Source organism: Aquila chrysaetos, chromosome 6, assembly GCF_900496995.4.
Source record: "Aquila chrysaetos chrysaetos chromosome 6, bAquChr1.4, whole genome shotgun sequence".
In the NCBI taxonomy this organism is placed as follows: Eukaryota; Metazoa; Chordata; class Aves; order Accipitriformes; family Accipitridae; genus Aquila; species Aquila chrysaetos.
This window is the reverse complement of record NC_044009.1, coordinates 31,623,037-31,680,835: the sequence shown is the minus strand read 5'-3', so window position 1 is coordinate 31,680,835 and position 57,799 is coordinate 31,623,037. Positions and strand designations below refer to the sequence as shown.

General features: G+C 38.0%; 2 protein-coding genes across 2 annotated transcripts; both read left to right on the top strand.

The window, feature by feature from the left end:
- Positions 1–4,326: 4,326 nt before the first annotated feature.
- Positions 4,327–42,942, top strand: LOC115342409 (collagen alpha-1(XXVIII) chain-like). Its single transcript, XM_030016513.1, has 37 exons — positions 4,327–4,363; positions 5,303–5,480; positions 6,266–6,834; positions 8,497–8,517; positions 10,814–10,873; positions 12,050–12,103; positions 12,404–12,448; positions 13,280–13,306; positions 13,598–13,642; positions 14,288–14,332; positions 14,981–15,034; positions 16,305–16,373; positions 17,050–17,118; positions 19,041–19,109; positions 21,271–21,339; positions 21,780–21,848; positions 21,936–22,004; positions 23,161–23,229; positions 24,452–24,523; positions 25,126–25,194; positions 26,504–26,575; positions 27,467–27,535; positions 27,946–28,014; positions 30,036–30,104; positions 31,234–31,302; positions 31,991–32,059; positions 33,994–34,062; positions 34,774–34,842; positions 35,686–35,766; positions 36,582–36,617; positions 37,761–37,797; positions 37,924–38,481; positions 39,133–39,374; positions 39,957–40,047; positions 40,126–40,215; positions 42,227–42,415; positions 42,841–42,942. Exons 2-37 carry the CDS (start codon positions 5,321–5,323, stop codon positions 42,846–42,848), a joined length of 3,591 nt encoding a protein of 1,196 aa, XP_029872373.1. The 5' UTR covers positions 4,327–4,363; positions 5,303–5,320; the 3' UTR covers positions 42,849–42,942.
- Positions 42,943–44,601: 1,659 nt separating this feature from the next.
- BBS5 (Bardet-Biedl syndrome 5) lies at positions 44,602–57,595 on the top strand. Its single transcript, XM_030018971.2, has 12 exons — positions 44,602–44,742; positions 46,424–46,506; positions 47,363–47,428; positions 49,308–49,357; positions 50,048–50,175; positions 51,070–51,205; positions 52,168–52,263; positions 52,775–52,837; positions 53,684–53,818; positions 53,933–54,016; positions 55,818–55,841; positions 55,957–57,595. The coding sequence occupies exons 1-12, from the start codon at positions 44,681–44,683 to the stop codon at positions 56,056–56,058; spliced, it is 1,029 nt and encodes a 342-aa protein (XP_029874831.1). The 5' UTR covers positions 44,602–44,680; the 3' UTR covers positions 56,059–57,595.
- Positions 57,596–57,799: the final 204 nt, after the last annotated feature.

Here is a 57,799-nt window from a genome sequence, read left to right as displayed (position 1 = left end):
TCTGTTGGGAGCTACACAAAGAGTAACCCTTTGCCATCAAAGACCTTGCTGACAGCATTTTCCATGATAGTGAGTTTAGATGAAAACACAATAAAGTTGATTTGCTTTGATCAGCTCTTTCAGACTACATGCTCAAGATTTGTACCAAAAAGCAAAGACAAAATCCTGGTCTCACTAGAATCAATAGTTCTGCTGCTACCTTCGCATACGCCAAGATTTCATTATTGGTTTTTATAAGGCTGTGCCATTAAAAGATCATTTTTCATATAGAACAATCGGGTTTTGTCACAGAACATAGGTCCACATTAAAAAATTTTTAAAACTGCAGCCACAATAGTTGGCAAATAGAAGTCAATTTGTCAAGACTTACAGTACTCAGCTGACAATTCAGCTTGAATCCTGAGCTGCCAAATCTACTAAAACACATTTTGCAGTCAAAAGGTTAAATACACGTTTCTATATTATCCTTCTTCAGATACAATCTTCAATGAAGTTAAGTTTTGATTTTTCAAATTTTCTTGTTCAATTACTTTGAGTATTTGAACTTTTGAACTGGTTTTCCTAAAATTCACATATGTGATACAACTTACATTGCTCTTTAATATCAGGATTCAAAATATTGTAAATGGTGTGCTTTCATTATTTTACAAGTTCAAGTCAGGTAGGTTTTTGTTTCTTCTGGGCACTTTGCTCATGTACTGACATGTATAGTATAATGAAATAAATACTCTTGAAATACCATTGCAGCATGACGCAGTCAGGTTAAATGGTCAAGACTATCTTGAGGCCATGAAACACTAGAAGATTGTGTGAGATGTGCATATTTTTAACAGTTCACAGCAGACAAGATATGTGCATTATTCACATTGAGGTGGCAAAAAAATGGAAACACATTTCAGAAGCATCATGTCAAGCTCTTTGGGACAAAAAAATTACCATCAGAGCAGAGGAAAATCGGAAGCATGTTCTCTCTGCTTCATGCTGCTCCCAATAACTGGCCTCCCCAGTGCTTGAGTATTCCTTTAGCATAGAGAAATATTCAGATGGTATTTTGCCAGCTATGCTGGCTCATGATTACTGCATCTCTAGTCCTGTCGCAGGCTTGTTGGACAGCTGAAGAAGGACTAGTCGGGGCTCTGTCACATTCCAGTGACATGATATCATGCTAGAAGACACTAGTTAATCCAGTTTAACAGAAATTACTCAGGGCTTCTCAATAATTTACTGAATTTTGCTAAACAATGGATGAAGTGGTCACAGCTGAGCCAGATCAGGCTGTAAGAGAGGTACCCACACACAGAGGGGAGGGACAGACAAAGAAGAGAGCACCAGGAAATAAGTTTGGAACAGTCAGGCTTGTTACTACTTCTGCCCATTGGGAAGTGATAGTGAGGGCTATTGCTGACACAAGAGGTCATGCTACACCACAACAACTGGTATCTCTAAGCCCCAATTCTTCATTCAGTGTCCCTTCAAAGTGGCCTTGCAACCTCATGCAGCTCTGAAGCTGTCACCACCTATGCAATGGTAACGGCAGCGCAGTGACAAAGGGGCGTAATATCACTTTGGTTTCCCTTCTTAAGAGTGCTTAAACACATTCACTTGCAGAAAGAGTGTATCTTTCTTCATGATATCTCTCGTCAAGGTTCTAAAATGGTAAGGAATTTCCTTTAAGTATAGCCTATTAAGCTGTGGTTTTAAATAGCTCTCATATACCCCTTCATTCTTTGAAAAAAATGTTAGGCCTCATTTCTCAGATTGAAATACTGAGATCAGACAGCTGAGAACTCTTGGATTTCAAACAGTGATGGAAAAAATCCAAAGATCTGGATATGCAGCAATATTTGTGACCTCAGCTTCAGCTGATGCAACTGTAACATAGCCTTTGTATTCATTTCAGTCTTTGACTCCTGCAAAGATTACCAATCTTAATGCCAACTACTGTCATGTTGGAAGCACATATGAGCTGGGGTAGCTGGGCCCAACTTAGTCAACTAATTACGCAAGTCTGTAGTGTCATCTCCCAGAGATGTCAAAGATACTTAAATATGTTTAAATAGTAGGTTAATAGAAATGTAATTAATTGTGTGCTGAAGCATCCAATGTCTAGATTCCTTAAGACAAAATATTAAACTTTTTTATTCCTTTACAAAAAAAACTCAATTGAACTCTAGCAGTAAATTTATAACTTTTAAATGACAGCATGAATGTTCCCAATCATAGCTTTTAAGACACTTATTCTATTTAAAATATACATACAGTGTAATGCCATTAAAATGTTGAATAAGCACTTGGTAACGTTTGTAGTAAATGAAGCAAGAAAGCTTGCTGTTAATTTTTATTTTTAAGAGTTATCTCAGATGCATCAATGCATACATATTTTACATTGGTATCATTTAGGTTTTGATAAACCTAAGAACCATAAGAATAGTGCAGGTATTGAGAACATCACAACTTCAGAAGACTGCAAATCTGGAAGTGTACTGTATGGTATGTCACATAGCTGGAATTCTGGACAGAATAACACCATGCATCCCACGCAAACAGATATAAAAATGCGGAGGCCCCACTAAGCTTTTAAAGTTGCACCTGGCCAAAAAAAAAAAGAAAAATTTGTCCTGAGGGTAAACGTCATTCATTAATAAAAGGAAATATCCTGAAGCCAAGAACTTGCTATTAAACATACAAGCAGAATAGTTACTTAATTAAGAAATTATTTGCCTGCTGTGTTTTAAGGTAGGAATTAGCAGTGAAAATGAAAGAATGACAATGTTTTGCTTATGGGAGGCACACAATCCCAACCATAGTTAACATGCTTTTTCTTGCTAGAATTAGATTTTTTCTCAGTAAGATTTAGGGGCTATGTGAGATTTATTATATCTATTTCAGTTAAACACCATATTATTTGTATTCCCTAAAGGGCAAAAAATTGCCTTTTCATTCCTTGCCTTAATCAAAATCTAAATATGTCAGTGTAAGCATGGAAAAATGAAAGTGGCTGAAGAGGAATAAACATCAATTCTTTCCAACCTTGAAAGAAGATTCTTTCTTACCTGTAACTATAGCACAAATAGCTGTACCTGAGCTAATTTCAGCTTAGGTAAGGATGAGCAGCCATACAATACATAGAGTTGCACTTCAGCCATCCTAGTTCACCAGTTAAGCACTAATTACTGGCAAAGATGGAAAATACAAAACAGGGTTAGAACCACAGCAAATGGCTTCAGCATCCAGCTGTTTTGTCCTACCAGTCCTTCCTGCCTATTTAATTTGGAGCCAAAGCTGCATCCTTTCCCCACAATCCCCTCAGCCTCCTTGGCTGTGACTGTCATAAGTGGGCTGAGCTGGTGGACACTTTAAGATGGAAAGTTGGACAGCACTTAGCAGTTAGCAGAAGTCCTCTTGTGTGCATGTAGGTGGAAAATGATGGGTCCACAGAAAAAAAAAAGGTATGTATTTCTGTGAAAAAGAGCTACTTGTTTAATATGTTCGCTTGTAATGCAAAAGCTTTCTGAGGATATTTGAAGAATTAGGTGACAAGCTGCAATCACTGGTAAAAAAGATATCCTTCAGGATCCATAGCCACCTAGCTTAGATTTTGAAGGCATCATACTATGTGTCAGTCTTGTTCTCTATTACAGTCTTTGAAAGGATAGGTGTGACAGACAAGCCTGGAGAAACTGTATGGCTTTCAGACTGGTCTGTCTTTTTTGATCTCCTCATGCTGGGCAATCTCACCAGCAACTGAAATTTCAGTTGGCCCAGTCCATGGGACAGTAAATATCTTTCTACTACAGCAGTAACAGGAATCCCTCATTATGAGGAGATTCATTTAGGTCTGAAAGGGATCCTACAGACATGGACTGCTATGACGATGTTGAAAACATGATGCCTAGTACCAAAAGCTGCCTCACCAAAGCATGACAGATGTGCAGAAGTATGGGGGTGAAAGGCGTGTAGTAGTGATGGGAGAAGAGAGTGAACACAACTGGGCTGGTGTGTAGGGAAGTGTGCTGGGGTGAGAACAGTCCTCTTCCATACATGTGCAAATATGGATGAGGATTTATGTGTGGAAATGGCTGTGGGGGACTAAACCTAGGATGCATGTGCATAGCCCGAGGAGGGGGAGAGGAGTGGGTGGGTGCCAAGAAGGGGGAGCCGGGATTGCTGTTCTTCCCCTTTCTCCTTGCCTCTGTCTGCTGGCCCCTCCTGACACATGACACCGATTCTCACAGGAGCTTGCAGCCCAAATTCTCCCTCCTTTCCTCACAAAGCATCCAGCAAAGGGAGGACAACGCAGCTGCTAGTGAGCCCAGGACAGCATCCTGCATCTCTGCAGTGCCTTTTGCTTAGGAACACCAAGGTAAGGACCCCCTGTCCTCTCTCTGTCTGTGGGCACCAGAATTCCTGCCCTAAACTAGCAGGAGCTGAGAAACCCTGGAGACATGGCTGTGTTAGGGACTTCCGTGAGATGCTCAGTCCTAGCAGGTTCCTTCTTGCCACTGAGCTGCCCTTTTGCTACGTGTTGTGCCTGCCTAGGTAGAGCTTGCAGGGAGATGACAGTGAAACTGAAGTGGGGCAGGACTGACCTGTCAGTCCCTGAGCAGCCTGCAAGCTCCGGGTGTGTCTGTGAGCCCAGGACAAACAGCTCCGGTCCCTGCAGAGGGAAAAAGTCCTATCAGTAGGTAACTATCGAGCCTGGGCTCAGCAGTCTGGGCCCACATGTCCTGAGGGTTGCACAGCAGGTACGTTCATGCCTAGACAGCACCCTCAGGCCATGACTGTTCACCTCTAGGACTGCTGAGGACCGGGGGCCTGTGATAGCAAGAAGTATGTAGGACCCTCTGTTCTTAAGAGAACAGGGGAAAACTCGGGTCTGCCTCTGTACCTCCTTTTCTCCATGCCAGCTCTGGAAAAAGCAGGTTTAAAAAAAACACCCCTATGAATTACACTTGGGATTGACACTGCATCTACATGGGTACAGCCAAGGTTAAGAAGTGCTGGTTGTACAAACACTACCAGGCAGTGAGAGAGAACTGAAGTATGTTTGTAAAATGTCTGTCTCCAGTTTGTCATGTGCTAGAACCATACGCGGTATGCTTGAAAATCACTCCAGTATGCCTCTGTTTATTATTTGTTATATATTTTGGAGAAGATCTTACCAAAAGAAAATAAAACCAGCTCATTTTTAGGGACTGTATTTTAAAATACAACCTGCTAAGCAACCTGTTGAAGCAGAATTGAATAATGTTTTATTGCTCTCGTGCTGCTGTACTTCTGTATTATTATTTGTGTTGTTTAGGAAACAGAAAACAAACAAATGATGTTCTTCAGATTCTGGTGGCTTTTGTGGATACTTGAACACCATGAGTTTTTAGCAGAAAATCTCAGGGAAGAAAAAAGATATGGATTGAGAAGACCAAAACCTAAACACATTCTTTCAAATACTGTAGAAAAATATCCCAGCCCAAGTGATCAAGGTGAATATTGTCATTTTAAAACAAGTGTGGGTTTTTTGCCCTGATTCATTTATTTGGATTCTGGACTACATGGCTAACTTGCCCTCTAAGATATTGCTTATAATCAGCCAGGCTTGCCTCATCCTACATTTTCACATGCCTTATTTTTGCACTTTTATCTTTTTACTCCCATCTTTTCCCTCCCCTTTTGTGTATTTCAGAAAAGGAGATTAATTCTTGGCTTTTTTATGATATGGCTTGTTACTGTCACAAGAATAATAGCCCATATAACTGTATTTCTATAGAAGTAATGTTATCAGTAGTTCAGAAAATTAATACTCTGCAGATCCTGCTTTTGGAAACTTTTATGTCACTGGATGTGAGTGTCAGTACCAGGGACAAAATCTAGCTCTGTCAGATCATATTCCAGTGTCTTATTCAGTAAGACTTATTTTCCTGTAGATGACTTCCACCTTCCCAGTCCCCATCCTGGTAGGATATTCAGTGAAACACCAGGCAAGAGGACAGAATGAATGTATAAAACCAGTACAACATTCCTCATTGCATACTACATGACATCAGCTCACCTTCAGTCTCTTATTCCTCGGGGCATCTGTTCTGAAGCAAATTCCTCAGCCTCTATATGCTCTATCTTCATGAGGGTCTCACACTTGTGATCACAGATGTTTTCAAAAAATTCCACAATTGCACTCCCACTTTTGAAGCCTGAAATACATGTAAGGGTAAGGGTAGAATGAGATTTAGTATGAAATCACTCCACTCACCTACCTACCTATTTATTCTAGATGAAGACTGCATTCTGGAAATTGCTTTTTTACTGGACAGCTCTGAAAGTGCTAAGGACTATAATCATGAACAGCAGAAAAAATTTGTACTGGCAACAGTAGACAGAATGAAAAGTCTGCAGCTTAGTTCTGGACGTACCCTTAGCTGGAGGATGGCCTTACTTCAGTACAGCAGCACTGTTTTCATAGAGCAAACTTTCCATGACTGGAAAGGTCCTGAAGCATTCAAATCCCACATTGCTCCCATAACCTACATAGGTCATGGCACCTACACAACTTACGCTATAACTAACCTCACACAACTCTATATGACTGAAGGGACTCTGGGTAGTGTGAAAGTAGCTGTGCTCTTCACTGATGGAGTGGACCACCCAAGAAACCCAGATATTTTTGCTGCTACAGCTGATGCTAAACACCAAGGAATTGTATTTTTCACAATGGGAATGACCAGAGTGGCTGAGGAGGTTAGTAATGCTGCCAAGCTCCGGCTCCTGGCCAGTGTCCCAGCATCGAGGTTCGTTTTCAACCTCCAGGAGAAAGAAACTGTGGAGAAGGTTCTCAAAGAAATGGTATGTATGAGAAAGAATTTGAAATAGTTATAGGAACATATGTAAAAAATGGTCTTATTTCCAATATTTTGAAACGTTTATGCTATTGAAAAAAACTGTACTTTTCACATGCTAAAGCGGGCCAGTTATTAATAAGACCACTGTGCCAAAGTACAGGTTTCCTTTCTCTCCCCACCATTCAGATCTTGCCAGCTAAAATATTTGAAGTTGGAAACTGAATTAGACTTAAAGAGACTTGTTGTGAAGTTATTTTTATCTCTGTTTTTCCTCCTAAGAAAGGTATTTTAAACCTCCTTTCTTAAAAAAACAACCAATTTTTGACATCCTAGTGCTTTCTTCTGTAGCAAGTAGGAATGTGAGATTGCCTTTTGTTCCAAAAAAGATGCAGCTCTTGCAGAAGTGAAAATGAATTTTAGACCTTAATGGAGATATGTCAATTTAGATAAAATCTGAACTTGGCCATAGACATCTTTAAATTTCCATGGAAAACCTACCACATAATCAAGAAGCAATGTGTAAATTGAGCTTGAAGTTTTGCTTGGGTGCCTCTTTTCGGCATGTGAACTGAATTTATAAAAAACATTCCCTGCCAAGTATGGAGAACAGAGCCATCCTCTAGACTATAAATCTGGTGACACAAACTGTGGATGAAGTTCTGATCTGAGCATGCACAGAGATATAAAATAGAAATATGAATAACAACCAGGAGACTTCTGCAGCAAAACTGACACCTAAGTGATTTTATACAGGCCTAGAGCATGTACACAAGCTGGCCTTCCTGTCTGTCCTTCACTTCAACAGCCTGCCACTCTGCATTGTTTTCCCTGCATATCACCCTTCCCATCTTCTCTGGTATTACCCTTGCTTTCTGTATCACAGCAACCACCTCTCAAGTGACTAAGCACATCCTATTTTACCTGTTCCAAACGGGCATCCATCCTCAGGTACCTTCTTCTGAGAACATGGCTGCTCTCTGGCTTAAATAATGGCTTTGGCATAATTATATGTGCATACATGTGAATTTTAGAGATGTGTATTGCATTGCTGCTCATCGACACATTTATGTCCTGCCAAGAGATTACATCAGTTGTGAAAAGTGGGAGGAATGCATTGTATGTGGATGTTTCAGCTGTAGAGATCTTCTAAAAAATAACGGAGCTAATTCGATGATGATAACTTCATGTGATCACTGTCAAAATCTTTTCTAGGGTGTTCTTACTGTTCTCATTTTGTGTGTGCCTAACAGTATGCATAGAAAAGCTGATTTTTTCAAGTGTAGAGTATGTATCATTCACTCCTACTAGAGAGCACTTTGGAAACAGTGTAGTTTCTGGGTGCATCATTCCCATATACTGTGTTGTTTTAGGTCTGTTTACCATTGTAATTTTAGCAAATTATGGCTGGACAAGGAGAGTCAGTGATTTGTGCAGTCAACAATCTATAATAGGAATTGAAATTATTTAAATTATTTTTTAGAATGGAAAGATTGCTAGAATGTTTCTCAGAAATTAAAGCTTAATTAATGTTAGTTAATATTTTAATTGCATAATTTAATTAACTAGCTGCTGAAGCAATTTATTTTAACATTTTTCAGTGTCCTTCCTGTAGAGCTGGATTATGAGTTTAAGTTTCTAATGTTGTTTTGAATATCTGTCTTTACAGAAAGATCTGTCTGAAGAAGAGGTAAGTTGTTTTTTTTTTTCCTGTACAGAACTACTGCTTAATATAGACATTTACAATTACATGGAAACATAATTCAAGAAAACTGATAACTCAGGAAGTTGATTAAATACTGAATCTAATGGGATTGCCTTCAAGTAAAACATGCTTTTGTATTTGCAGGACAGAGCTTTAATTTGCTATCCTAATGTCATTTACTTTCCCTCCTCATTTTCAAAGTTGAAAAATAACAATGTGTGAGTATTCATGTTAGGAAGAATTTGCTGATACATCTCAGCACACCATCCAACAGACTCAGTGGATAAGAAAACATGACACAGACCTGAATGTGGTGCAGTTCTAGCCCTTAATGCTCTTCCTATGTAATAGAGTTAAAAAAAGGGAAGGAACTCGAACAAAGCTCCACCACTGCACTTTTCCAGTTTGTCCACACTGTGTCACCCTGACTGCAGGCATTGGTAGGTCTGGCTGCCATTTTGAAGGGAATAAAGTTAGCTTTCCTTTTAAAGATGTTAGTCCTACTTAAGGTGCAGTTATCTCAGGCAAAGACTATTCTGATGAGCAGCTCAAGGAAACTGCTAAATACTGAGTGTTTGCAAAACTTGAAGCATTTTATTTTTCACTCATTTCATAGAACCATAGAATAGAATCATAGAATCATTTAGGTTGGAAAAGACCTTCAAGATCATCAAGTCCAACCATCAACCATGCCCACTAAACCATGTCCTGAAGTACCCCATCTACTCGCTTTTTGAATACCTCCAGGGATGGTGACTCAACCACTTCCCTGGGCAGCCTGTTCCAATACCTGACAACCCTTTCAGTAAAAAAATTCTTCCTAATATCTAACCTAAATCTCCCTTGCCTCAACTTGAGGCCATTTCCTCTCGTCCTGTCTCCAGCCACCTGACAGAAGAGACCAGCACCCACCTCACTACAACCTCCTTTCAGGTAGTTGTACGGAGCGATAAGGTCTCCCCTCAGCCTCCTCTTCTCTAGACTAAATAGCCCCAGCTCCCTCAGCTGCTCCTCACAGGACTTGTGCTCCAGGCCCCTCACCAACTCGGTTGCCCTTCTCTGGACACACTCCAGCACCTCAATGTCTTTCCTGTAGTGAGGGGCCCAAAACTGAACACAGTACTCAAGGTGCGGCCTCACCAGTGCCGAGTACAGGGGAACAATCACCTCCCTGCTCCTGCTGGCCACACTATTTCTGATACAGGCCAGGATGCCATTGGCCTTCTTGGCCACCTGGGCACACTGCTGGCTCATATTCAGCCGGCTGTCAACCAGCACCCCCAGGTCCTTTTCTGCTGGGCAGTTTTCCAGCCACTCTTCCCCAAGCCTGTAGCGCTGCATGGGGTTGCTGTGACCGAAGTGCAGGATCTGGCATTTGGCCTTGTTGAACCTCATACAACTGGCCTCGGCCCATCGGTCCAGCCTGTCCAGATTTCCACTGGCATGTTGATTTTTCTCTGTCAGAATAAATCCTGAAGTAGTAAGACATTCAATGGTATCCTTGGAAAAACGTATTGTTGCTAATTGGGATATTCAGATAAGAATGATATTTAAACCTTTCACTTCTAGACATCTCCAAGCTGAGTGGTGGTTTAATACATAGTAAAACCAAAAATAAAAACAACATTCCTTATTCCTCCTCCAAAAATAACCCCAGAATCTGTATATTTCCATATTATGTAATGGTTTTAAAGTTTAAAAAAGATCCTAGAAATCACATAACTACATACCATAATGATGTCTGACTGTGACACATGATGGTAGAGATGACGGAAGAAAGATTAGAAACTATTATAATGAATTGCATTAACTAGATAAAAGTATATATCCATAACATGTTTTGTTTATAGATCAAGCTAGAGCTAAACAATGATCTATCCTACATATAGTGGAGTAAAGTGGAAAAAGGATGTAAGATGTTTTCTTACCCCATTGTCTTGGCTATCTCTACAGTGACTAGTAATCAAAACAAATCTGCAATCATAGACACAGCATACCAATAAACTGACCTTGTGAAAAGTTTGGAGGTAAACCCTTTATCGAGATGATTGATATTTCATGAGTAGGACTGATATGGATTTTTGGATGGCGTGTAGGAGGCCAGATTCCTGATGAGTGGTAAACTGACAGTTAATAGATTTCTGTAAAACATGTAAATATAACTGGATTCTGGTAATTACTAGTGTACTCAGACTAGCCATACAGTAACTTAAAAGCAATGTTCATGTGTTTTCTATTTCTTCTATTCAAATGTGCTGATTTGGACTATTTTCATTCAAAGTGTCCCCAGGCCACCACATGTAACTGTGAGAAGGGGGAAAGAGGCCTTCCTGGCCCTGCTGTAAGTAGCTGTCATTTCTTAAATAACTGATACACAGTATAAATCAAGATTTCATTGTTGGAAATTTTTTAAGAAATTATTTGAACCCAAATCCTGAGACAACAAAATTTCAAGGTTCAATACATAGTCCTCCATAGTTACATTGCATGGAAATGTCACACCAGTAGGAAATGCACAGAGAGACCTGAGAATGCCCTGAGACATTCCCTCTGAAAAAAGAACAGTGTGATGTGGTGAGGCTCTTCTTTTAGCCACAGCAGTTTAAAAGGAAGCAACTTTCCTGTGTGTAACAATAATTCACTTACAATCAGACAACCAGACCAGGTGGATCTAACTAGCCCCAAATGAAACAATAATATCTGGAAAGCTCTCTGAAAGCAGGGGAGAGAGCAAGAAGCTGAAGCATTAGGAACAATTGAGACAAGAGACTTGTAAAGCAGGTAAAATAGACTGGACTTCTTTCAGAATAGTCTTACAACTAGAACCCCTGAGCAAATCTAGGAGATTGCTTCATACAAGGTTTGAACTGCAGGGTTTATGTTTCAAAAAGAACTCTCAGAGTTGAATGATATATCCCTAACATTGAACTAAAGCACCACAGTACCTTATAGCCCTTGCTGAAAGTGAAGGGACAGTGTCAGAGTTTGAAACAGAACCCTAGAGATCTGCCTATCCTCATCCTTTTGACCTGAACATCCTACACCTACATAAACAGAAATACACACCAGTTTTATCTTGCACAGTACAGCACACTTTAATTGAAAATGTAGCCTCTTGTGTGCAAACAGTAGTTTTGTTTGGGTTATTATTCCATGTCTTTACTTGGAGAGTGCAAGTACCTCTTAAACAAAAGCATGCACCTCAAAGAGTTCAAAAGAAAACAAAACACTCACTTGGCAAGCTGGGTAGCTACAAAGACATCTGATCACCTCTTTTCTTCAGAGGAGATCAGAACAATTTTTGTTTACAACAAAGACAAGGGAAAAATGGCTGCTTATTGAGTTGGTCCTGCTGCTCCCAGAAATTCAACTTCAAGGTTATGGTAAATGCAGAGATTTTAAAAAATAAATCTATAGGAAGCAAATATCCTCAATATTTTTAAAAATAGTGTATATATTGTAAAATAAAATCATTTGACTAACATATACTATAAGAATTTTATTTTGTTGTTTTCAGGGTAAGAAGGGTCGCACTGGGGATGATGGAGCTCCAGGCCTGAAAGGAGCAAAGGTGATGTGATTTTTCAGATTTAGGAGAAAGATTTGGTACTTCATTAATATGAAAGACTATCCTAATAGTGCCCATGTATGCTCCACCTGTGAATTTCTTAAACCTCATCTACCCCCTTTGCTGCAGTAAAGACTAAGATTCTTTACAAACTAAAATCTTATATCTAACATATAAAATCATCAGAGTGTAAAAAGAGGGAATTGGTATGCTTCCTGTATTGCATTGAGATATCTACTCAGGTAGTCAGGACAGTACTATCTTATCCTGATTCCACTGATCTTGATGTTGGATTATTCACAGGGGGAGCCAGGTCTTAATGGAATCCCAGGACGAGATGGAATAGAGGTAAAAAAAGATTTTTTTCCTTCTTCTCCAGTAAGCAGCGTTCCTCCAAGGCAAAACACCACTTTTTTTTCTTTTACTTTTTTTTTTGTGATTAGAATAGCAAATTTCAATTCTGGTTTACCAGCTAATGATTCATTAACACTAGAAGAACTAAAAACATTGTCATTGCTTAAAGAAAGGGAATAATTCCTTCTTACAAGAGTGATCTAGAAAATACTCTCTAATAATACATAGACCCTTCTAAAAAGTGTGAAAAGTTCTGATATGATAACCCAAGAACATTACAGAAATTGACACTCTGCTTGCATCTTTGTGGGTCAGTTTAAATTTATTCATTTGGCAAATAAAGGATCCAGTGTGTAATAGCAATGAAAAAGTTGAATGAAATACATATAGGAAGTAACTGTAGGACCAGCCTCTTAGTGCTTAACTCTGAATTCATTCACATATGAATCACTCTACTTTATATTTTCTTATTTATTCAGACCATCCTTTTTAATTAGTGACTTTTTTCTTGCTTTCTTATTTTAGCATGTTTCTAAGATAGAAATATGAACACTAGTTGATGTGCTTTTACAATCATCAAAATCCCAGTCTAAAATTACTTTCATAAATTTGTTCACACATGCAACAGCATCTGTCATGACCAGCAGATGCAGTATTTAGAGTCAAATTGCCACGTTTATCAGGTCACCTTTTCTACCTAATTGTTCATTATAACCTGAAATGCTCTTTTTCTAGAGAAAGTAGAATGTTAATAGCACCAATACTCACATTCTTACATTTGGGTTATATATCCTCACAACCTGCTTTGCTTTTTTATTTTTCCAGGGGAAATCTGGATATAAAGGAGAGAAGGTACTACTTTTAGTCTGAACTTCTGCTTACATATAGATATTTTATGTTATTATTACTTATTATGTATAGTACCATATTTCTTATAAATATTAGTAATGAACAATAACATCATCTCACCAGCTGCTGCACAAGCCCTAATAGAAGATGTGTCCCTTCTCCAATGAACTTACAGCACAATTACTATAATATGTCATGAACGGAATAACATTTAGGTTTTCAACTAAAGCACCCAAAGAATAAGGATTATATGCTCAATATACCTCATAAATATTTATTCCTGTTCCTTTCCAGGGTGAAAGAGGTGAATGTGGAATCCCAGGGATAAAAGGAGACAGAGTAAGTAGCCACAAAGTTGTTATGCTTTCAGGAAACACAGTTAAAGTACAAAAAAACCCTATAGTTCCCTGAATAACAACTGTGGTGATAGATTTAAGGCAAATATTAATTCTAAGGCTGAGGGAAATTAACAACTGACAGTTTTAAAAAATGAAGTGAGCAAGGATACCATTTGCAGTAACTTTCTCAGCTCCTTCTATATTTTCATGTGATTCCTCTTAAAGCCCATGCCTAAGCCTGTTTGTAACAATGTTAAAACTCTACCTGATTTTAACAGAGGCAGAAGGCTTGAAGTAGTAAGCAAAGGGAATGAGAGGTGAAAATGAAATCAAGGTTTCTAATATCAATCTTCACAATTTGGTGTATAATTGCTATGAATATTTTAAATGAAAGAAACAGAGTTTAATCTTGGATTACTGGTCCTTGATAATTAACTCTGTTCATTCTTACTCTGTATTCTGATTACCACAGTCCATTTTAAAAATATTTATTCAATACTTGCTGGCTGCTGAGCTTCTCTTGCCCTTTTTTTTTTTTAAACGTAAAGATACCTAAATAAGATACCTTAGTAAAAAGTTATCTAAAAGTGGTTTTGACCAAATCTAAGTACAAATGAATGTATCCTTTTTTTCACTTGCCTTTCAGGGTCCTGAAGGTCCAGTAGGCCCCAGAGGAACGAGAGGGCTACAGGTAAAAAAACCCAAAGAAACTATACAAACAACAATACCTGGTTCCCTGGGATGCAAAGCTCTGAAATAATATCATACCACAACCATCATGGAATCTTTGAGTCACTGAGTTCAAGGCATCCAAAATCTATCTTCTTAAACAGCAAAATTAACAAGAATTTGGAGGAGCGGTCTAGACAAATAAATCATCCTTATAATTCATTCAGTCAAAGACCACAGCAAATACAATTCCACAAAAACCAAAATCACTCATTTCCCATTCAGTATCTTAACTATTTCATTATCACAGAATTTCACACATTTCACAGAAGTACATGGAAACACTTTAGTCTCTTTTTGTCCCAATACTCTTGGACAGAAGGCCATGAAGCTCAGCCCATCATAGATGTTTCAGTAAATCTTGACTACAGATTACCTTTAATTGTATTCAAATAAAGGGAGAGCCAAATTCTCTCCCTCGATTACCAGACCTAGCTCCAACTGAGTTGAGTAGCTGAATCTATACATGCATCAGAAAGCAAAGCTTCAGTTCTGGAATGTTTGTAACTCCTATTTTCATGCAGACTACAGCAAACTAGAGATTGTATTTCAAGCTGCCATTGTTCTGAAAGCTTGACAAATCTCATTAAAACCACTCCTGTTTTAATAGGGTCCACAAGGACAGTCTGGAGATCAAGGGCCTGAAGGCCTGCAAGGATCAAAGGCAAGAACTGCATTATTTCTTCTCTTTCTTAATGTTAAAAGGTATTAATACAGCCTCACAACAATAATGCTTTTATCCTTATACCCCATACCCTTCTTGTAGGGGATGCAGTTTAACATGACATTGCTAGCAAATCATATACTCTTTGTATTCTACAAGGTTCCTACAGAAGGTCTTCATTTGCTCTTTGTATTGGATTCAGGTCCAAATCACACTTCAGTCTTTTCTCACAAACAGTTAAAATATGGCAGCATCACAGAATATTACTTAGCAGCAGTGTAGAATTGCATTTCTTCAGTTTTCAATTTAAAACTAATTTTTTCCCTAAGCAGGAATTCTGTTTGGGATCTCAAACAAACTCTTCTCTTGAAACCGTACATTCTCAAGAAGAATTCTATAGCTCAAAATTAGCAGTCCCACTGTTTGATGATGCTCAGCAGAAGATATCTGAAAGTCACGAGGATGAATGCAATTCAGGACACAGTCTTGCAATGGGCCCTCTGAAGGTGGGCCACAGAAATCACCCAGTGCTTCACTGCAAGATCCAGTCCCCTCTGTAAACATTAATATTTTTTATTTGTTTGTTTGAAAAACGTATGATTTACATTTATTAAATCCTTAAGGCTTACTTCTCACTTACCCCATTGTAAATTCCAGGTATACCACTGGAGATTACTTCATTCTGTGGTTCTGTGATGACTTGATATCTTTATCATAGCAGTTTAATGGAAGATGCAAATATTAGTGGGTATTATAGACAATTATGGGAACTGGGTTAACTTCATTAAGAGAGACCACAGCTACACTTTGCTTCTCAGAAAAACCTTAAACTGAGTAATTGAGCCAAGGCTAATGGGTTCTTCAGCTACTGAAAGGAATATTGTTGTGGAGAAAAACTTGAAAATAAGTTTCATTAAGGACATTATCTCTTTTGATATCTCTCTTGATATCTCCTTTGCACCATATTTAGAGCACCTGCTGGCCAACAGTGAGGTATAGAGCAGTTGGGTGTCAAAACTCATACCCAACGTGAAACAAAACATTTTTCCTTTTGTTTAATCTGGTATCCCTTTCTACAGGAAATATCTATGCTCTTAATAAAAGGAATTTTGAAGCATTGAAAGAGTGAACAGATGAAGTACTGTGTAAGACAATCCCAATGGGCTGAAATTCAGGGTATACAAAAAATGAACTTACAAACTGAGTTAAACTGATTTCCCTAGACACTAATTTTTAAGCAGAATTGTTTCTTTTTTCATTCTTTGAAAAGGGTGAAAGAGGTCTCCCTGGGCCACCTGGCTTGCCTGGAGAGACTGGAATAGGACTGCCAGGTCCAAAGGTACAAGCATCTCTCATCTTTTGTATTACATATATTGTAGGATAAGAACGAAGACCGAGACAGCTGAGATAATATACTTGCTGGTACATGAGAAACTTCAAGCCCCCAAATGCTGTTTTTATGGTATTGGAAAGGTATTTTGTATGTTGATCAAAACTGTTTGGGAAAAAAAAAGTACATTTTAAGCATGTACTTTAAAGGACTTTTTTACAGTAGTTCTTATGCTTGATGTAACTCAATCCAAGCAGTATGGCTGAGTAAAAATGCATACATAGTCTTAAACAAAGATTATCCTGTGAAAAACAGGCTTGTTAGTTTGGATGACTGGCATAAAGAACAGAAACACTATGATAGAAATACTGACTTCTTGGAAAAGGACAGTAAGTGATACATAATATACTAGGAATATGATGGGAATAATTAACCGTTTAGATTCAGCATTGTGTTCTCTCAAACGCAGAACTGAGGCTGTCCCCTAGTGCTGTGAAACTGCACCAGTTCAATGTCTCTTGGGCCTTGCATGCTGTATGACTCTGAGGACACTCAGATTTTCTCTGCCATTCCTGTATTCTCCTACATCAAGTATTTCAAGCACAGAATGTCTGATGAGTTGTTATATGCTGCACATATACAAATACCTAAATCAGGCATTTTCAAAATACATCTTTGTTTGAAGGGTGACACCGGTTTGACAGGAAGACCGGGCCCTGTTGGCCCACCAGGAGTTGGTGAGCCAGGACTTATGGTATGTCTATTTTTTATCTGGTGACAGGGAAGCAGGACAGAAAGGAAAAATTCTCAGTGCTTCCCTGTTAAAAGGAATATAAGTGTATTAAATGACACCATCTCTTTTCTTTCTTCCACTAGTTCTCACTCTCATACATACTACATTGTCTGACTTTCATTTCCCTCAATAAACTGGAAATGTTTCCAATTCCTTAACTTTTCTGATTATCTTAGTCTCCAAAACAGCTATGAAAAAATAACACCTGATGCAAAACCACATAAATAAATAAATCTGTCCCCTGATAGATTCAAATCCACATGTGGTAACTTCAAAGTTGACTGCTTTTCAGTATCATTAGAACATTAACATCAGCATGGCTTTGAGGGAGAGACTCCATTTCAACCACTGTAACATTAGAAACAGTCATACCTAAACAACCTCCATAAAGACATTCAGATCGCATAAGTGGTCCCAGGTAACAATTTGACCAGTATTACCTTTACTGGAGATAACAGAGGGAGAAATAAAAAAAAGTTTGACTTTCAGAATTTATAGTATGTTACGCTCTGAAGTCTCTTCCTTCTTTTCCTTCCCTTCCTCCTGTTGGTAGTTGTAAACTCAACCTTTTGACCTTTTGTGGTAATTCAGAAAATCAGTAAGCCGATTCTATGGTCACTTTTTTCAGAGTGTCAGACAGCACCTTTTACTAAGCTATTTACAATACAGCAGACTCGAATTCATTTCTCATCACCTGGATGAAAGACCCCTAGTGCAACCATGAGGGAAATTTAGTGCATTTTTTTCACAACTAACTTTTCCCCATTGACAAGGAAAGATTTGTAATAATCATTTCAAAAGAGGTGCTCCCATGAAAAACAGAAAGATTGTTTGGTAACTGAACCTACTGATCTCAAACTTGCTTGAAAATACACTACTGGAGAGGAGTTAGTTCTCACTGAAGAGTCCAAAGAAAGGAGCATTACTAATAAGGCCAGTGATGACAGTCAGTCAAAGTGGGGCAGTAATGCTTCCTGAGTTTCTTCAGTAACAGCACAGAGAAAAGAGCCACTTTGTGGGTAAAGAGGTGCCTGCGATGTGCATCATTGTTAGCCACAACAGCTATACTGGTATAAGAGATTCTGATTTAAAAAAATGTACTAAAGGTGTTTTTAAAATTTACTTTAAAGTGTATTTGCTTCAAAACAGTTTTCTTTTTACAGCTGAAGTGTAATTATCTTTACCTAAGAATTAGGCATAATTCTAAAGCTATGTGCAGAAGAAGCAGAAGCATATTTAGGCTATGCAGAGCCAAATCTATCAGCATTCTACGATGTGTGTGTAATCTCAAGGAATAAATCAGAGGAAAAACACCCCAGATGTCAGAAAATACTGTGAAGCAGGCTCAATATGCACAGGTTTTGGACTTGCATTTAGTGAAAGGTTTTAGTTGTGTTACTTGCCCCTTGTGCTCCTATCAGATCTGCTTTCAAAGAGAGAAGGGCATGCAATTACTCTCTTCACCCATTAGAGTCAAATCTCTCTACAGCTACATCTTCTTCAGTACTACTCTGCATGGTCTTTAATCTGGTTCTCCCTGTCTCCCATGATTATACTGATACATTAATAAGGATTAGTAACAATTTGTAAACAAAACTAAAGTTTAGGGAGTGAAGATTTCAAAAGTATAAGGAACAGGAATTTCAGCTACATAACCTGTGATTCATAAGTAACCAGAAAAGTAAAACTGCCATGTTATTGCTGCAGACCAGAATGCTCATCATTTATTCACTGTGAATATCATATTACTGTAGTATTTTTAACAGGTTATAACTACACCAACATTTAAAGAGGTGCTTAAAACCAACAATGACATAGAACATGCTGCTGTTGATTTGAGTGATTAATACATATTCTAGGCCATTTTAAACTTATGTTAACAGGGGCCTCAAGGACCACAAGGTGTTCAAGGAGAAAGAGGTTCACCAGGAGAAGGGCTTCCAGGAGCAAAGGTACAGCAGTCGAAGGGTTTTAAGACCAGAGCAGCACCATTAAATGAGTGCATGCCAAAACAAGTCCATAGCAGACATGGGAATCTGAGAAAGTAGCTTGTAAATTAATATTAAAATTTGGCATCAATTAACCCAATATATTTTCATAGAATTCAGTTGGTCCAAACATGACTTCTAGGCACAGCTAGCCTTTGGGGCCTATAAAGCCGATATTTAATTGACCTGATGCTTGATTTGTGGGATCTGTGCCTGGAAAGAATTCCAGCTATAATTTTAAAACAGCCTCGAGCATCTGACTTTAAATAAAATATTATAAAACTGATTCCTAGATGAAAAATGTAGCTTTTAGTTGTTGCTTTTTTCTAAATCCTTATATACGAGATCTTTGTTGACACTAAAGACGAGCTTCCAAGCTTCTTAAATACCTCAACCACTGGCTTATGCATTTTAGCAGAAGTCTGAATTCAGTTTGTGGAAGAAGAAAGCTGCTGTTACTAATTTTCGGATCCAGTGGAAGTAATGACAGTAGTAGTTGCACCTACATGGATGGACTCACTAGACCCACTACTAGCTCCTTTTGTGGCTCGCTGAAAACCAACTCCCAGGCTGAGTTGTCACTTTGACCTTTGGTTACATTAACAAAGTGACACAGCTTGTACATGAGCTAAATGGTTCACTCATTTTTATGCATGCACTAAGGCAATTTTGGTTGGGAAAACAATAAAAAATTGTTTCGCAGACGCAGGGCCCAACTGTCTCTTTACTAAAAATCTTATGATTTTTGCTTAGCACAATACTGTAGTCAGCTAGGTTTAAATTTGACTGCTGTTAGCAACGTAGTATCTTCAAACATCCAGTATCTATTTTATGATGAATTATATAAATTATCTAACCTCACTGTTGATGGCTTGTGTTTGCTTAGCAGATCTCATGCATGAAAACAAACAAAAAAGTGATTTGAAGAAAATGCATTTAGAAATCACTCCATTGCCACTGAAATACCAATTCATGTGGGAAGAAACACTACAACTAATAAGTAAAGCATAGCAACAATGCACAGTGAGAAAAAGTACAGAAGAATGCATAATCTAACCAAAACTATTGAGCAATTGAGATAGGCAGAATAAAATAATCGAAGTGGAATTCTGCCAGCACTATTGGAACTCTTGATTCTATGAAAAACGTACAACTTTTTACTGCCAAGTCTGACCTGGAGCCACGCATGTATCAACAGAGTCTATACGTATGTCTAATCCTATTTATGGCTGCCAAGTATGTCAGCTGTCTGATTTTAAACACGTTTTAAACAGGTGATTTGTTAATCTAAAGCAAATTTACAATTGCTTTCTTCAGAACATTTTTACTACAAGCTCACAGTTCAGTAACAAGGAAAATGAAGGCAGGTGTTCTAAAGCATCAGGAGTAAAGAATGTTATTTTAAACAGAAATTCCCATAATGTATTTCAGTCAAAGTTAAACTGGTTACTTTGGAATTGGTTACTAGGGAGAGAAAAGACCTGTCTGGGGCATAACTTTATGCCTTGGGTGATTCTGTGACAATTTACATAAGCTAACAACCTGTCTCTACATGTTTTATTAACAGAAGTACAAGAAAGCACAATATTTGTGTCTCTATTAGTAACCTGCATTTTCCCCAAGACTACTGTTTTGTAAACATCTAGAAAGACAATGACATTTATAAATAGACTTCTACAACAATACAGTTTGGCCTGGTCTTTCTTCTGGCAAAATTCTTAATGAGAGCCAGATTCTCATTGCCACACTTTAATGAGATTAACCCATGAGACAAATAAGCAGAATTCAGCTTTCAGCTAGTCTCATTACTCAGCCCTGCTGACATTTAAATCAGTTGTGGTTTTGTGATTGATTTGAGGGGAAGCAGGACAGGACCTTAAGCAATCAAGGTGGGCAGAAAGGTAAAAGGAAGCTTGTTCAGCTCTTTCATCAGCAATTTCAAACTGCAGAGCAAGCTCATTTGAAAAGATGACCTCTTTGGTATCCTGGAAAACAGATCCAGGAGCTACTTTCTGGTTCTTCTCATTTTGGTTTTCATGATGACAGAGCAAACAGTGTCTCTAGTTACTTCAGAGAGAACAGCTGTGTGTTTCTACAGTTAACAATATATTATTTTTTCATGTAGGGAGACCGTGGTTTTGATGGACCAAAAGGCCCTCGTGGACTTCCAGGCATCAGCATAAAAGGTGAAAAGGTGAGCAGTAAATAGACCAGGGGATTAACAAAGTGCCAATAAATCCACATAATACAGGGAATACAGAGTTGATATTCACTACAAAAGGTGTAATGAGGCAAGGAACCCACAATAGGCCCTGGATAATAAGGTATTTTGTGGGGAGATTTATGCCCAATAAACTCTCCCAACCTATTATAACATCTCTTCATATTAAAATAGGAAATGTTACAAAAAGCATCTGATTCTGTGGGAAAGTTGAGATTTAGAAAGGTAAAAAGGGACTAGCAGTTGTTTGCAACTGAACCAGCAGGGAATAAATGCATCTATGAAAGATAAAAGGTCAGATCTCCAGCTTCACTGACTTCAAGAGAGGTTAAGTCAACATGTACTAGCACGGGAGCTGTCCCAGACTGTTTCTGTGTCTTTACACAACTAAGCAATTGTACTTTGTTCGCCAGGGTGAATTTGGTCCTCCTGGTTTACCTGGGCCAATTGGATTACCTGGAATTGGAATTCAAGGAGAGAAGGTGCAGTTTTCACATCCCCTTTACCCCACACTTAAATGTGTATAGAGAATATTTTATTTTTAATAATTACTTAACTAATCTTTTCAGGGAGTGGAGGGCCCAAAAGGACCACCCGGCTCTAGAGGGCTACCAGGACAGGGACTACCTGGACCAAAGGTTAGGGAATTTTCTGAAGTAAAAGCTACTGTGCTGTTTTTACTGGTATGTTTCCTGGTCTATCTCTATCCTTATGCTTGTTAAAGTGCCGAACACCAATCTAAGTATTGACATAGCTGCAGGAAATTATTTTCTTTATTAATATTATTAAACTCTACAGCAGATTCTACTCCACTGAAAAGCCTTGATAAACCAATGCCATAGATATCTATTTAGGTTTTGGCTTGGCTCACCACAGAACCTTTGAGGTACTACGCATCAGACAGTGAACTGCACTTTGTCTGATATATTTCCATAGAACAGGTTGTCTGCCTTAAACTTGCAGTTTCATCATATCAGGTGCAGTTGCAGTGAATCAATTCCAGAAAGTAGTTGCACTTAACACAGAAGAACACCAAAATTTCAATATCATCTTTTATCCTCACTGTACTGGTTCCATTCCAGAAAAATACATACATACCTTAGAGATTGTCTGCCTGTCTTGTTACTTCTGCTGCCTGTTGTCTCACCTGACTATGTGTATTTACTGTATCTAGCAGTTAAGAATGGTCCAAGGTAAAATGAAGATTACCTTTGCTGAAGGAAAACTGTCAGAATAATTTAGCCTGGACTGATTTGCAAAATACAGAACTGTTAATGAAAGACGTCACCCTTGAAGTGTTTGGAATGGAGATTTAAAGTGATTTTCTGAAAGAGGTGACAAATAAAGTTCTGAATGACTGAAGGCTATTAAAGCACAGTATAAAGGAACTAGAGGTGTAATTGGGTCAAGGGTCCATGCCAGGTAAAGTATTTTGCAGCATCAGAGATCACCTATTACATTTTAAGTGATTGTGCAGGGATATGCTTTACCACTAGTAAAAAGAAAGAGAAGGGTGAATTGTCTGTGGATGTCAGATATGCTCCTGAAATACCAGCTACTTTGGTGGGAAACATTCACAAGGACACATATAGATTTACAGCATTAATCATTTCTACCAACAACTTTTTGGTGACAGCTCAAAACGTGCTGCAGATTCCCAATCTGTGTGACCACGGGTTTAACTCATCATACTAAAGACAGTATTACACTAATCTTCCTTTAAATATAAGCAACCAAAAACATGCTTTTATATTTTTCCATGATAACACTGTTAAAAAATAATTTCTACTTAAGGGTGAACAAGGCTTACCAGGAGAGACTGGAGTGCCAGGAGAAAGAGGTATTGGAGAACCTGGTTCTAAGGTACATTGTTAATAGAGGAATTACTTAATTTATTAATTTATTCTGATTTGAAATTTGTGTTCCCTGAGTATCCTTTCTGTAGGCAGTTAAAAACAGGTCTAGAAATAAAATTTAGGTTCTTAGTCTTTAAAATTTTTAACACAGACTTTCAATAACCTCCAGAAATGGGAACATTTTAAATGCACCAGTTCTGTACAGAAGTAATGAGATTTATTGTGACTGAAAATTTCCATGTGCCTGGCCTATGCTCAAGTCAGTGTTGCATACAGCTCACCTACAGTTCTGTCCAGAAAACCATCCAGAATATTAAACAGTTGCCAGAACTTGCAGTCCCCAGCGTAAGCTAAGCTATAGCCAGAGCTGGTGAAAAAAAGCACTGAACAGTGGTTATTGTGCTGCTCCTTCCCTTTTCACACAAGATAGGATGTAAATAGAGCAGCAGCTACATCGTCACACCTTCATACAGGAAATAAGCTGTGCTACTAGACAGAAAGCACACTTGCTTAGAGAAGAAGAACCTGTAACCAGATTATTTTAGTGCTAAAGTGACCAAGATATATTAACCAGTCCCTATGTCATTAACAGCCAGATTAATATAAAAAATGGGAATAGATGAAAAAGTACTTTTGTGATAGTGGAAAAGTACAGGGCTGTCCTGGTTTTGCTCTTGTTTGTCAGGGATTTGGGACAGGGGTTGGAAAAGGAAGGATATTGTTCAATTTCTTTCTTTAATTTCACAAAATATGGTAATACTGAGTGAACCCATTTGACCCCAAATGATCCCATTTCATCTAAAACCAGGTCAGGCTCTTGAACCTTACATAAATTGGCCAATGCCAATTCCACTGCCATTAACAGATTTGCACTGATATTCACCAGCAAGGTGTCAATCATCATGTCACAGTCAACTCTATCTTTACTTCAAATGCTGCCACTTAATGAAATGATGGCATTATTTTTTAAGAATGAGCTGGAGCATTAATAGCTAATAATATTAATCGCATAGATAAAATGCACAGTTCAAACAATCAGACGGTAGGATAGTTCCAGATACATGAGAGTTGTCTTTATAAAAAAATGGCAAGATTTGGGTTCATATGCATAAATTTTTGCTATAAATATATATACAGTTGAGTAAACTTTTAAAAATAGATTTCCTTGATTCAGAGAAATAGTACCAAGTCTGCATTTAATAGAAGTACTTACTTTTTATTGATGTCAGGGTGAGCCAGGCCCTTCAGGACTGGCGGGTCTGCCTGGTCTTCCGGGAGAAGACGGAGCCCCTGGACAAAAGGTTGGTTCACCTCTGTCTGCAGTCTACCTGCTTCCCTCCAAGCATTCCTACCGTTCTCCCTGTGCTGATACCCAAACCTAGAAGAGAGAGCGTTCATGGACAAGGGAAAAAGTAGCACATTTTTCAGTGAAAAAAATTCTCTTTCAAACACACTTTTTTTAGGGAAAATTTTTCTTTTTCTTTTTTTTTGGCGGGGGTGTGTGTCATCTTATCTTGTTTACAGTTGTTGGCTTTTTTTAATCCACCAAATGCCCTGCAACTCAGAAGGGAAACCACTAAAATGGCTACAGGCAACCTTTTCGTAGCCTTCTGATCATGGTATTTTCCTAGAATCAGAAACCCCATATATTTAAAGATTATATACTCAGAGTGTTCAGCCATCACTAAGGAAACATGCTACTTCATGCATTCCACCCAGAATTTTACAATGATTGCTTCTGTATATGGGAAGAAAATCCTGGGCACTCTGACATCAGTGGGAGTTTTGCTATTGACTCTAATAGGTCTATGATTTTAATGAGCTTATTCAAGTGAACACAAAGTTGATCTTGCACCATGTCTATGCAGTACTCTGAAATGCTGCTTTCATTTTTCTATTCAAGGGTGAACCAGGGTTACCTGGACTTAGAGGTCCTGAAGGTGCTCCAGGGATTGGAATACAGGGGGAAAAGGTGAGAATTTCTTACTAAAGGTGACATTCAAAATTGTAATGTTCCAGGAATAGGTTTGTCAAAGCCTTCTCTTTTTTGGTCTATTGTAAGTAACGAAAAAATGTACCTCAAGGAATAGGTTAATAAGTGCTTCTAGAAGTGGTTAACTGCAGAGTTTATCTCAGCCTCAGCCTAAACCAACAACTTTTTAAACAGCAAAGTTAATGAAAGACCACCCAGGACATCTTTTACATAGTTGTTGTTTGGTTTTTTTTTAAATGACAGCACAACATTTCAGTGGCTCACAATTTCCAGTATCTGTGGTAGTATCTGGTCCAAGAAGTTCACAAAGAGCTAATTGGGAATACTACTTCTCTTACTAGGAAAAACTGGGTCCATCTTTTAGGTTCTGGCTCTTGTACTGGTCTTCTGTACTGATTCACAAATGGAGAAGTAATTCCAGTTTCTCATATCAGCAACTGTATCCTGTGAAATAAAGACACTGGAAATTGCTGGAATAGTTGTCCAAGACATTGGGCAGGACATACAGAGATTAAATGTCACAATAGAAGAGAAATAAAAATATTAAATATCACAAGTGCAAGAAGCTGAAGGGCTAAAAAGCAACGTAGGAAGGAAAATCAAGGCATCCAGCTGTTTTCAGATTACTTTGGTAGGGAATACATGCAGACGACAAGATGCAGCAATAAAATTAATTACTGTATTGGAACTTTTTCAGAATGATTCTGGACTCATAGCTGTTTCATTTTTGTTGAATAATTACAGCCTAATAATATGCTTAAATAGCAGTTATCCTTTTACAAACTTTACACTCTCTATTCTTAGCTTTTTCTGCCCGAAAGTATAAGCTGATCAATCAGAGAGGGCATGGTGGTCAATCAATTGGCCCTATTTGCCTTTGAATAAAAAAAATACCTTTGAGTGAATTATCTTTTCCTGTTTGATTATTTCTCGTAGATAGTATCTTTTTCACATAATTACTTAACTTGATTTTTCAGCTGCAAGGATGCAATCTTTGACTCCTTTTGGTTCTTGTTTTTTTCACAGTATTCACTGGTTAGTTGGTTAATTTAATTTCAGATGAAATCTACACAGTTTTAACTGTACAAATCCAAAACTGGACAATTACTGAGCAGAATTGACTGACTTGCCAATGAAAGCAATAGGAACAGCTCATGTGCACCAGCTATGAAACAGAACTTCACTATCTTTCACTGATATTTACAATTAATTTCAGGTAACACATTCTTAATATTATTTGGTCTTAATATTATTTAGTATGTGTGACAAATCTTCTCCATTTTTGTAGGGAGATCAAGGTCAGAGAGGAATACGTGGATTAACAGGACCAACAGGAGTGCCTGGACCTGCTGGAGCTAAAGTAGGTTTATTACCACATTATGTGTGTAAAATAGCCCCCCACAAAGATGTGCTTTGTTCTAGATCTCAGAAACAACTGTCCTGGAATGAACTTGCTTCTTACAAAATAATTAAAAAAAAAAAAGTTCAGCTAAGGTTTCTCTTAGCAAGACACACCATGATCCCTATAGACATCTAGAAGCATTTTTTAAAAAACTTTGCATTTACCATATTGCTTCCCTGTCAGTTTGCAAAAAGTTAAGGGACACTAATAGTGGTATTTTTACGCTGAAATATTTGGGAAGATAGCATGGTGTATGGCATACATGTATGTGGCAAGACTTTATTCTCCCTTATACTGACTCATGACTGATACTCTTTTATGGATTTGGAGTTTCTAGTCAAATACTCAGTACTCACTGTAAGTGACAGAAGGGCGACTCCAGGTTTCTCCTCCAGTTTCGTATTATGTCTTTTGCTATTTATACACACAAGAGTGTGTATTTTCCCACAAGAGGAAAAATAAAAAGGGGTAAAAAAGTATGCTGACAGGACTATTTTAAAAAATCTACTCTAACAGAAAAATATACATGTTTTCAGTACCTACACAGCTGGGCAGGAAGCCTTGAGTGCTGGATGTGCTGGACCAAGTCTCAAATACACTAAGAAAGGGATTTCTAATAAGATATACTTGTTCAGTGACTCAGAAGAATCTCATTTCCATTGAGAAATCAGAACTATGCTTTTTATCAGTTCTTCAGTTACGTTTCACTCCTCACAGAATAGAATATTAGAAATTCTAATAGAATTTTAATGGTATATTATAAATTGTTGCATAAATGTTTTCTCTATGAGATGCTCATGCTCACTTTCAGAAAAATCCATCGTTCTTGCTCTCCTTCCTTCACTGCAGGGAGAGCCTGGTGCACCAGGACGTCTTGGAATGCCAGGCCCTCCAGGAAGAGCTGTGCCTGGACCAAAGGTAACATCCATGCTCCAGCTCCTAGTGCTTATAAACACAGGATGAAAACTGTAAAGTAGACCATGCTATTATTCATGTAAATAATTTCAGGCTTATGAGATCAAGTAGAACTTGTTTCCTATGAACAGAGTTATGGTTTGTATCCAGTCTAGTTACCACCATGCCCTGCTGTTAACTGTATGCCAGCTTGAGGTGTGGCCTACTTGTGTTAATTTCTTTCTTTTGGATAACCTTGGATATCAACATACTTTTCTTTCTTCTGCTTTTGGTGTTTAATGCATGTAATAGCAATAAATAAAAGTAGCTGTTACGTTTGATACATATAAATTTGTATAACAGAAATCCAAAAACAGTCTGTGATTGCTGTTTAATAAAATATATAACTAGAGTATATATTTTCTTCATTGCAGGGTGACATGGGGTTACCTGGTCTTCCTGGACCAATTGGAGAACCAGGTTTTGGGCTTCCTGGGGCAAAGGTAGCTCCTAAATTGGTAAACTAATTTCTGACAGAACTGTAAAATAAGGCAGGACTTCAGTGAAGCAACAGCAAATTGCCTAGGATAGCCAAGTGATCCACAGTTCTTAACGTGTATGTCGTACAACATACATGTACAACTGGCGGAGTGTAAGGATTTGCAGAGCCAGAAAACCATGGATGGTCAATCATCCAGACTCCATGAACCATGAGCTTTCACATGGCAGAGAACCAGGAGAAAAATGACTGTTTTTAATTACTGAGGAGCGAATACGGAGAGAATACATGATTTATGTGCTTACAACAGCCTACCTGTCAAGCACAGTTGATTTTTCTCAGCCAGTCTCCTTTGCTTCATTCCTAATTTTGACACAGGGTAATCCACAGACTCCAAAAAATCTCAGGACATGGGCCAAACTGGCAATGTGAGAAGAGATGCCTTAAGTAGTGGAAGAAGAACATGACCAAGTAGCTAATCTCTAAGAGTTTCTCTCCAGCACTTCTCTAGTATTGCCTCAGTGTTACCTAGATTCAACCTTTGTAAGCCACTCTTCATTCCAGGGCTGATTTTGTCTGAACACCAAGAAACTTGGGACATATAAACCTGTGCTTCTCAAAATAAACTGGATCCCCCTCTTTTTTTTTACTTAGTGAATTTGACAGTACTTTTGAGTATAGCCCTTATCCCTTGTTCCTTGAGTGAACTGAACACAGTAACAGAAGCATGAGAAACATGTAACAATCTCTATCCCTTTTTGATCAGTTAGTGGTTTTCAAGATCCTTAAATTTATTTTCATCAGGAAGAGATGATAATGATGAAATCACACACTTTTCTGGTACAGTGCAGTTAATTCAAAGAACTGTACGTTGACCTATTTCTGGGAATCCAACAGGAATCAACCAACAGGAAATGGGTCCTTTGCTCAGAGTTGCAAGTCTCTCTCCCTCAGCCTTGAGGCCCCAAAGCTCTTTCAATTGGATAACACTGCATGTTTCTGTGACTATGTTCTTCACTTTTTGCTGTCTTTGTCAGTATTAGTGGTTTTGCTGTTGCTTCACTCTCAGACACACATCTGCACTAAGCTGTATAGGGTAAAACCTTTTACAGTCTCATTTTTTAAAATTATTTTTGCATGGGCCTTTGCTTGCCACTGTTATGCACGCCAATATTTTGGGTAGCTACAGGGACAAACACAATCTTGATCATCCATCCAGTTGTAACTGAGCAACTCTGCACCATCCAGTATGGCTGGGAGGGTTAAAGTCCTCTTGGTTTCCCTGGTAAATATGTCCCTGAGATACTCCAGCTACCTGGATCCACGAAAGGAGCTTAATTGTACATCTCCGAGAGGAAGCTCCTGTTATACTCAATAGCTCTAATGAGGTTTCACAGCATTATAGGAAAATACAATTCTGGAACAACAAAAACAGACAGGAACCTTGTGATAGAAAACAACATTTTTAAATTGGCCACACAAACCACTATTGTCCCCTGCCCTACATCCTTTGTCTTACCACACAAACATACAGCATGTGCAGAAGCTATACAGTTTTCCCAATGCTCTGCAGCAGTTTATCTATCTTCAATTATAAGAATTATGTAAAGTAGCTACTGAGTAACTCAGTTCCCATGCTAGACTTTTGGCTGTCTGTCAATTCGGGCTCGTTCCCCCGATGCTGGAATAATAGTAATCATGATAAAAATATGGGGAATGCAACTGAAGTCATTCCTTATTATATGTAGGACACAAATGACAACAGACAGAGCTCTTGAAAAAGATTCAAATTAGTGACTTAGAAGTGAAGGGTCCTGTAAATCCTCAGCACTATTAAATATCCTAGTTTTAGTCCAGGATTAATAACCTACAACAATCATTCACATAGTAAAATACATTAGCAGATAGACAGACAGATAAAATCAACTTACAGTATATTTGCCAATAAAGTTTCACTTTCATTGAAAATTTCCTGCTAGCAATTGTATTGGCATTCACCTCAGCTGTTTTTCCTGCCTTCATCAGGGTGACCGAGGTCTTCCAGGACCCCCCGGGCCCTTTGGGCCAAAAGGAGATGGTTATCCTGGCCCACCTGTAAGTTTTTAGACAATTTTTTTAATGTGAATTTGGAACAAATAGGTGCTACACCAATGTGATTAGCTGACATGGTAGGAAAGATTTGCTGGTCTAAAAGCCTATAAAGGCTCCTCAACTGTGGAAATGCATTTCAGCATAGAAGGAAAAAGAAATCTCCGTCTGAAATAGTCTAAGACCTTCCATGTCCTCCACTCCTCCCGATTACACAGTGTAACATATTCCAAGTGGGGCTTTTTTTTTTGTGTACTATCACTGATTTTTCAAGCAGTTCCCTCAATATCTTGATGTAGGATACTGTCTTCTGTGCAATCATACAAAATTTATTCTCAAACAGAATATAGCCCAGCTAAGCAGCTGTGTCCATACACATGGGCGTGAACTCAGGGCAACGGTATCTTCCAGAACCACTAAAAAAACAACTACTGTCCAAAGAGCCAGAAAAGCAAACCATCCCCAGTTCTGTTCATCAGGTTGTTGAAGGTGTGGCAAAGAATTGGTTGATCTGCTTTACAGCCCTTTACAGAGGTCTTTACTGGTAGATATGACCAATCCCTGTAAAAAGGATACAAAGAGAAAAGGCTGCTACCTCTCCCTTCCTTGCACATATATGCAGCACTGGCTTCACATACCTAGTCTGCTCAATAGTACGCTCCACCAGCCCTGGCAGTTACATGCCTGTGCAGTGAGGAAGTCCCAGGAAGACTGCTGGCTTGAATCAGGGAGTTTGGTGATATACTAGCATTTATCTGTGCTAAAGACAACAGTAGAAGTGCATGCAATTGCCACAGTCAGGAATAAAAATTAATGAATGTGAAAATGGAAATTGGAATTTGATTTATAATACTTCCTGATATTTTTGTGCAATCCCATGCAGAACTGCTTCCCCACCTGTTTCTCTGGATCTGACTCCTCTGTCTTCAAACACATGCAAGCCTCCTGCATGACATACAACACACATGCAAATGCCACTGACCCCACTTCTGGCTTATCAGATTATAATTTAACCAATTGTAGACCACAGTGATCCCACTAAGAGACAATATATTCAAGATACTACCATATTAATGTTAACAAAAGCATGTAGTCATTAATTAAATTAATATTCTGTCTGCACATATAATTTCAGGGCTTGCCAGGCCTTCCTGGGATTCCTGGTGAACAAGGCCCAGATGGAGTTGGACTACCAGGACCTAAGGTACAGACCTTAACTTCTAGAAAAGTAAATGCATGTGTGTACTCCATGCAGATATAATTCCTACCCATAGGTCACAGTCAGAATAACTCTTTAATCCAGCTTTAACTTACTTGTCAGTAAATAAAAGGTAGATCCCATAGAAGATCTTCAAGCTTCACTTCAGAACTCATCCTGATGCTGATTGCAGGATTACTGGAATTATACAGGCAACTGAAGGATTGACTACAGCTATTTAAATATGTTTAATGTCCCTTAAAAGGATGTCCATCTTTTTTCCACTTACCACAAACCCCTAGCTGTCTGAAAGCACTAATAGGAAAAAAGCTATAACAGTGCCAATGCGAACATAGAGTCTGATTCAATTGACAGGCAGCAAGCAAAAACATTTTTTTTTTTGTTTGGGGAACCTGGAGTTCATGTTATCATATGGGAATTGTAATTCCTGTGTAACTATTGTGTAATTGACTGTACATGTCTTTAATATGTTTAGACCACTAGCCACTGTTTATCCCCAATAACTTTCTTGTCCTGCCTGCAGTATTCATGGGTTAGCATTGTTTAGACTTGCACTGTGCTGTTCAATAATCTTCCTCTCTTTTTCCCATCTGAGTACAACAGATGCTGGGAATTCTAGAGATAAATTAAACTTTGGTATTCACTACTTATTCTTTAAAGTATCAACTTTCAGGGTGATCCCGGTAGTAGAGGACCAATTGGTCTCCCAGGTCCCCCAGGAGAAGGCCTGCCAGGACCAAAAGTAAGCCATTTAAACAATTATGTCTCCCACTGTCTATTTTCTAAAAAAGAAGAAAAAAAAAAAGTTAGTATAAAAATGTATGATCATGCATACACATCTACATGTTTTCTGTCTTCACTCTTCACTAGAAACAACTAAGCCAACAAATAAGATAACTAAGGAATACAGTGTCTTTATTTTGTAGAAAATAAAAAATGTTTCTGGTGACTAGCCATAAACCATGGCCTTCTTCCTATTGCATATGATAAATTATAAAGTGATAATCTTGCAGTGAAGATCAGTGACAAAACATTTAGCTCCTGCAGACATTAGCTGCAATTGAGTAGCAAAAATATCTTCAGACCTAGCATTGGTCAGAATTAATGGCCTGGCAAGCACTTACCGTGTCTTGCCTATACTACTGTTACAGCTACAGGCATACTGTTGACTTCTTCTAGAATTTCCTCTTTTTTACTGTACAAAGTAAATCAATAATCATCTAATGACCAACATGATGACCTATCCCTGCAAAATGGATTATTAGTGTAAATACAATATATACCATGACAAAGGCCTGGAAGTAATTGTAACTATAAAAAAATTTCACTATGAAACCTCCCAAATTAGAAACTCTTATGCTCCTACTGCTCAGCTTTAGAAGACTATTAATACAAAAGAACTGTTTTAGAATGTAAATATAAATGAACTGAACAAGGTCAAATGCAAAGATTTTGCAACATAATAATGTATTACCTGCACAATGTGGCTTATTGGTCCCAGCGATTCAGTTCATGTTGGCATGAAGGCTAGGTCCAGAGCTAAGCAGTCGTGAAGCACTTCCCCAGCCAGTGCCAGTCCCAAGGACTGGCATGTGCACAGGATCCTTACAAATGAGGAAATTGAGAATTTCATGCAGGGATACTGGAATAGCAATATAGGCATAAAATGAATATGTGGGGTTTGATTGCTTCCTATGAATAACATATGGAACTGAAACATTTTCTCTAGAGTTCTTTTAAAAACTAGCTTATAAATTAGCAACAAGTGTTTATTTGCAATGCCACATTAATATGTACATCTATAGGTCTGACTGTGTAAGCTTAATGGTGATGAAAGATAACACAACAATAACACAGCAACAATCCTCTCTTAAATCTTAATTCAGTCCCCAATGTCCCACCAATACAATCCATACTTCAATGTAATGTATATCTCTATCAGCAAGGTGATTCATGTCCAATGAGCATTAAGCCCTGAGTAACTCCTTTGAAGTATCAGCCAGATTTTAATAATCTGATAAAAATGTCAAGGTTTAACCCCAGCCAGCAACTAAGCACCACACAGCAGCTCGCTCACTTCCCACCCCCAGCGGGATGGGGGAGAGAATCAGAAAAAAAAAGCAAAACTTGGGGGTTGAGATAAAGTCAGTTTAATAGGTAAAGCAAAAGCCACGCACACAAGCAAAGCAAACCAAGGAATTCATTCACCACTTCCCATTGGCAGGCAGGTGTTCAGCCATCTCCAGGAAAGCAGGGATCCATCACATGTAACGGTTACTTGGGAAGACAAATGCCATCACTCCAAACATCCCCCACTTCCTCCTTCTTCCCCACCTTTATATGCTGAGCATGATGTCATATGTATGGAATATCCCTTTGGTCAGTTAGGCTCAGCTGTCCTAGCTCTGTCCCCTGTATTATCAACACTGTTTTCAGCACAAATCCAAAACATAGCCCCATACTAGCTACTGTGAAGAAAATTAACTCTATCCCAGCCAAAACCAGCACAAAAGGATAAAAAGAGTCTGTCAGCTGGAACAACCTTAATCTCACTACTTATAGAAAGACATCAATTTGGTAGAGGATGGAGATGAAATTACATGGTGGTATAACAATTTATTGTGTTTTTTTTTTATTATGAATATTGTATTTAACGTATGCAGGGTTTCTCTCTAGGGAACCATAGGACGCCCAGGGCCACCTGGCTCTTTGGGACCTCCTGGTGAAGGTATTCAAGGAATTAAGGTAAAAAGACTCAGTGTTTTCAATATTTAACCTGTGTTGAGTGGTCAATCTGACCATCACAGTGTTAAGGAGATTTCACATTGTTTCTTCTAAGACAAGAGCCTCAGACTAGAAAATGAGAAGGATAACATGAGCACCTACAAAGTATGTTCTGTCTCCACTGCTGTAAACAATAAGCCCAAGGGTGTGTGTATTGAGGGAGGAGGAAGCAGGGGCATCTTTTATCAGTGAAAGATAGCCTTACAAAATTAAAAATACCATTTCCTCTTCCCCAACTCTCATGCCCACGGACACAGTCTGACGTAGTTATATGAACCACCACCTATGGTAGAGAAAGAGTCTCCATCCTGAATCTATGTGTCATATTAATTTTTCCCTGTAATATGCACTTTCACCCAAAGCATACACCAGACAAGACAGACTCAAAAGACAGAAATAAGAAAGGGGGAATGAGAAGGAATAAAATGGGATGGAAAGAGGGAACAGAAGAATTAGAACCAATAATGACCATGTGGTTTTTCAATATTATGTATCTTTAGAGTAGACATACTGATGAAGTATTTGAGAAATACAAGCCAGCTACTACATTGTCTCAAGTGCCTCAAGACGCTTGTTAAAATGCAGTTTGAAACACTTTCTCTTTGAACATTTAAAATTAATGCATGATGAATGATTACAAAGGGTTAGTATCACTACCTGGATTATCATTAGGGGGAACAAGGAATTCAAGGAATGCCAGGACCACGAGGCCCCCCTGGAGACGGGCTTTTGGGACAGAAGGTATGATATCTAAATCAGAGATAATGTCCTAGACCAAAGCCAACATACTGCAAATGCTCATTACAGTCAGCTCTCATTGAAGGCATATGAATTTTGTGAAAAGGGAATTGCGATTTTGGGGAAACCCCAGTCATTCACGTGATTGTTTTAATATTTTATAGCAGCACCTCTTTGAGTGTTGCTTATTTTAATATCATATGAGGCTTATCTTCTACTGTAATTAGAATAAATATAGATATTAGATGTAATATCACTGCCTTTCTTTTACCATATCCACTATGCAAAATTTGGGGACTACATCAATGTTAAGAGAAACGTGGGTTGGAATCAGTTTTTGGATTGATCACATCAGCTCAGAAGGGCTGTACAAAATCCCATAGCCTACTAAAAATCAAACCAGGAGGCACTAATTCATCTGTTTGCTATTCCAAACACCTTTTCTGGGCCAAAAGGTTTCTCAGAGTGATATTCCCATTATTTATTCCAACTACATCCTTGCCTTTCTTCTCAATTTCCCTACTGTTATTTTATTTTTCTCAGACACAGATAATAATATCCATGATGCAATATCCCATGAAACCCCTCTGTCTGCATGTACTTGTTTGAGATGGTTCATTGTTCAAACTGCTTCAGCTATTTTTTTCCCATAAAAATGCTTAGCCAATACTACAAGTTACTCACAAAATTCACAAATACCGATTGATTTAAATGATCTCTAACAAAAATTTCTAACTCGTGTCAGAAGCTGAAGGTGAATTTGACAAAGGCAGCTAGAGAGAAATGTGAAAAGTGCAATAAAAACTGACTTACACTTTCTGTCTGCTTACCAACACGGTTTTAAAGGGAGACCGAGGAGCTACAGGTGAAAAAGGGAAAAAAGGAGAAAAAGGTGTTGTGGGTGACCCTGGTTTATCTGGAGAACCTGTGAGTAACTCAGGTTTTTTATATCTGTTTTCTTAAACTGATTAAAAATAAAGCTGGTTTGTGTGTTCTTGCTATTTAACTACACATAATCTGGAATACTTAAGAAACTGAAACTATGAAAACCTTTAAAAGCATAAAGAAGACATTTCCATGCTGAATACCCCATTTCCCACAGATGTGGTTTCTTTCTTAAGGCAGTGAAAGACAATTGCCATGTTTTAAGACAAAACTATGCAATTCTATTCTATGGCTACCAGGTAACTAGCTCAGACTTTCCCTCAAAGCTGATGAACAGATGAAGGGAGGCAAAATGGTAACTTCTGCTGATGGGCAGGTCCCCAAAAGCTGGAAAGCAAAATGTGGTCCCCGCTCTTCTGACATTTGCATACTATTAAGTAGGGATACATAAACACCATTGCCATTCTTGCCCTGACACTTGCCCTATTAGACTTACATATGATGAAGCAGAATTCTGATCAGCCCAGGGTGTCAGGCAGGTATACAGTCTCTTGAGAAAGGAAACAAACACAACATGGTAGACAGGAAAGCTTTGCATGGATTCTCCTTTTCTAATGTAAATTTACAATCAGTGATCCAGTGGGAAACTTGAAGTCATCCAATTCCCATAAAAACCTCACCACTTTAGGAGGTTGTAGATGCTGCATGCACAAGGTAGTATCACAAGAACACTACTTTTTCTAGCCAAAGTTCTTACTGGCCAAATATTATTCTAATAATGGTATTGATGAAGTCATAATCTGAATTACAATGTTACTAATTAATTACAGTAGCTTAATTAATGATCACTGTTACAGGGCAAAACTGGACCAAAGGGAGAGCAAGGCCTAACAGTAAGCAAATACCATTATTTAAATCCCCTTATGGCAAGATATAACCTATACAAGATACTATCAGATGAAATGTATCCTATGTTAATTATTTTGGAAAGAGCTTTCTGACTAGAAGTGGTCTCAATAATATAGAAAGAAACCACGCAAAGGTTTCTGACTTTTTCTCATCTACTTTATGCTGAAATGGAATTTAAAGTTCCTGGTGATTTTAGGTATTTTTCTGCTATGTGTTCTTTTACAGTTAGATGACTCAGCTGTGTACATGCTGCAGGAAAGTTTTTTAAAAAGTATTTAAGAGTCCAAAGAGCAGAGATCTTCAAACCTGTCATGGTCTATCATGCTCTAAACTTAAATATATTTCTGCTAAGCCTGAACTGCACTAGACTCAAATTCAGTAAAGCATGTCAGTGAGTATACAAATACTATGGAGATTTATGATGGAAGCTGAGCAGCAGTAGCAAAAGGTTGTATTTGAAAGACTGACTCAATGCCAAATGAGTCCTGTCATGCACTTCAAAAAATATAATAAATGATTGCTCTAACAATGAGAAATATGTTGTTTGCATCTCACGGAAGCTATCACTTCTCTGAACGGACAGCTCTGAAGGCAGCAGCTTTTTTTTTTGCTGCTGAAAGCTGGGTAATACTGTGCACCAAGTACACTAGGGTTCACAAATCCCAACTCCATTCTTTGTTGGCGCTCTCTGTCATCTGCCAGCTCACTACAAGCAATACGCTTCCTGAAGTTGGGTCTATTTCTCCACTCCCAATAAATTTAAAAGGTATATCCATATTATTCAGATGCTAAAATATGAATAGGTTTTGACTTTAAGTTTTAATGAGAACCAAATCATCACAAAACATTCTTTACAATAACAGTAGTTAATTGTTTTAGACAGAGGCATTACTGTGTTGTCAAGTTAATGATTCTTATATGCCATATAAAATAGTTCATTGTAAAATGTGGGACTCATTCCAAGCTTGGAAGGTCAGGTTTGAAAGTTAAACAGTTATATTTTTTGTAAGTCCCTGTAGGACACAGATACTCATTATAAACAAAATCTTTGGTAGTGTCAATATTATACCTCTTTTGAAAGAGGCAAATTGTAAAATATTTTTATATTTAATTTTTTTCATAACCAGAGAGAAGATATAATTAAGTTAATTAAAGAGATCTGTGGTAAGTACTCAGGAAATCTTTAATTTCAGATACTATTTTTTCTTCATTACATTTAAATTCTTCTCCTTTCCAAAAGGATACCAAGCCAAGTCATCATGATCTGTTTTTTTTATTTTTCCTTTGCAGGTTGTGGTATTAAATGTAAGGAAATTCCTATGGAGCTTATATTTGTGATTGACAGCTCTGAAAGTGTGGGACCAGAAAATTTTGAGATTATCAAAGACTTTGTAACTGCTTTAGTAGACAGAGTAACCGTAGGCAGAAATGCTACCAGAATTGGCCTTGTGTTATACAGTTTAGAAGTTCAGCTAGAATTTGGTCTTAACAAGTATACAACTCAACAGGATGTTAAGCAAGCAATTAGAAAAATGCAATACATGGGAGAAGGCACTTACACAGGAACTGCTATCCGTAAAGCAACCCAGGAAGGATTTTTTGGTGCTCGAACAGGAGTGCGAAAAGTTGCTATTGTGCTAACAGACGGCCAAGCAGACAAGAGAGAAGCTGTAAAACTAGATATTGTCGTTCGAGAGGCTCATGCAGCAAACATCGAAATGTATGCAATAGGAATTGTAAATACTTCAGATCCAACACAGGCCGAGTTTGTGCGTGAACTAAATCTGATTGCTTCAGATCCAGACAGAGAACACATGTATCTCATTGATGACTTTAATACCCTTCCAGGTGCGTTCATTGCAGTTTTATTCTGCATTCTCTCTGATGCTTCTCAGAATGGGGCGAGGGAAGCATTATCTTTGTGGACATGTTGTTTTGATGCTGATCAGGATTAGTTACAAAATGCAAAGTAATAGGAACCTAGATATACAGATTCTCTTCTTTTAAGGAGTCATGTTATAGGGCAATGATTCATCATGCCAACAGTGTAGGAAAACAGCTGTTTAAACTAGCTTTCTAAGTTGAGTAAGTGCTCATGCACTGTAAATCTGCTGGACTGGAAACTAGAATCAAACCCACTGGGGGAAATTCTACTTACTCACTTCCATTGGGAAATAACCCATTTTCATTGGGTTATCCACATGAGCAAGGTAAGCAGCTATCTTCCCACTACCAACTAGTGGTTGTTACTAAGCTCAGATGAACACCTTTAGGTGAGTACATTGTATTTTGTACCATGTAGAGGATTTACAGGCTGGCAAATTTATGACAAATAAAAGCCACAGTCCAGAGAGCCTGGAATAATCTTCTTAGCTGCATATAAATAATCCAGAGGAGTACTGGATTACATGTGTATTATTTACATATATAAATAATCCAAATTCAAAAAATACATTGAATTTCTCAGTATGATGAGTTTTTTACTTTTTTTTTAAACAGCTCTGGAGTCCAAATTAGTCAACCAATTTTGTGAAGATGAACATGGTACCTTAATATACAACCGTAATGGAAATAGTGCAAGCATAAGTGGACCATCTTTCCATTCAGTGTCTTCAAGTTCTTTACATTACATACTTCAGAACAACAATGTTAACAGACAATCACTTTCAGCACAGACACCTGGAGTATCTACAGTAGAAAGTCCTCTGAGTCTTGGTGATCTTCCTCAACCATTAGCTCCGGTATGAATATTCAGCAGGCTTTAATGAGCAAGTTTTAAATATATATGCTTCTCTGTTACCTGATGTAACTTTCCCCCTACTTTTCTACAGGACAGGTACTGTAATAGCTCCTTTACCTTGGTATGCTTGGAGCTGGTTGTTCCAAGTAAGAGTTCTGATGTTGCAGGCAGGCAGTTATCTAACGGCTATAATTTATTCCTGATACTGTTACAAGGATTATTATTCCTGTGTTTAATACACTAATATTTGTGCCACAGTGTGAAAAATAGTGTTATTAAAATGCAATTACACTGTAATAATTGAGTCTAAGAATAGCAATTAAACTCAATTGTAGTCTATATTTTTAAGTTTATAAATAAAATTCTGTAAAGGTCCACTAAAAATATATATATATCCCAGGTTTAGGATTGACAACCCTCCTGGTAAACCAACCAGGTGAGGTTAAAATCTTGATTCTTAACACTGAAGTCAGGGTAAATGGGAAGGAAAAATATTAGAAAACCTCTAAGTGATGAAGGGCTTGTTCATTTTGAGACACTTCACAATATCTGAAAAGCAAAGAAAATGAAATGCTTATTTCAGACCAAAGTACCTCGTGTGGTAGTATATGAAGCCTATGAAGAGGAACAAGAGGAGGAGGAACAGTCATCCTTGCTAACAGTGGACACTAGAGGTATTTTTATCATCATTCATTTCTTCATTTTTGGCTGATCAAAAATCAGTGTCTCATCCTGTTTCTTTTCATCTGCAGCTGTGGTATCATTATTGCCATCTAAACCACCACCATCAGATAAAGTGATGACATCATCTCTTTCAACTGCAGGGCTCACACCAAGACCAGGTTATAGATCATAACTAGTTTTTCATTTTGTTCCATCTTATCCTAACTTTTCATAAGGCTTTAAACCAGAATAATTTTGTTCCATTCTCTGAAGATTTCATGAACCCACGCTGTGGTGTGGAAGAGAATGCATTTCAGGATTTTATCACAGATCTAGTTGCAGTTCTTGTCCAGCCTGTTCACCAGTTCTTATCTTCCCAATTTCCAAATCCCACTGCTCCACTTACAGCAGATGCAAGGTCAGCTATAACCTGAGACAGAGCTCATAAATGGCATCAAAACCAGAACATAGTGCTAGCTGAGGTGGGTCAGTGAGCAGGTAATTCATCAGTCAAGAAGGGGCAGTCTATGGAGATGGGGGGCTTCACTAAAGACAGAAGATAATGATTTCAGAATTGGACAGAAAAAATAGATTTCTCCTTCAGAGGAGAAATAGGAAAAAATGCTGTTTAGTCATTTGAAGGAAAGTATAGTAATTAGCTGACTGCTCAAATGCTTGATTCTTTTCATATGAAATGTTCAAATGTATTCTGTTCATCATTTGGGGCATTCACACTTCTGAGCTCCATTAATAGTGTATTATGATGGGAGTTAACAGAAGAGAGCAATAGAAACATGTTCCCATGATTCCTGGGAACATGGGCATGACTATTATTCTGTCTCTGGCAATAACTTTTTTTTTTAATGTGTCAAGATACCAGTTGCCAAAGACAGAATATTGATGTCATAACACTAAACTTGAAGGAAAAGTATTTTATATCTCATGGTATTATTAAAGTGAGTGAGACTAGATTAGTATGTCACAGGCCTCTGATCCTTATCTGTAGGAATCATTAGACCAACATTCAAACTTAACCAGTATGTATGTAATTAATACCACTGTATTAGATAAGTGGCACAAACATCTTACAAAAGAAAGACTAAAGTTTTATATTCTTCTCACTATTCTAATGCCTATTCCCCCACACCACAAAGAGAACTAATATATTGAAGCAATGTACTGCAGAAGGATGATGGTCATACCTGTGGTTCGAAAATAGCAGATGCAACTAGCTTACAGCTCTTTGGCTTACTATTTTGGGCTGCTCACAAGACTGGTTGCTGATAATTAGATTTCAAAAATTAGATTTCAAAATTATCAGATTCATATTGTTTGTTCTTGTATGTGAAGCCATACTACTATTATTTCTGAAGTTACTGGAACCATGCCACAGTAAAGGAACAGTTTACTTGACCTACTAAGATGCACTTCTAACTTGCCTTCAATGCTAACATCTTTAGAAGTAAAAGTGAATCTTAAACTGCTGTATAACATTAGCAGAAGAAATGAAATAAAATCAGTGTTTAAAAGTGTCATGGTTTAACCCCAGCCAGCAGTTAAGCACCACACAGCTGCTCGCTCACTCCCCGCCACCCAGTGGGATGGGGGAGAGAACTGGAAAAAAGTAAAACTCGTAGGTTGAGATAAAGATAGTTTAATAGGACAGAAAAGAAGAAAACAATAATAGTGATAATAATAATATGATTATAATAATAATAGAAGAATTAGAATATACAAAACAAGTGATGCACAATGCAATTGCTCACCACTCACCGACCAATGCCCAGTCAGTTCCCCAGCAGTGATCCACGCCCCCCAGCCAACTCCCCCCAGTTTATATACTAGGCATGACGTCATATGGTATGGAATATTCCTTTGGCCAGTTTGGATCAGCTGTCCTGGCTGTGTGCCCTTCCAGTTTCTCATGCCCCTCCAGCCTTCTTGCTGGCTGGGCATGAGAAGCTGAAAAATCCTTGACTTAGTATAAACACTACTGAGCAACAACTGAAAACATCAGCGTGTTATCAACATTCTTCTCATATTGAACCCAAAACATAACACTATACCAGCTATATTAGGAAGAAAATTAACTCTATCCCAGCTGAAACCAGGACAAAAAGTTAAAATCTATGCAATACAATTGACTTCTACAAACTGAATTGTTTCTATTCCTTTTTTTCTTTATTTTAGAAAGTATCCTGGACCTCCGGTGCAAGTTAAGGCTGGATCAAGGGCCATGCCGTGTTTATATCATAAAATGGTATTATGATAAACAAGCCAATGCTTGTGCTCAGTTTTGGTATGGTGGCTGCGATGGAAATGCAAACCGCTTTGAGAGTGAAGAGGAATGTAGAGAGGCTTGTGTATTTTTTTCTGGAGGTAGGAATTTATCTCTACATCAATGAGCAAGTTGAATTTGGGTTTGTTATCAAGTATCCAGCATGGTATGTAAAACCATACCCATTAATTTAAAGAATGTTAACATTATGAAGTCATATGCTCACTAATTAAAAGTCTACCTATGCAAGCTCACTTTAATTCTTTTTGCATATATTGTGTGATGTAGTCCTTATGTAACAAAATAGCAATTTTTCAGCAGTATCAAGAGTACAAATTTTCCTTTTTACTAACATATAGGAAGACCAGTATAGCATTTGTCATAGAAATTGCCCTTCCTTCACCTAGATCTTTAAATACTACCATTGTACAATCACTAACTATTCCTCATTTTAAATTATATATATGGCTTTGGAAAGCAATCTTTGGTCATGAAAATTATGTAACTTCTTTTCTCTCTGTTACAGAAATCTGATATTTGGCATGGATTCTGCAAAGAAGACTTCACTTTTTTTTTTAATCAAAAGTGTTCCCACAAATCCTATTTTAATATTTCAAGCACAATTTCCAAATTACATGCAGAGTACTACTCAGTACAGATGAACACAGCGAATGCATCAACTTGTGGCCTATGTGCCCTCTGGGTCACAAGACAGAGAGGTGGCTTAGCTACCCACCTTTCCCAACCACAACACAGTTGTATTTAGTTCTTTTTTCCGTAAACTTTCCTCAGTTTCCGTTAGCTAGCAAGTTACATGACAAATGCAGTTAAAACACATCCACACATTTACATGAGTGACTACACTGATAGCTGGTATCACTAAATTAGGTTAGTTCATGTCTAAAGTGGTCCTTGACATGTGTTTCTCTTCTGAAAGCCAAGTCCAATTTTTAAATGCATTTTAGTATTTTCATCTTTCTTGAAAAACTTTTTAAACTTATGTTCAAAACATGAAACGCAGCATAGAGCTTATTCTTTACTGCCCGCCACTGCCATATTGCTTTTTACATTTATGTCTGCCTGTATATGATGTATTTCCTATTACTTGACTTATATACTTAAAAGCTTGTTTCTAATAAAACATTTCTGGTTTTACTGCCAGGATACGGAATGGATAATAGTACCTTTACAGGACTAAAAACTTACCTCACAGCTAAATTACACTTAGTGCGTAATGCGCTCCTGATGATGTAACTGGATTTCTGCCACAGCCTTTAACAAGACTGAACACCTCAGATTAGGCACTCCTGCATATGAAACCCGATGATCATTTTTGGTTGGGTTTTTGGTTTTTTTCCTGAACAAATGACAAGTTCAGCCTATCAACAAAAAACAGAATTTGGCCTCAAGCCAAACACCCGCTACCCTTCCTACTTCAAGAGCCGCCAGCCGCCCTCCCACTAGGGCAGCAGCAGAGCCCCGCCGGCACATGGCAGCACGCGGCAGCACGCGGCAGCACGCCGCTCCTCCCGCCAGCGCGGGAGGAAGCGAGGCGCAGAGCCAGGCAGCACCGGTGCCGTTTTTCACTTTGTCGTGTTTGTATCGACTTCCTGGTGGGTCGCAAGGGGCTCTTCGCTGACTCAGGGACCAGCTCCAGGGAAAGAACTGCCTAAGGACAGGCTTCTTCCTGTGATTCGTACTTATTTTGAGTGGGTTTTTTATTTGACGGTGGTAGGATACTGCAATTAAAATTCAGCCAGATACAATTTTCAAGTTATTCCAAATTAAACATATTATGATACATCCTATCTAGTTTTAAAAAAAAACAAAACAAAACCACAACAAAAGCAAAAACCACAGGACTTAAGGCTGTAATTTACCGAGTAAGCAAGGGTTTCACAGGTTTTAGGTTTACCGACTGTCTAGGGGTTTGGTTGATCATCCACGGCAATACAAACGTTACCTTGTACCAGACAAAACTGAAGGGCGAGGAAAAGCTGCAACTACTACGCGCTCCAACGACTCAGAGCACCCCGCTCTCCTTCACAAACGTTCCCAAACGCCAGGCCGTCGGCGTTGCCGAGGCTGTACAACCACGCCACCGAGCCGGCCACAAGGCACTACAGCCAGAGCGGGGAAGGCGCTGGGCGGAGCGAGCCCGGCCCCCGCAGCCACACAGCCCGGCGCCGCCCGCGGCCGCTACCCGAGCCGGGCCGGGACTAAGGTAGGCGGGAGAGCGGACGGCCCCCCCCCCACGTGCAGCGCCGCAGCCAATCCCGATCGCTGCGGGAGCGCGAGACACCACCCGCGTTGCCACGGCGGCGCGCGGGCTCGCCAGAAGGAGCGGTGCGCCGCGGCCGGCAGCCATGAGCGCGGTGCTGGATGTGCTGTGGGAGGACAGAGATGTCCGCTTCGACATCTCCCCGCAGTGAGTGTCGTTGCCCTGCCTTCCCCTTACAGCAGGGCTTTCGGACCCGCCCGGCGTCTGTCAGAAGGCTGAGCGCGGCCGCCATTAGTGGCGCGGTGGCTGCTGGGAGCCTTCCCAGTGTGGCGTGGCGGAGGGTGGGAAGCGTGTTTTCGTGGCAGGGCGGGAAGAGCCTTGTGTGGCCGTTGGCACCGGGCGGGCTGGCTGGGGAGTTTTTGGTAGGTGGAGTCTAGTCGCCGTTTCCAATCTATAAAAGAAAAAAATAAATAGGTTGCACACGAGAGGACTGAGGGAAGGGTGTTCTCTTCCCAGCCGCCGGTAGCATTACCTGGCGCTGAGAAGAAAAACTTAAGGTGTGTGTCTGAGGGGACGGTACCAGTCACTGGTAACAAGGACTCGGTGTCCCTGCCGTGGTGTCGGCAGCCTGAGCTGACGGAAACGGGCAGTGGCTCTGCAGCCTCTGAGGGGCCAGAGCTGAAGGGTTGTCGGGTACCTCCTGGTGGAGGCAGTGCTTCCGCACTCCAGTGGGCCTTGACCTCTGATGAGCTGCCAGCCTTCTCTCAGACATAAAACTTACGCTCGGCTTTCTGTGGCAGAACCCTGCATGGCTTTTGTAATATGGAGCTACAAATTAGCAGCTGGTTGGTGATGATTTTGGGGGTGGAGGCTGAAAGTGTATCATCGTGCTTCATCTCCTTCCTACTCGGTTGACTCTACTGAGAACACCACTTGTCCCTCAGACATGTTGGCTGCAGTAATTTGAGAAACTTGAAATTGCATTTTGGATGTTTAAGCAGTTCTGTCTTATTTTCTTGTAAAATTGTCGTGTAGACAGAGCCTGCTTCCATATTTTCTTTAATGCTAATGTTACTATTCTTGCTACCTCCTGTATAATATATTTTGTGCTGTTCTGATGATGTGCTGTTGAGTCCATACCTAGTGTCTCGATCCTGATCTCCAGTAGTATCTCGTAGAATTCCCTCCCGATAATGCATTTTGTTTCTGTTATGCCAACACACTGAAGAGTTTTGGCTGCTTTGCACAATTCCATTAAAATACAACAAAATTTCACACTACATCTGTTATGTAATTAAGTGGTTAGACCAGTTAAATCAAGCAAAATAAAAAACAAAACAAAACAAAACCCAACAAGCAAACCAAAACCCAACAAAAAACCAAACCACACTCTTTGTGGTAAATTTAGCAGAGCATTCCACGTGTCAGTATACATCTGATATCTCCTTTGCTGGCATCTATTCTTTCCTGATCCTAGTTCCATTCCTTACGACCTAAAAGTACAGCAAGACGCAATAAACGCTATCCATTAAAAATTATGTGAATGCAACTTTTTTGCTTTTCCCTCACATTTTCACACACTTTCTCCCTATTTTGGGGTATAGTTTGCTTGGTCACACTTGCTACATAATTACTTATTTACTGTTGTAACTTAATAATAAAGGTATTAATATTTTTTGTATGCCAGATGCAGTGATAACAATTTCAGGTATATAATGTTGATTTCTGTGTATGGGTGCATATGTGGTTTTTTCATTGTGTGATGCCCTATGCAAAAAAAGGAGAAAGGAAAGTGAAGTGGGGAAATAGAAATGGCCTTCTTTTGGAGGATAAATCTGATCTATTTTTCATCAGGTAATTTTTTTCTTCTTTTTTTTTTTTCTTTTAGACAAATGAAAATGAGACCTGGAGAGGTCCTCATAGACTGCTTAGAGTCTGTTGAAGATACCAAAGGAAACAATGGAGACAGAGGTAACTGCATACCCAGGGAAATTGTAAACTTTCTAATATTTAACCTTTGTTAAATGAAAGGTTCATGAAAGCCCTGTTTGGTTTCCATTGAACTCTGTATCAATGGTCTGTTGCAGAAACTAGATCCTGCCTGTTTCACAGATCTGTCTCCCCTTGGAGTATTTTCAAATAGGATCTCTTGTTCAAAGTTATAGGAAGGTGATAATCTTGTCTCAAGATCTGTTTAGAATTGAAAGCCTCGTAAGAATAATCTATTTATAAACACTGTGGTGATCTTTTGCTGTAATCCTGTTTAATGCTTAGTTTCTCCTCATCTGGTTTAAACTGAATCAGTAAGGAATATATATATAGTGTGCAAGATTATGAAGCTGCCAGTATGCTGAGATGACCCTTCCTGGGGTTGGATGTGCTGCTGTATAGGGTACAGAATCAAAGAAATTTGCATGTGACATAGAGGGGTGAGGTTATTCATGAAGACAGCTGCGATAGTTAACTCACTGCTTTCCCCTTCTCCCCAGAGCAGTTCTGCACTGACTGTGTCTCCACATTTTTGCCATAGGGAGGTGGATGTGAAATCAGTAACTGTTCTTGGTTTGGTTTTGAGGAATGCTGGTATATATTAGAGGTTGTTTCATTTGTTCCTTGCTGGATTTTCTCTCCTAGCGTTCAAAAAAAAAAAAAAAAAAAGGCATTTAGTGATTTTTCTGCTGTGTCCTGTGCTTTTCTTTTTTTTTCCTATCAAGGGGAAGGAATATTCTGGTGTTTCAAAACTAGAGGTAAATATGTACCACGGAATGGAACATTTAATTTAATGGAAGTTATTCAGATTAAAAATATCTGTATTCTTTATTTCCAGGTAGACTGCTTGTGACAAATTTGCGGATTATTTGGCGCTCATTGTCATTGCCCAGAGTCAATCTCTGTAAGTATCATCTCCTGTTAAACAACTGCAAATTTTGTTTCCTTTGTGGTGGCATGCTATTCTTTTGTAGTAGTATTAATTACAGTACAGAGTAGTAAAGTGTAGTTCTATTGCTCTGTAAAGTCTGAAATAAACTGTTACTAATGAATCTATTTGTAATATAGGAACTGTTATAATAATTCATAGCAAAATGTTAATATTCAATTTTAATCTCTCAGAATAGAAGTTGAAGAATACTTCAGGCATACTTTTCATTTAGCCTATGTGGGATTCATCTTTTTTCTAGAAAGAAACAAAAGTTTGACTTTCTTCACACCTTGCTTTACTCGTACCTCTTGTTGCCACCTGTTTATTCACATTATGTATTGTCCTACAGTTTTTATTCCCCATAAGTACCTGCCTTTCCAAACTTACTATTGTAAGCTCTGAATAAGCTTCTAATTTTAACTGTATGAGTAGCTAGCAGGTCTACTCATATTTAAATTAATTTGCTGAAACAGGGGCAGGAGGCACTTACTTTGTACCCAGATTATTCCCAGTGCTTAATTCCCAATAGCCATTCAATATTGAAAATCTGTATTCTGTTCATAATGTATATAAACTTATGGCCTCTGCCTGTTTGCTTTTCTGCATTTGCTCATACATGCACGTGCATACAAGTGCACACGCACACACTGCTACCTTTTATATGTATTTATAAAGTTAAAATTGTTTGCTTGTTTGTTTAAGTTTTAGAATAGACCTTTTTAGAGGAGATCACAAAGAAACTTATGGAGTAGTTCAGCCCTATAGATGCTCAAGGAAGTCTAACCTATGGCTTTTAGAGTTCAAAATACTCTCTAGCTTTCAAGATAATGCATTATTTCTTACATAAGGGAATACACAGACACAAAAAAAATATTTTATTGAATGCCATTTTTGACCATTGCTGTTTCTTTTGGTTTTAGAAAATTTCTCATAAGCAACCTAGGAAGTAAGTCTTTTTCTGGTATTTTCATAAGTATTAATTCCATAAAGACTGAATATGCTTATCTACATAACTGCTGCTACATCTGAGCCTTTGAAGAAGCAGAATCTTCCCAAAGCAAATTCTAGTTCTCCTTTGAATTTTTTTTTTTTTTTTTTTTTTTTTTTTTTGGTAACCTGGCAGTGCTACTATTGGTATCAGTAGCGGGATTGTCATTGACATTCAGATTTACCCCAGCACCATTTTAGTGCATCCATTTGTTTTAGGAAGAACAGCTGGGATTGTTTCTGGTTTTATTTTGTATCAGAGCACTACTGTAGAAGAGGCAAAGTGAAATTTATAACTTTTTTCCTTCTTCTTTTTGTTTCTTCTCCACTTATACTTTCCATTTGGTTGCTTTTTTTCTTTGTCATCTCCTTAGCTCTTCTACAAAGTATTACATTGATGTAGAAAGTTTTATTTATAAGGGTAAAAATTATGGGCAACATCATGATGAAACAAACCTTCTTGAGGCAACAGTCAAATGCTGAAAAAGGGAAATTCTGATTAGATATTAGGAGAAAAAATGTTCACAGTGATGGCAGTCAAATAGTGGAACAGGCTCCCAGAGTGGTTGTGGAATCTCCTTCTTTGGAAATACTCAAAACTCAATTGAACAGTACCCTGAGCAGCCAGATGGAGTTGGTCCTCCTTTGGGAAGAGCATTGGACCAGACAACCTCCCAAGGTCCTTTCCAGCTTAAATTAGTTTTTGATTTTGTGATGAGGGCTCAGACCATTAACCACAATGTGTAATTCTCAAAAATGTTATCCAAAGCTGTGCTACACAATTCAATATTGTACTTTGTAATTTTGACTATAATTTTTTCTTGTTCTCAAAACTGGTTTTCTTTTTTTCTCCCCTAACTTTTAGCTGTTGGTTACAACTGCATTATAAATATAACTACAAGAACTGCCAACTCAGTAAGTTTCAAAAAATACTCTTTAAAATAATAAAAGAAGCTGTAATTAATTGTTTATACTTATTGCACTATATCAACAATAATCTGAAAGTTTACTTGCAAGAACAGTAATAGAATAGTAATGGAAGTTTAGTTTTAAAAGTTGAGAGAGTTTCAAAATTCTATAGAATTGTGGGTTTAGTCAGTTTCTTAAGGCAGCAAAACTCATGTAATCACACTGTTTGGTGATTCTTCTTCCCTCTAGGTAAGTCAAGTACATGTTGGCTCATTGTGTCTAAATGTAACAAAGGTCTAGAGAGGCACTAATTTTGTGCAAGAAAGCTCTCAAATGCATAGCCTGAATTACATGCAACTGTGAAGCCATTTGTTTGGCTTGCAGCAAAGAACTAGCCGGGAGATTATGATTCCCCAGACAGCCACATGGTAACAAAGCCAAAAATACTGTTTCAGTCATGATACTGCAAATGTATAGCAGGCAAGCTTCATTAGTTCTACTGTTGATGGAACTGCTAGTTTCTCCAGAAAAACTGAGTTAAGATGAAGACAGCAGTAGATCAGTGGTAGAATCAGGATTAGACCTTCAGATATACTATTTAGAACAAGAATTTAGAAAATATGTCAAGATTATTTATTGCCTGTACAGTCAAGCTACTATATTGTCAGAATGATAAATTTCATTTTTCCCTTACAGAAATTACGAGGGCAGACAGAAGCTCTGTATATATTGACTAAATGTAACAATACACGGTTTGAGTTCATATTTACCAATGTTGTCCCTGGGAGTCCCAGACTCTTCACTTCAGTTATTGCTGTACACAGGTAGCATACTTAAAATAGTGTTTGTTCATTTACAAAATTCAAAGAATCAGATATGTGGGATTAATACTGTAGGTGGACTGAGTATATAACTGCCCATATTTAACAATCAGAAAGCTTTCTTAGAAGAGGAGAATACAATCTCTGGAAGGAAGGGAGAGAATGATCACAAATTCTAGTAGATGACTGTGTGTAATGAAAATTAATGTGTATTAATACCAGTCATTGATCACATGTTATACATCTTGTGTGTATAAACTATCTGAACAAATAAAAGTACAAAAGAGCTAATTTCAGTCTGCATTTTCTATCTATAATTTCTGTCTATAATAATTTCCCTTAATTTTGGACCATGAAATGGAAATGAAGAGTTAAATCCTTGTCAAAACTCTAATTGGCTACAAAACAGTGGATGTTTCCCACCTAAAGATAAGTCATCTGAATGAATGTGTGCATAATACATTAACATAGGTTTCTGTTTAAGAGCTATGGATACTGACATATATATATTGGATGTTCTTGACTTAACCAGCACTGAAAAATAAAGGATTCTTGATGTCCATACCATGTGTAACATGGGACCCAGAAAACTTATGCTTTGCAATAGAGGCTGGGAGATTACTATCTTAAAGAAAAGAAAAAAATAGTATACACATGAACAATACAGAAGATCAAAACAGATGTCAGAAAAATCCTTTTAAGTTTAAAGATAACTTCATTAAGGAAAGCTGAAATATAATGCTTTATGTTGATGAAGTTTTAATAGTACTCTCATTTTTGTGCAATGTGGTGATAAGAAAAGTTGAAAATATACAACGTTTCATATTGGTGCTAAAACAAACAGTAAAGATAATAGAAAACACTGAAATGGTAACGTAATTTTTTTATTTTTTGCAGAGCTTATGAAACTTCTAAAATGTATCGTGATCTTAAGCTGAGAAGTGCACTGATTCAAAACAAGCAACTGAGATTATTACCACAAGAACAAATATATGACAAAATCAATGGAGTTTGGAATTTATCAAGTGACCAGGTATAGTGAAAAATGAGACTACGTTGACAAAGCAAAGTTAAAATATTTTGGCTTTTATCTAGCTGTTGTACTACTACAGTTTTGTAACCTCAAAGGAATTACCCTTCATTCAGTTCATCAGCTGATGCATGTGGAGAAGCTGATCCCATACATTTGCTACTCAGTACAACAAAGTCTCTTTTTGGCAACCTGAAGTCTACGTGACTGAGTTAATATGCAAGGAACTAGATCTACGGTTCCCGTTAAAAAGATATATTTATGAGTCTAAAGCTTTGTATCACCCTGAAAGACAATCATGTTGTTTCCAAAGTGCTCTGCTGAATATTTGTATGTTTACATGCAGCTTTGACCACAGTGTAAGACTATATTGTCTTTTGATTACTGGAAATTGAAAATACTGGAATAGGAATCTATGTCTTAAAACATGGAAAAATCAAGACTTTAAGGAAAAAATAGAAAACATTTCCATTATTTTACAGAGCATTAGTTGCAAGTATTTCCCAGAGCCATGAAACAAAATGGGAGCTGTTATTTCTGTCTGTGCGATTTTAGTCCAGAGTGGAAATAGGATCCCCCCTGACAAGCTAAAAAGTTCTTTCCTCTACATTCCCTTGGCACACATCTCCACAATTGCTTAAGTTTAACCCACATGCCATTATACTTACACTATATGCCAATTCCAGATCAGTACAGCTAAGAACACTCTCGGATGCCTCATGTACTCCCATGAGGCCTGCTGGACTGTGATTTGACTCGGCTGCTGTATCCTTTAAAAATTGGATCTTGCTTCCTTGCAATCAATAGAAGCATTTTGACAGGTTTTGGTGGGAAAGAATCAGGCTTTTATTGAATTAAATATGAAGCTGTATCCTGCTTGTGTTTAAATGGATAGCAGTAATCATTGTGTTTGGAAAAAAGTCTCTATACTTCAAAGCAGTTCTAACATACCTTTTCTTTAATAGGGAAATTTGGGAACGTTTTTTATTACTAATGTGAGAATAGTTTGGCATGCAAATATGAATGACAGCTTTAATGTCAGCATACCATATCTACAAATTGTAAGTATCTTAGAACAACCATTTTCAAAATGAAATGGCATATGTTCAAGTCTTCAGTTAAAACTCCCAGCTCACCAAAATTAGTATTTCATGTCCCACAGTCAGGGAGAAATTTAGTCTTACCAGCATCAGCCACAGGGTAGATTTTTTTTTCTGTTCAGATTAACGGGGGGCTTTCATGGGCAGGTACAGATGTTGATAATGGCTTGTATTTCCAATTGTAAAACTATTTACTATTGTGCTTCATGCCACCTACATACACTGGGATTAATGATCTGTGAACCTAATGTTCAGAAATGAACTGTTACCACTGCTACCAATTCTGATAAAAACACTTTTCCCTGAGGTTCAGGGGTTCAGATTTGTAAGAGTAAGTGGGAGGGAATGATGGTAGCCAAGATTTCAGAACCAGTAATTGTAATTAGTACAGTGTAAAAATAAATAAATAAATCAGATTTTTTCAAGTAATTCCAAAATTTTTAACAAACAGTTTTTACCTCTTTACCATTAGCGTTCAATAAAAATAAGAGACTCAAAGTTTGGCTTGGCGCTTGTGATAGAAAGTTCTCAGCAGGTAAGAAGCTTTAATAGCCTTTTTTCATTGGTTACATTTTTATATATAACAGTTCTCTAATTCTGAAATGTTACAGGGCTACTTTTAAGGTACTTAAAGTGTTCCTTCTGTGTGGCCTTTTGAACACAACTTTTAAAAAAGTCCTCTGCACTGCTTAAAATGTCTGTATGTTAAGGTCCATATGGCTATTGTGAGTTACGGTTTCTCTAAGCGAAGCAACAGCAGGCCAGCATGACTAGCTAAAATAAAGGAAAATAACTGTTAAAAACAGTGTCTTCTGACAGATTATCTTTGGGATCTAATTACTTCCATACTTAACTAAGACCACTATTTTTAATCTTTTTAACTTGTGTGTCTGTTTTGCTGGAAGAGACAAAATTATTTTTCTTCAATTTGACCATAATCAGAAATGCTTGTAATGGTGATTTTTGTTTTTAAAGTTCAACTAACTTTATTTACTGTATCTGAAAGCTGCTTTAATAACAACATCAAGATCTAACAGACTAAACATTTGCTGAGTAGCTAGGAATAAATCATTAATATCACTTCTGAATTTCTCCCACCCTTGTTTGCTTTTGGTTTTCTAAGAAGTTTGTTCCCCACTTATATAATGGGCTAACAGTTAAAAGCTTATTTACCTCATAGAGAAACATTGTCATTGTTTTTATTTCGCCAATGGTTTAAGTGGCAGAATAAAAATAAGATAATACCAAAATACAGATAATGTTTTATCAGCAAACTGAAATTTGCTATCATTAAACTGCAAATCCCTATCAAGGGGGAAAAGTTGTTTAAATAGTAAGCAACACTAATAAATATGTGTCTTCTTTTTTCTCTGTTATATAGAGTGGAGGATATGTACTTGGTTTTAAAATAGACCCTGTGGAGAAACTACAGGAGGCAGTGAAAGAAATTAATTCACTTCACAGAGTTTATTCAGCTAACCCTATATTTGGAGTGGATTATGAAATGGAAGAAAAGGTACTCCACTCATTTATTTTAAATTAGATACAATATTGTGTTAACAGCAGTAATAAAAATACATTAAACATATTAGATAAGTGGATTTACTTACTTCAGTGTATTAATTTGCAGCCTCAACCTCTTGAAGACCTAACAGTGGAGCAGGTTCAAGATGATGTGGAAATAGAATCTGATGAACATACAGATGCTTTTGTGGTAAGCTGCTCCACAGAAAACTGAAAAATAAAGTAATTTTTGTTTGGTTATTCAACTGTAAGCAATGTACAACTGTAATCCTCTATTAAAGGCAAGCTGCAACTGAACTTTCTATATCTAAAACACACCCACATGCCTTTTACTCAAAATCCTGATTACTACAGGAATTTATTCTGTGCATGGATTTTTAATTTAAGAACAAACTATTATTCAAAATAAATAGTAGTAGATATTTAAACTAATAGTTGTATGTAGTTAGTTTCTCAACACATTAAGATCAGGAATAGCTTGAAAACCAGCAGTATAACAGGTCTTCCTTCTCTTGGAGCAGATTAATAGTTGGTAATATCTGTATGCTCAACATTCATCTAAGATTCAAACTTGAAAGATTTTTAGAAAGGCAGCAATAATTTTGAGTCACTCCTGACAACCTTTGCACTCCTGACAATACCAGTTTAGAGAACTGTGTTAGTATCTGTCTCTCAGTATTTCAGGAAAATTTAGTTTTCAATGCATTAGGTTGCTTGATGACCTTCTTTCTAGGAATTTCCATATTTACTGTGCAGCCCAGTGACACCTGACTGCATGATTGACTGCACAGGTAGACTGCACATGTTTTCAAGTGCTAGCCTTGACACATTGACAATTGACATGTTTTCTTAATTCATCTTTGAAATTTGGTAAATTAGCCGTGCTAGCACCAATTTTATTTCCACCTTCTTTTCTTTTGCTATAATTTAGTGATACAGATAAGCTCTTATCTCTTCCTTTCCCTCCTTTTACCTAACTTTTTGCCTTTTTTTTCTTTTAATTTTTGCACATTTTTTAAGACCTACCTTTTCTTTAAATGTAGATTCTGTTTGCTCTATTGGTTCCTTTGTCACCTGGATCAAATAACTGTGCTTTGCGTATTCTAAAACAAAAACTGGAAGCTGTAAATGATGAGAATGTGGTTGCTATAGGAGGCATAGATTGTCCAGGACCCAAGGAGTGGCTCCACACCAATATTCCATGACACTTCATGACTGTGATGCTGTTCTGTAGAGTCTTGTATAGCTTGAGATCCAGCTGAGCAGGAAAATGCTTTCTTTGCTGCCCTTTGCCAGTCCATAGGGGCAGCTGAAGCAAGATCAGGCTCTTTTTAGTAAATGTGAAGATCTAGAGCCTGCTTGTTCAGATACTTCTAGAGCTGTGGATATTTTCAGAGATCTGATTTCCGTAAGAGTTTGAGCCTTAATTTCCACACACACAGAATGGGAAAGATTGTATCGCTTTCCCAGATTTCTGTCTGAGAGTAGAAAAATTTGGTTAATTGCTCAGTGTTCATTTCTTAGATTGAGTATGATGTTAACTGAATTTTGATATTACTTACACATTTTAAGTTAGTTTTTGAAATTGAATAATAAATGCTGCTGCACATGAGGCAGAAAATGCTAGGAGGCTGTCACTTTGCCTTCGTATTAACATTTTATTCCCTACAAAGTATGTCAGTGTTACAAATGTAATAGGAAAATTTCCATCATAATAAACAAAGATTTTTAAATGGTAAAAATTCAAATATTGGTATTTAATAAAAAATAACATAATCACCAACTCCTGTTAGAACCCTTTTGTAAATTATTTCAACATAGAAAAAACTCTGATCTTGTTCACAAAACAAAAATAAAACCCATACAGACTGGTTTGTTGAAGAAAACCTATCAAATACAGTTTTGACCCTAAGGAATTATTAGCAGTTTTGTTTTTAGAACTTTTTTTTTTTTTCCCAAGGGTGCGAGTTCTTTTTTTCTTTCTTTTGCAGGCTTACTTTGCTGATGAAAACAAGGTAAGAACACCTTTTTACATACTATCAAATTCATGTTGTTAAAATGGGGTGATAAAATTAAAAAGTACCTTCTGCTTTGTTTTATTTACTGTCATATCTCGTGCATTCAAAAAAGCAACATGATCGGGAGCCCGTTTTTTCAGAAGAACTAGGACTTGCAATAGAGAAGCTGAAGGACGGATTCACACTTCAGGGACTCTGGGAAGTAATGACCTGATTTAGGTTGGCACATGTTTCCTAACCAAGGAAAGACTCTCAGTTCTTACTCGGCTTGTGAGATCTGTAGAAGAAAACTTAGAAATACCAGAGAAAGAACATGCTAAAGCTAAAGAGCAGGCAAATATTAGATAATATGCCCTCAGGATATGTCATAAAGGAAAGATTATTCAAAACCCTCGTATGTGTAAAAGCTTTGTGTTTACTGCGTCGTTTCTGAAAGTAACAACCAGTGTCTAATATAAGGAGGGGCAGGGCCCCAGCCGCTGGTGGCAGCCCCGCCCCCTGCAGGCATCACGTGTTCCACAAGCCCCAGACGCCCCGCCCTTCCTCTGGTCCCACGGTGCAAAGACCCAGGGAGTCCCTCCTCTGTCTGTCAGGCTGTAAGGACTTGGAAGTCCCTACCCGCTACATGAATGGTGGCTGCCATTTTACTTCAGCCGCCATTATGTAATATGTCATACCCCGTGTTTTCATACTGCTTTGTGATTGGCTGACTGCCGGTTTTGACACAGTCGTACCTGAGGTGTTTTCAGGTGTGTGATTGGCAGGACCAGCCACCTCATCCTGCTTCTGCCAGAAGGTTGTCAGAGCAGGAAGCCCCCTCCCCTAACAACACAGGGTCTGTCATGGTGTTTCAGCCACCATTTTATGGTGGGTAGCCATCATTTTTTTTTAACAACTCCATGATCCACGTGTTTGTATACTGCCCTGTGATTGGCTGCCAGGACCAGCCACTGTCTGCCATTTTACTTGGAAGTATGTCAGAAGAGGAAGGGTCCTCTTCCGAAGTACATGGAGACCACCATGTGAGGTAGGGCAGCGTGTGGTATATAGTTTGATGCTCAATTTAAAGTATTCATGTATTTCTACACAGTGATGTACTTTCCCATAATGATTATATCTGAATCAAATAACCATAACTTGTGTAATGTTGTGCAACATAAAAGTATCATATGCAGAACATTTTGTATCTAGGCATATTGGCTGTGTCATTGCAGCTGTGCTGTGTTACTGGTAACTTTGACAAAAACCAATACTGTTCCAAATACTAGTTTTCATGTCTCATAATTTTGTTAAATGTTCAGCACATATCATTCCAGGTACTTAATTGTAATCCAGATATCCTCATACAGTTTTTACTTTTTTTCTTTTCTTTTTTTTTTTTTTTTTGGCTAGAGCACTTTCTGTAAGGAATCATCTAGAAAAAAGTGCACACACAAATAGCTTCTGTGTCTGAGTCATTAGACCTTCATGATGTTACGTGTTAGAGAGAAATGAGTCATTTATTGTTTAAAGGAAGATGCAGCTGTTACGTTTTCTAGTGAGATAAGACCTCTGTGCTATTTTCTATAAATGGAAAAAGTCAAATGAGCTCTCCTCTCAGCTGTTGTTTTAGCAGCTGACTGTTATAGTAAAGTAACTGTGGTGTGAATATAATTGTGGTGTCTGTAGAAAATCTTTCAAGGTATATATTTTAATGAGATATTGTGTATATTGAAAAGCAATCATGATTTCAATAAACTTTGATAATGTTATACCTCGTTGTAGATGTTGCATTCAAGTAGTTGTGTTTTGATCCTGTTTCCATTACCTTCAACGAACGTTTTGCCATATGGGTAAAAAGCATTCTCTGTATAGGCAAAATAGAGTCCTTCATCAAGGTACATTAAACAATTTAAAATTTCAAATTTGTTTTGGAGCTGTATTACCACCTTTAATAAAAATCTAGATGTTCCCAG

Excerpts from the sequence above, each read along its gene's own strand:
- BBS5 (XM_030018971.2), top strand. The coding sequence starts at position 44,681 with ATGAGCGCGGTGCTGGATGTGCTGTGGGAGGACAGAGATGTCCGCTTC. Across the intron at positions 46,507-47,362 it reads AGGAAACAATGGAGACAGAG|GTAGACTGCTTGTGACAAAT; the intron begins GTAACTGCATAC and ends CTTTATTTCCAG. Across the intron at positions 51,206-52,167 it reads GGAATTTATCAAGTGACCAG|GGAAATTTGGGAACGTTTTT; the intron begins GTATAGTGAAAA and ends TTTCTTTAATAG.
- LOC115342409 (XM_030016513.1), top strand. The coding sequence starts at position 5,321 with ATGATGTTCTTCAGATTCTGGTGGCTTTTGTGGATACTTGAACACCAT. Across the intron at positions 25,195-26,503 it reads TTGGAATACAGGGGGAAAAG|GGAGATCAAGGTCAGAGAGG; the intron begins GTGAGAATTTCT and ends CCATTTTTGTAG. Across the intron at positions 40,216-42,226 it reads AGGGCTCACACCAAGACCAG|AAAGTATCCTGGACCTCCGG; the intron begins GTTATAGATCAT and ends TCTTTATTTTAG.